We start from the raw sequence: 72,089 nt of genomic DNA, 5'->3' as shown, positions 1-72,089 counted from the left end.
TGACAGCATGCAAAAGTGTTGGGTCCAGATGCACACACAAGTATACATGGTCGACAAGTAATAAAGTGATGAGAAAATATCGTCCCATGAGGATTTATGATTAACTATTGTCCAATCCAAACTATTTATTAATTTATTATTCAAGTGGTAGTGAAGAAGATGATAGTAATTTTTACAAGTAAAAATTATTACAAAATTACTAAACAAGCATACAATTCAAAGGTGCAAGGCAAACAAGCAGGCACTTAGAAAGAATTCAATGAAATGGGAATATTATGGGATTATGGGACTAATATCTCTCCTATTGCATTCTTTCAAATTATTTAATCATTTAATTTATCTAATTAGATGATTAACAATGTTTATTATGCTTGCGAAGTTCTTTTGATGCTTCGCTCGCCTATTCAAGCAAATCTAATAGTATACGTCTATAGAATTAGAATTAACAATAATTCATGTATGTTTCCTGCGAAAATAACCAAGTAAGGCAACTAGAATATGTCTATCCTAATCGCGAATCAATTCTCCATTGCCGGATTCAAGAACTTACTCTACTCAATCTTATATGCAACTTATAGTTTCCACTTTTGAGCTCAATTATAAATTCATAGATAGTATTCTATTGTTAGCTATGCAATAGAATAATTAAGTTCAAGAATGAATAAATAAATTAATATGATAATTCAAGCAAAACAATAAACTATCAAACTACAATAGTCAATAACAATCCATAACCCCAGAATAATGAGGTTCTTAGCCACTCATATTCATGACAATAATGACAATATTATTTTTAAACATAAGAGCTATGAATACTAGATGAAGGATGGAAGAATCGATGAATTCGTGTGTTTTTATACCTTTGCCACCTTCAAAATTAACCAACCCCTCACCAATCACGTTTAGGGATATTTATAGGCTAGGGTCGGAGTCCCCAGTTCCAAGTCCAAGTGAAAAACGTATAATGCACGGATTGGGAAAGGACCAGGCTTCAGAGCGCACGAGACCTGGCTTGTAGCACGCACTTTGGCTCGCCAGGCATGCTCTGTTGCGTGGTGGACCTCGCTTGGAGCCAGGAATCGCCTGGCCTGGTGCCTGGTCCTGGGCCTTGTCCGATGTTTGCCTTTTCGTGCTCATTTTGTGTATCTTTGACATCCTTGTGTGCAACCTTTATGCGTATTCATCCTTCAACGATCCTACATATAAAACGATATAATTAAGCTCAAATGTCGCACAATTAATCATTAAAACACTAAAATGTAGGGTAATAAATAATCTAAAAATATACATTTAAAGCCAGACATCACTACCTCACACTTAAATGTTGCTCGTCCTCGAGTCAACCAACAATTTATACTATTATTGGGCACTTTACATTTACACAATTGAAGCACGCTACACCGATGACAGAGATTGATAGCAATAATTAAGCTAGAGCATAGTTAATTATTGAAAGGTTCAAAAGTCGAATCCGAATCTAGGGGGTTGAAATAGACAAGATTTAACTCAGTTCCAAAAAAATAGAATTCGATATTCTCTCATTTCTTTGTCTTTTCTTTCATATTCAATTTCTTCATTCCGAATTTCTCCATTCCTCCCTATATGCCTTTCTAGAACTCGTCTAAGTAATGTGCATAGTATAAAGTTCATGATGTAGAACTCATTTGGTTCATCCTATTGGTGTGACCCATCCGAAATAAGTATCTTCTAAATAAATGTGAGATGCTTCCAATTTCCAAAATACATCCTAATTGTGTCGAACTTTCCATTTTTGGAATCATTAAGGAATCTCCATGAATAGGATCAAACCTTATTCCATGGTAATTACATGAGGTTCCTCTTTAAGAAAGTCCCCAAGAGGGCTTAGTTGATCTATGATTTATGTGTCATCTTCCGTTTCCTCGCATACACTTCCCTTTACTTATGCCATTCTTCAAAAGAAATATTCACAACAAAGACAACATGCTCATAACAATCCTAGCCTAAAAAACCGACTCAATATCACAGTGCACTCATGGCTTGAACACTTAACATCATAGAGAAATCTAATAACGTCACCTATTTCTCGCAAAATCATGTGCCCTCACAACAAAAACAAAAGAGTAATTTGAATCCACACATTCGAAAAAATGCTCCAATATATTTCAAGGACTCTCGCAAAGAAGTCACATGCATATAGCTGGTACCATAGGCTTGCCCTTATTGTAAGTCTCTACTAATGTAGGCACGCTCTATCTAAAATCAATTAGGACTTTTTTATGGTTGAAATATGGGTTAAGGGACGGGTAGGATATATCTTAAGAATAGTTGTTCACCCTCCAAAGAATTTTAACACATCACATAATAAACTTTAAGAGCAAATTCTTCAATCCAGTTCAATTTCACAAACAAGATCACACCCCAATAATATTCCCTCTTTCTTTAAGCACTCTCTTAGTTTACACTCCACTAGCAAGAACATAACATCAATTTATCATCTATATTTTTCCTTTTTTTTTCTCTCCATTTTTTATACTATTATTTTTTTCTCTTTATTTTGCAATTTTCGCTAGTGGTGTATTATTTTACAAAATAAGTGCTCCTTTACTTCTTTCATTGGTTTCACTCGAAACCACCCAAATTCTCTCCTTACTTATTTTAGCGCTCACTTCATAATTAAAGTACCTTAAGAGGTAAAAGTATCAAAATAACATCAATTAAGAATAAAAAAGGGTATATGCTTGTATTGTGCGTGCCAAATAAAAGTATATATGCTCAAAAGGGTTAATTAGGGATAGATTTTATTTGTGATAAGCATTTAAGCTCAAAAAGATCAAAGAAAGCCTAAAATTATTTTTCAAACCGAGCATTACCTAAAATTTCGCTTCCACTCACACGTCGGACAAGTTCTAGACTCAAATGCAATGACATGGACGGCACAAAAAGCTCACTTAACACATGGAACATGACTCACTAAGGAAGGTCTTACTCCGACTCTCAAACAATGCAAGTATTCACAAAGCCACGAGATATTAAGTATTAATAAATAGTCAATTAAATGAGACATAGGCATCACAAGACATGCTATCCAAATAATCAAGGCATCATATGCAATTTTAATGCATGGAAAGATGTTACACATGTCCAAGCCCGAATATGCTAATATCAAACAAGTCAAGGGCGCCTAGGAATCTCATCTTCGTTCCTCTATGTATTTCCTAAATTCTAATCTTCTATAAGAATAAAAATCTACACCCTTTTGAAGCTACATCCCATGGAAAAGAACCGAGGCACAAAGAAAAATCACTGGGGATTATTACTACCTAAAAAAATTAAAAGACATGTTTTTGTGATTTTCTATTTTTTACATTTTTTTGTGTTATTAGTTAGACTTTAATCCCTCAAGAAAACGTTCTAGGACATCCATCGTCCGGAAAAGTCCAAATATTTCTAATTTGTTTTTCTTTTTTTTCCTTTCTGTTGTTCAATATCAAACTAAACCGCTACTAAATTAATCAAATAAAAAAAACTATCAAATTTTCCTATAGTAATATATATATATATATATATATATATATATATATATATATATATAAACAAGAAGCTAATAACTACTAAACTAAAATACAAAAATTAAGAAGCTAACAATTAATCTACTATATTTACAAACCCCAGAGAATCCCCCACCCCACACTTAAATTATGCAGTATCTTCAATGCATATAAAAGCAATGAAAATCAAGTAAGGTGGTAAGAAAACCTCCTGGTCACTCCTCATCATCATCCTCATCCTAGAAGGACCTATCAGCAGTTGTCCAAACCTCATCATCATCTCCTGGCCCAGCATCCTCCTGAGCTTCCTCCTCAGACTGCTCTGTCTCTGCCTCCGAACACATTCAGGCGTGTTGACATCTTCATCCTCAAGTAATCTCTGACCCTCACCAAGACCAACAAGATACCGGGCATGAGCATTGAGCGAAAAGTGCTCATGTAAGTTAGCCCTATCCTCCGGAGTAGCCGGCCTCCCTATAATCTGTAGCTGCAAGTCTAGCATCCCATATAAATGTTCCATGAAGCTATCATAACGAACATTGTGCTCGGCACCAGTAAGAACAGACATATCTTTCTCTTCCTTAGCCCGAATGTTGGTGATGTCAGTCCCTCGAAGGGGTGCTAGAATAACTATATCAAAATCTGTCCTCCTCTACCTCCTCCTTTCTCAGATACTATGTCAACATGTTGCCAAAGAACAACCAATTTGTTCTCTTGCTCTTCCGCACCTGAGCCATCTGGTAGCATATAAAATGGCCCACATTCACCTTTTGACCGATTATTAGGAGTAAAGCAAGCACGTGCTCTCATGCCAGATCATAGTATCATGATTGCAAGTTAGCAACTGAGTATTGATCAACTTCAACAAAACTTGAGCTTCCAACTTCATCTTCTTCTTTAGAAATTTTCTATCGTGGTGAGTCTTTTTGTCACGGACACAGGCAGCCACAGAATTGACACCACATAAAGTGTGTCTAAGCTCTTTATATATGTTGGGCGGACAATGAAGTTACCCAGGGGCTCATGTGGAACATCCTGAGCCCCCAAGTAGTTGCATAGAGCAGATGCAGAAAAATCAATAAATCTTCCTCAAATGGGCACATACTGCTATGTATCATCCGCATCATATCCGGCATAGAACTCGTGAACAAGGTTCACATTGATATCCCCAACATTCTCGAATACATAACTCAACCCAAGCTCATAAATAGACTTCCATATTGCCGGATACTTATATCGTAAAAGGAGCTCATCAATAGCCAAATCTAGGTGCATATTCTTAGGTCAACAAATCTTGTACCATGCCTTAGTGGATGGGGGTATACTATTAATCCCATATTCACATTGTCCTTGAGGCCTGGGGCTTGAGGATACCATGGCTGCAACTGCACGTAATCCCTTAGCATGACTAAATGTGGCCTCTCCCCTTTCCATTTTTTTGGTGGCGATGCAGAGGATTTCTTGCCTATAGTGGGGGAAGTAGCTTTGCCCCTTTCCTTTGTCTGTTGGTGGTTCATATGGTTTTGGACGTACCATTTTTGTACCTGTACAAGTGTATGTTAGTCAACTTTTGTAGGCATTGAATCAATTTGAACATGTATGACCCCACACACAAAAGATTAGCACATTATTGTCAAGTAAGTTGAGGCAACTCATACTTTACCTCTTGAAATTAAGCAAGAATTATAGCTACAAGACAACTAGTTCATGCGTGAGAACAATGTAAGAGCCATACTTGATCCATTTAACCCGGCTCCAGTGATCCACCCCATACTAAAATTTTATGCTCGGGATGCTTACAACCTACTAATGTATCAATCCCGGAGACTCGGGCTCCAATTGGGACTACACATGCCTTCGAGGCATTTTATTGAACGCATGATATGTACTAGTTTGGGTGAAGCTTTTGTGTGGGTGAGGGATTGCCTCAACCTCCCAAATCAGCTTGGGATTCGAGTGTAAACACTCGTTTGAGAACCAAGAATATCCATCCTATGGGGTTCATGGGGTTTGGGCAAGCATGCATAATTTAACATTCAAGCTATTCTTAAAGTTTGCAAGTTGCAATTTTTTACCTCACTCAATCCCAAAATAGAAGAAAGATAGGGAAAGATTCATACCTTAGATGTTTGAGAGGGCAGAGTGATCTTCAATTAATGATGATTTTGAGAGAATAAATGTGTGAGAGGGGAGTTGGGGAAGTTGGGCGAGTGGAAGGGAGAGGAGAATGAGAGGCAGTGCGGTTGAAGTGTGTGTGGGTTTGGTCTTTAGCTTTTTTATGTGTGTGTTTTAAGAGCTTGTGAGGTTCTAATAATAAAAAGAACCGAAATCTTACCTGGCCTTGTGAGCTGGGATGTGAGGCTCATCTCGCGTTAGGTCTTGGGATGCGAAGCTTAGGCGCGCTAGAGACTGGCGGGGCGAGGTACCACTTCCTTGGGGTTACCATGTCTAGACCTTGGAGTCTATTTTATATATACTAGTTTGATGGGTAGGTCGAGGCCCTGTCATGACCATACTACAATTCAACTATCTCTAAAGGCTTGTAGACGAGTCCTGTATGTTTTGAATATCAATATTGTGCCCTTGCCAGCCCTGTGTACATGTTAGTTTGGTATTGCTGTTTGTAAACATTCATGGTGGCCTCGTCGTCCTTGATTTGTAAGGTAGGCCTCATCAGCCTAAGTTGACGGTTACCCATCCAGAGTTCACAGTTATAAAATGCTAAGCTCGGGCAAAATATGGCACCAGGTGCAGGTCATGCCTCCCCAAGTTTGGGGCGTGACACGTTTAGTACAAGATTGATTCATTATGGCCTAGTGTTCCTGTTAAACTAGTATTATAAAGAGAAGTATACATGGCCTAACTCCTTACTTGTGTTGTTTGTGTGAAATCCTCTTTTTTTGCACTTTGTTGAATCTTTATTTGTCATAATACACTATCATAAGCACTTCTATCACTAGGGATGTATGTCCAGTCGATCCTAGTTCTTTAATTTGTCAAGCATATGGTCTTAGTGAGTCCTTCCTTCGAGATCGGTTGAGTATCACACTCAATAGGGCTTCTTTCCACTGTTGTTGGGTTATGGTTTCAACTTATAGGCCCCGACCATTTCTTGGGAAGTTCTAAAGGCCCAAATAAACTTGTGTTCATCCTATATTTAGTTTCCTGTCACCGAGCCTATGGTCAGTGTATTTCTGTCTTTTTCTTATTGGGCTAATAATTATTTTATTGGCTTGTAATAACTTGTAAATACGAAATGGGGGAGATTAGTTGAAATGGGCCTGGGATTATATAGTTCATGCATGCTTGGATAGATAACATGCATGTAGGTTCCAATATCCTTGCTTGCTACTTGTCGTAACTACTAGCTACCATGCATCCAGGGTTATTATCTCTTGTCTGCTTCACTTAGAAATCATGAGCCTAGGACTTTAACTAATGTGAACTGGACATTGCCTGCATAATTTGCCTAATATATTAATAATTCAATAACGTCATTTAGCCAGCATGCCTATAGGATCTATTACGTGCAAATTTTCTTACCTATCTTCAACACTGCCTAGATATCATGTTCTTAAGTTCTCATGCTTAGAAATCATGCCTATAGGATCTATTATAAGCTAATTTACTTGATTGTTGTGCCACTGACCTTAGAGATCATGTTTTTAGGGTCTTACACTTAGAAATTATGCCTATAGGATTACAAGTAATGACTTATGCTACCTGGTCACCACATAACTTAAAATAATCTAAGACTTAAGTCACATAGAGATCCTGCCTAAAAGATTTTATAATGAAGTTTGCTATGATATCCACGTATAAATCATGTCTACAGGCTTAGCATTTAAATGGTTCATACCCTTTCACTATCATAACTGGCCGCTTACAATTTTCACTAGGAAATCTTCTTTTAGGTCCAAATCAAATAATTCAACTATACATGTAATTTATAAATTGTCTGGCATACCCTCATGACTTGAAATCATGCTCATAGGACAATTTATGGAACCAATATTTGATTCTACTGCATCTTTAAAACCAGCAATAGTTTGGCACCTATATGAGTCTATCTGTGGAGGTAAATGTGATACTCTTTTATGCTAATTGTGATTCTTTGAAGTCCTATTTGTTTATATTATTTGGCCCCTAGCTTTTAATTTGAGAAACCCTAGGATAAGTCCAGAACCACCTCTATAGCTATCCAGTACCTTCTTGTTAATAGGCGTGGGAGGGGTAGGCACATATAGGATACAATTTAGAATTTAATCAGTGCGCTTTAGGTAAAAAAAACTTATGGATAGTAATCGAGTAGCAAGAGATGATAGTGTAACGACCCGGCCGGTTGTTTTGAGAGTATTATCCCTGATCCCCTGTTTATTGCTCCCTCTATCTCATTTTATGGTTACTTGACTTACCGGGGTGCTTGATGCCGGGTTCAGAAGAGTTTTTGAGTGTAAATGGGACACATAGTCCCTAAATTAGAAGTTTAAGTCGTAGCAGTCAACTGTAGTTTGATTTGTGTGAAGACAACTCCGGAATGGAGTTTCGATGGTCCCAATAGCTCCGTAGGTGATTTTGGTCTTAGGAGTATGTCTGGATGTTGATTTGGAGGTTCGTAGATCATTTCAGAATTACTTGACGGAAGTTGGAAAGTTGGATGATTTTTGGAAGGTTTGACCGGGAGTGGACTTTTTGATATCGGGGTTGGATTCCGATTCCGAAAGTTGGAGTAGGTCTATAATGTTAATTATGACTTGTGCGCAAAATTTAAGGTCAATCAGACTTGATTTGATAGGTTTCGGCATCAGATGTAGAAGTTAGAAGTTCTAAAGTTCATTAGGCTTGAATCGATGCGAAATTCGTGTTTTTAGCGTTGTTTCATGTGATTTGAAGGCTCGACTAAGTTTGTATGATGTTCTTGGACTTTTTGGTATATTTGGCCAGGGTCCCGGCGGCCCCGGGTATGATTCGGATTGAATCCAGAACAAATTTTGGACTTGTGAAAATGTTGAAGCTCCCAGTTCCATGTGTGGCATTGCATGTGCGAGCAATGGAGCACAGAAGCGGAAATGGGAAGTCCAGGGAGGACTCGCAGGTGTGGAACAGTTTTCGGAGAAGCGGCTTCGCTTCTGCGGTAGAGAGATGCATAGGAGCGACTGGGTTACAGGTGCGGCACATTTTACCGCAGGCACACACGCGCAGGTGCGGCCCTATGCTCACAGAAGTGGACCCAGGGGACTTAAGTGAAGTTCGCACCTGCGAGGGAAATTCTGCATGTGCGGAGCCGCAGATGCAGTGGTGGGTTCGCAGATGCGAAATCGCTTGGCAGAAAAGGCCTTAGTTCGAGGGTTTGATTTTATTATCCATTTTTGGACCTAGAGAACTCGGATTAAGGCGAATGTTTGAGGGATTTTCAGAGAAAATAGTTGGGTATGGATTCTTGACTCATTTTTGATTAATTCCCACGAATCTATTGTTGTTTTCATTATTTAATTAGTGTATTTAGTTGGAAATTTGGAGAAAATTTGGGAAAACTTTTTAAGCTAAAATTAGGGGATTTGAAAGGCGATATGAGGTTGGATTTGAGTAATTCTTGTATGGTTGGACTCGATATCGAATGGGTGTTCCGTTTTTGTAATTTCGGACGGGTTCCGAGACATGGGTCCGGGAGAACTTTTTTGGAATGATTTTTCAATTCTTTGCTAAAGTCGTAATTTCATTATATAAATTAGTTTGCTATAGTTATATTTATAGTATGAAATTGTTTTTGGTAGATTCAAGCTGATCAGAGTTGGAAAATCGAGGGAAAGGCCTTCTTATGGATTGAATGAGCGAGGTTTGAGGTAAGTGACTCGTCTAACCTTGTGTGGGGAAAATCCCCCTTAGGATTTGGTATTGTTGTGATAATTTGTTATATGTGAGGGCCGTATACGCGAGGTGACGAGTGCGTAAATGGGCTAAATATTGAAATTCCGGTTTTATTTAAGTAGTTTCCATTCTATGCCTTAACTGAGCTACTTTAGCATGTACAGTCATCATGTTTAGCCTAATTTCACCTGCTTACTTGTCTTATCTCTTATGTGCAACTTGTATTATACGTTTAGTTGAATTATCTGCTTTCTTGATTCCATGTTCCTTATTTAACCGTGGGATTCTTTACTTGAAATTGCTATTCTTGAAATATCATTATTTCAGTTGTTATGTTTAGTTTTCGTGATTATTGTTGAGATGATTATTTGGTTATTGCACGAGGTTTCTTCCATGCGGTTGTTATTGTTTGCATGAGGTTTCTGCCGTACCGTTGTGATTATTGATACGCATGTGGTGGTATAAGGTCTGGTGTTGAAACGCATGAGGTGCGATAACGTGGGCTTGATACGCGTGGCTAGTAGGGAAACTACTAGAAGTCATGTAGTGTGATAAGGTTGGCTAAAACGCGGGATGCTATTTCGGGAAAATAATTTTTAAAATAAAATATAAAGGCTCTCGCGGTGATATAAGGAATGATTGTCATATATTTACTTTTAGGACTACGAGGCGGTACCTCTGGAGTGCCCCTGCTGATTTCCTCTATTTGTTGTATTGTTGTCGTTGTTGTTGTTCCTTAACTTATAAGATTTGTTTTCCTTTCATGTTGTTATTGTCTTCCTTTGTTTCCGTGTTTTTTTTACTTTCCGTAAATTCTCTTGTTTCACTTCTCCGTCATTTCATTATATTATTATATCTTCTGCCTTGTTTCTTATTATTTCAAGTAGGGCCTGCCCTGAACTCGTCACTACTCTACCGAGGTTAGACGTGGCACTTACTGGGTACCGTTGTGGTGTACTCATGCTACGCTTCTGCACATCGTTTTGTGTAGATCCAGGTACTGCCTATCAGACTAGGTACCAGTGAGCTAGACCATACGTGGAGACTTCAAGATATATCTGCCAGCGTCCGCAGACCTCGGAGTCCCCCTCTGTCTTTATTATGTTGTTTCCTTATCCTCATTAGACTATGATGTATAGGGATATTTAATAATTCTCTTTAGAGATTGTGACTTATATCTATCAGGTTTTGGGAGTTGATCATATTTGAGTTGCAGTTTTATTTATTACGGTTGTTGACGTTTTGAGTTTTAGCTTAATATTTCAGATATTCTACATTCTTGTTAGGCTTACCTAGTCTTAGAGACTAGGTGCCGTCATGACATCCTACGGAAGGAAATTGGAGTCGTGACAGATTGTCTGTGCTAGCTGGATAATATGAGCAACCATTGCACCTAAGGTTGCGATGTATTATTTATGTTCCACGGGGTGATCTCTTAGGCTTATAAATTTAGGACCCCCCCCCCCCCTTTGTGTTTAAGTTATTCATGCATATTTTATCATAACACTTAGGATTTGAAAAGTAGCTCTAAGATTGGAATATTTTTGTAATTAAAAGGCTTTGTAAAGTGATATTATTTAACAAAATTCCAGCTTTGTGTTATCTTTGTGATGTTTCTTCGAATGCCCTTAATCTAGTTGATTATTAGTAATCAATTTGTATCTTGTTATGTTGCTTCACTTAGAATAATTGGTAACCTATTTAACTGCTCACCCGCTTCACCTGATAATCAATTTGTATGTTCACTTAGGATAATTTAGTTAACAACTTAATATTCCCACATAGCTTAAAATTCGATCGGGAACCATAGTTGTGGACCTTCCTTTTTAGGTAACTTGAGCCATTACCCGATCTATGGCAATATTGACTGGTTAAAACAAAGTTATCCACAAATAGGTTCCCTAATACACCTTAAAAATCGTTAGTGGCAACTCTTCTCTTTTAATGCCCATTTAAAAGAGTTGTCACATGTCGAAACTCGCTTTCGTGAGAAATTGTGGCGCGAAAATAGGGATATTTAGTATTTACTTGGTTTAGGGATATTTTTTTATTGACTTGGTTGTGGGAACTCAGCCCATTTCTATTCCACCATACTCTATGGCTCCAATTGTGTTGAAGGAATTGAAGGAGCAGTTGCTTAATTTGCTTGATAAGGGGTTAATTAGACTGAGTGTTTCCCCTTGGGGTGCGCTGGTGTTGTTTGTGAAGAAGAAGGATAGTTCTATGAGCATGTACATTGATTATCGAGAGTTGAACAAGGTTAGAATTAAGAACAAGTATCCATTTCCTCGTGTTAATGATTTGTTTGACTAGCTTCAGGGTGCTAAGGTGTTCTCCAATATTGATTTGAGATCTGGCTATCATCATGTGAAGATTAGGGCTTCAAATATCCCTAAGACAACTTTTAGGACTCGTTATGGTCATTATGTGTTCTTGGTGATGTTATTTCGTTTGACTAATGCTCTAGTGGCTTTCATGGATTTGATGAGCCGAGTGTTCAATCCTTTTCTAGATTCATTCATGATTATATTCATTGATGCCATTCTAGTTTACTCTCATAGTAAAGAGAAGCATGAGATCTGGTTGGACTCAATTGCATTCCTAGGTCATGTTGTGTCTAGTGATGGTATCATGGTTGATCCTAAAAAGATTGAGGCGGTTCGGAATTGGCCTAGACCTACTTCAGCTATAGAGATTCGAAGTTTCTTGGGTTTGGCAGGATGCTAACATCACTTTGTTGAGAAATTCTCCTCTATTGCAACTATAGTAACTAAGTTGACTCAGAAAGGTGCTCCTTTTAGATGGTCTGATGGGTGTGAGGAGAGCTATCTGATGCTCAAGGTTAATTTGACTACAACTCCAGTGTTGGCTGATAAGTTGGTATTTTACCAACTTATCTCCTCTTGATACTTAGTCTTTTGTATGATTTAGTTGAGAAACTAAGTCATTTTTTGAGGTTTATTGGCATATTTAAGGTATTAGCTGATTTAGAAAAGATACAAAAGAAAACAAGTCAAAATTTGTTAAAATGAGAAAAATAGACTACTGCCAGTCAATGCTCTTCGCTATCAAGAAGAGTCATGCGCGATCGCGGATGTCCAGGAAAATATCCATCGCGAACGTGGAAGAAATGATGTGAACCTGAAGAAGGAATAGCTAGTTAGCGACTGGTCAAGTACTCTACGCGATCGCAAGGTGGAGTGATGCGATCGTGGTCCACCGGGAAGAAGTCCATCACTAACGCATTTGACTTTAAGTGAACGCGATGAAGAAAGATTTCCAGCGGCTAGTCAACTGTTCTATGTAAATGCGAGGTTCGGTTTGCAATCGCGGTGCTTTATAACATTATTCTTCGCGAATGCTGGTTTGTTTGCGGGAACGCGATTCACATAACTAGGCAATGTCTCCATGCCATAGACCTGGCGAGAGATATACCTGAGTGTGAGAAGTCCCTGCTCAAGTGGTACAATGGCAGTACAAGTCTCTATGGCAGCTACAGAAGAATTGAGCATCTCAATAATGGTGTCAGGAAACTGACCAAATAAGGGAGATGCTACATCAATCTTTCTTTTCTTCTATGCATTCTTACCTCCTTTTCTCAACAATGGATGAATGAGCTTCTCTAGGTTCTTTTCCTACTCTGTAGGCCTCTTCTCCACCCCCACCTCATAGCATAAATGAGGGATCAAGGATGAGAAGAATAAACTCTTAGTCCTCTCTGCAACAACCTCTGCTATCTAATCAATAATAATCTGTCCCATATTCACTGGTGTGCCCTTCATCATAATGCAAATCACCCTTGCCTTCTCAAGTGTAATCTCTGTCTCATTACGTGAAGGCATGACTCGAGCACGGATAATGGAGAGCCAAGTCTTGGCCTCGGCAGTTAACTCAGAATACTTGATACTTGAGTGATTTCTTATCTAATTCGGCATATTTCTGCGTGCAAATGGTCAACAAACCATTATGTGCCCAAGTCTTTAGCTCTATCCATGTACACCTAGTTGTCAGCATTGGAAAGATTGTATTATGTATTTTCTGTTCTGGATCAAAGCGGACTTGCTTTCCCCTGAGAGTAACAACCAAATCATTCTTGAAGTCAGTCTCCAAAGAATTTGCATAGAATTCCCTTTTCACTTCATGAGTGGCATTTCTTGGTTCTTTAACAAAGCGAATCTAATCTACTCGATACCAAGATTTCATAGAACTCATGCCATCGACCTTCAAGGTCGGCCAAAAGAATGCCCTTTTCCTTGATCATACTTTTACATACCTGTTTATCATAGCAGTGGGAACATCTTAGTGATGAGAATATGTCCCGATCAAAGTACTCCTCTTGGGCACTTGTTCGGCATATTCTTGAATATTTTCATTTGATGCCGAAGCCATTTTCAAGCTCAAAGTGCCTACAAAAGGATTAAACATCTTAAACACATGTATGGACACTTAAGGTATTGCATTAAGAGGTATATAGGCCAAAGAAATTGATCAAAACCATTAGGATCAGAAGTTTCACAGTTACTATTTTGCTGCCTGGGGCACTATTGAATCACAATCGCAAAAATGGCCACCCAATCGCGAAGAGCATTTTGGTTTTCAACAGATTTAAAGTTACACGATTATAGAAAGTAATCCACGATCGCAATGGGTAATATTTAAGCGCAGCGAAATTAGACTAACGCGATCGCGGAATTGGGTATCGCGATCGTGAAGGTCTTCTTCCTCGCCCAGTAACTATTCTTTCAGGCACTTCAACAAACACATGATAGGAATTGGATTTTTATTATAATTTCACAGAATTAAAGCTTAGATGTAGCCCCAAAATTTTCAAGAGTTAACGCTCAATCACTCACCCAACCTAACCCAACAAGAAAACATGTAAAGCACATAAGATTTTCACTTTAAAAATTTAACTCAAGCCCTAAAACCTTGAAAACATGGCTTCCCTTCAACTATTTCACAACAATAATTGGAAAAAGTGAGAGTTAAGGGAGAAAGCCACATACCTTGAGGATGACAAATGAATAATGCAACAAAAATTAAGCAAGAGGAGGATTGGAGATGATTTCCATGGGTTAGGGGAGTAGGGAGTGCCACTACTGTGTTTTGGGAAGAAGTGGGCTTCTTTTTGATTTCTAGTGTTTTTAATCATTGGACACTTACCTGAGGACCGTGATCGCGTTCATATCACTGTGTTCCTAAAGAATGGAAACTTCTCACAGCTTCGTGACCGCGGTTGCTTCTATGCGATCGCGCAGAGGTAGGAAATACTTTATTCTACGGGAACGCTGAACTTTTTATGCGATCGCAAAGTTTTGCAGTTTTGTGCAGCTACTAGTTTTTTGGCTTCCCGGGCAATCGACCTGCTCAAATCAACTCCAAAAATAATTATACTAAGCTATTCTAAAAACAAAAATTTTAAAAACAACTTAAAATTTTTGAAAACGATGGGTTGCCTCCCACCAACCGCTCTATTTAAAGATTTGCCACGACGAGAGTCATCTTTACAACATTTCTCTCTACTTGGAGGATATGAATTGGGCACTTAACATGGAACCAAGCTCGTGACCACGAGCGGGTGGGGGTGGTAAGTAGATGATCAAGTCAAACATCGATTTCCTTGTTTTGAATTTCTTGGCTCTCTTTTTAGGAATGTCATTTTGCGTTCTTGAATTTTCAAAGCGCAAGATGTATGGCTCTTGTATTTCTTATTTGCACTCCTATATGGATTTATATGGCTCAATTCCCATATCACCATACAAGTATAAAGTTGAAAAGTGCTTGGAATGAGTTAACAACCTCCCAACTTGCAAATTTTTCTGGATTTTGACATCCTCTTTCCCCCGTTGGTATTTTACCAACTTATCTCTTCTTGATACTTAAGTTTTTGTATGATTTTGGTGTGAAACTAAGGCATTTGTTGAGGTTTATTGGCATATTTCAGGTATTAGGTAATTTAGAGAAGATACGGAAGAAAACAAGTCAAAATGTGTTAAAATGAGAAAAATGGACTGCTGCCACTCAATGCTCTTCGCGATCGTGAAGAGTCTCATGGATCGCAGAAGTCCAGGAAAATATCCATCGCGAACATAGAGGAAATGATGCGAACACGGAGAAGGAATATCTATCAGCGACTGATCAAGTATTCTATGCGATCGTGAGGTGGAGTGATGCGATCGCGGTTCATCGGGAAAAAGTCCATCGCCAATGCGTTTGACTTCAAGCGAACACGATAAAGAAAGTTGGTCAGCGGCTGGTCAAGTGTTCTATGTGAACGCGAGGTTCGGTTTGCAATCGCGATGTTTTGCAACATTATTCTTCGCGATCGCAGGCTTGGTTTTGTGAACGCGATTCGCATAACTGGGAAAAAATCTTGGCAGTTTTGGCATTTCATGTTTTTGTCTCCCAAACGATTTAATACACGACCTAGCTTATTGGAAACTTATCTTTGGCTAATTTTGGGTCTTTTTGACTAAAGAAGACAAGCTTTGAAGCTAGGGTTCTTGCACATACATTTGGGACTTGAAGATTTGAAGACTTTGGTTGAGAATTTCTTACACATTTTTACTCATTTCTCAATTTTCCTACTTTGTATTGAATATTTAAGTGTGGTGTATTTAGTTCATTACTTGAATTTTGTTTGTGGTAATATTCATGATTAAAGTTTTGATTAAATATCTTGTTGGCTTATGTATTGAATTGTTTCTTTAATTATTCTTGTTCTTTATTGTTTCCAAAGGGATTAGCTAACCCTTGAACTCTCCCATTAACTTCGAGTTAATCTTGGAAAAGGTAATTTCGGGTTGAGAAAGATTACTTAACAAGCACTTGAGGCGTTAACCTTTATTTTAGTGATCCTACCTAGGGAGAGTATTGAACTACTTGTAGCCATAATCGGGGGTACTTAATCTCTTAATTATTTTAGGGATAATTTAATTAGGAAGTCTTATTAGTATTAGGAAGTAGCTAATAAAAAATTTATATCCGAGACTAATTAACATAAACTTGCTCATATTTGTAAAATCGTGAAATACATTGGATTGTAACTTGAGTGTAATTTTTCTTATATCCATTGATCATTTTACTTGATTTTTAGGTTAGTTTATATTTTAGCAATTAGTTATAATATTTTCTCAAAACCCTTTATTAGTGTTTGGCTTAGCATAATAAGTGATAATTCTCTTACACGCCTAATCGCCTATATATTGTTCTCTGTGGGATCCGACCCCAACTCATTATTGTGTATATTATATTGCATACGACCGTGTCCATTTAATTTTTTGTGTGTAGATTTGTACGTCATCATTGGAGTTACCCACATGTTCGAGGAGTTATACCATGTATTTTGATGCTTCATGCATTAGGCTTGGTGCAGTTTTGATATATGATGGTAGGGTGATTGCATATGCGTCTCGTCAGTTGAAGACCCTTGAGAAGAACTATCATGTTCAGGGTCTGGAGTTTCCAACTATTGTGAACGCGCCCAAGATTTGGAGGCACTATTTATATGGCGTGTCATGTGAGGTCTACACTGGTCATCACAGACTCCAACACTTGTCTAAGCAAAAAGATTTATATTTGAAGCAGCGGAGGTGGTTGGAGTTGTTGAAAAACTATGTTATCACTATCCTGTATTATCAGGGGAAGGAAAATGTGGTAGCTGATACCTTGAGTAGAAAGGCGGAGAGTATGGGTAGTTTGGCATTTATTCCAACTAAGAAGAGGCCATTGGCTATGGATGTTCAGGTTTTGGCTAACAATTTTGTGAAATTGGATATTTCTAAGCCTAGTAGAGTTTTTTCTTGTGTTGTGGGGCAGTCATCCTTATAGGAGTGCATCAAGGCTCATCAATTTGATGATCCACATTTGTTGGTGTTTAAGGGTATGGTGCAGTGAGGTTGTACGAAGAAGGTTGTGATTCGAGATGATGGTGTTATGCAGCTTCAAGGTCGGATTTGTGAACCAAATATTGATGGTTTGAGGGGGTTGATTCTCCAAGAGGATCATAGTTTGTGGAGAATGAAAAAGGACATTTGGGCATGCTTCACGATGTTTGAATTACCAGCTGGTGAAGTATGAACACCAGAAACCGGGTGGTTTGATTCAGAGGTTGGTTATACCGGAGTGGAAGTGGGAGCACATTACCATGGACTTTTTGGTCGCACTATGTCACGACCCGGAATTTCCACCATCGGGATAGTGATGGCGCCTGACATTTCACTTTCTAGGCAAGCCAATATTAGAGAATCATTAAACCAATCCTTATTCCATTCAGTAATTAATGACAAATTTAGCTAAGATGAAATATAGTGAGTGCGGAATAACATCAAGATTGTATTAACTACTACTACCCGGATCTGGAGTCACAATTCACGAGAATTCTAGAATTTACTACAAATAATAGTCTAAGAGAAATATAACTATTTGAATGAAAGAAACAGTAAAACAGAAAAGATAGACGGGGAGTTCAAGGTCTGTGAACGCCGACAGATCTACCTTGAGTCTCCGGATAGCGGGTCCAACAGCTAAAATCTCGATCAACCCGATCCGGTACCAAAATCTACACAGAAAGTGCAGAGTGTAGTATCAGTACAACCGACCCCATGTACTAGTAAGTGTCGACCCTAACCTCGACGAAGTAGTGACGAGGATAAGACAAGACACCCATAAATCAACATGTACAATTTAACAGTGTATATACAAATAATAGCAATGAAAGCTAGACAGGTAATATCGGGAGGGGGAAACATGCTGAGGGAAAATACGAGATAAAGAACTACAACAGAATGATAATTGGAACGGTCAATATACTATGGATCAACAGGAATAGTGAATACAGTAAAGAAAAAATGCACGGCATCACCCTTCGTGCTTTTACTCTCAGCCTCACCATAAAATCAATAGAAATGGCACGGCATCACCCATAAAATCAATCTCAACTTTGAAATAAATACTCAACTATCACTAGAAGATCCATAAACATGATAAGAACGATCAATTTAACAACACTAGTCTAAACACGTAGCAATTAGGCATAGGAAAGAGACAATATGAGAAAAATGGGAGAAAATAGGGGAAAAACAGGTACATTGGCGGCGCATAAGTACTCGTCACCTCACATATACGCCGCTCACATGAATTTCACATAGCAAATAATCTGAGGTTCCTAACTCCCTCAAGTCAGGGTTAACAACGACACTTACCTCGCTCCAAAGGCCACTCAACACTCAATCAAATTTTTTCCTTTTGAATCCACCTCCAAACCACTCGTATCTATTCAAAAATGACTCAATAATATCAAATATTTCTAAAGGAATTAATTACATTGCATAAATTTAAATTTTCCAAACTTTCCTCCAAAAAGTCAAAAATCGACCCCGGGCCCGCTTGGTCAAAACTCGAGATTCGGACCAAAATCCATTTACCCATTCACCCCCGAGCCTGGACATATAATTAGTTTTGGAATCCGACCTCAATTTGAGGTCTAAATCCCCAAATTTCTGAAATCTCTAGTTTCTACCCAAAACCCCTAATTCTACCATGAAAACTCTAGATTTATTGTTGATAATTCATGAAATGTAATGGTTAATTGAAAAAAAAATGGTTTAGAATCACTTACCAACACTTTGGGGAAGAAATTATCTCTTAAAAATAACCTCTAGCCCGATTGGTTTTTGAAAGAAATGAATTTATGGCTTAAGTCTCGTTTTGATTCTGTTTTAAGTGATGTGCGACAGTGTTCGTCGCGTTCGCGAGGACACTGTCACGTTCGTGAAGAGTATAGGTTGCCAAGGCTTCACGTTCGCGATACCTAGCTCGCATTCGCGATGGTTACTCCCTACTGGCCTTCACGTTCGTGAGAAATTGCTCGCGTTCGCGATGAAGGAAAGACCAACCCTCCCCCAAGTCCCAAATACTTCAAGTTTGTGATGAGCCGCTCGCGTTCGCGAAGGGTAAATCCCCCATCACTTCGCGTTCGTGACCAGGCCTTCGCGTTCGAGAAGAGTAAAAATCAGCCATTCCAGTTTCTACTTCGCATTCGCGAGAGTGCCTTCGTGAATGCGAAGAAGGAAACCGGAAGGCATCAAAATCTGCAGAAAACCAGATTTTCCAAAGTCCAAACATCTCGTAGTGTATCCGAAACTCACCCGATCCCTCGGGGCTCCAAACCAAACATGCACATAAGTCTAAAAACATCATACGAACTTGCTCGCTTGATCAAATCGCCAAAATAACACCTAGAACTATGAATTTAGCACCAAATCGAATGAAATTTTCAAGCAAGCTTTAAAATTCCTATTTCCACAACCGGACGTCCGAATCACATATTGGACCTATACCGGGCTCCGGAACCAAAACACGGACCCGGTATCAACAAGGCCAAACATCAACCAATTCTTAAAACAACTAAATTTTCACACTTTTAATTTTCATCAAAAATGCATAACTCGAGCTAGGGACCTCCGAATCCAATTCTGGTCATACGCCCAGGTCCCATAATTCGATACGGACCCACCAGGACCGTCAAAATATAGATCCGGGCCCGTTTACCAAAAATGTTGACCGAAGTCAACTCAACTGAAGTTTTAAGGCAAAAATTCTTATGTTTATCAGTTTTTAACATATCAACCTTTCGAGCCAATACCCAGATTGTGCACGCAAATCGAGGAGGGTAAAAATGAGATTTTTAAAGCTTAAGAGCATAGTATCGAGTTCAAAAATATAAGATGACCTTTTGGGTCATCACATTCTCCACCTCTAAATCAACCGTTTGTCCTTGAACTGACATAGAAAAGTACCTGAGCTGGTGAAAAGGTGGGGATATCTAATTCGCATATCGGAATCGGACTCCCAAGTAGCTACCTCAACAGGATGACCTCTCCACTGCACTCGAACTAAAGGGTAACTCTTTGATCTCAACTGACAAACTTGTCGGGCTAGAATAGCCACCGGCTCCTCCTCGTAAGTCAAATCCTTGTCCAACTGAACAGAGCTGAAATCTAACACATGGGACGGATCGCCGTGATACTTTCGAAGCATGGACACATGGAACACCGGATGAACTGTTGATAACCCCGGTGGTAATGCAAGCCTGTAAGCCATCTCTCCTACCCTCTCTAGAATCTCGAAAGGTCCGATATACCTAGGGCTCAACTTGCCCTTCTTTCCTAAACTCATTACACCCTTCATGGGTGACACCCGAAGCAACACTCTCTCTCTGACCATGAATACAACATCACAAACTCTACAGTCGGCATAACTCTTCTGCTTGGACTGAGCTGTGCAAAGTCGATCCTGAATAATCTTGACCTTATCCAAGGCATCCTGTACTAAGTCTGTGCCCAACAACCGAGTCTCTCCTGGCTCGAACCACCCAACTGGCGGTCGGCACCACATACCATATAATGCCTCATAGGGAGACATCTGAATGCTCAACTGGTAGCTGTTGTTGTAGGCGAACTCTACAAGGGGCAAGAACTGATCCCACGATCCTCCAAAGTCTATAACACATACGCAGAGCATATCCTCCAAGATATGAATAGTGCGCTCGGATTGCCCGTCCGTCTGAGGATGAAATATTATGCTCAACTCAACCCGCATACCAAACTCACGTTGTACTGCCCTCCAGAAGTGTGAGGTGAACTACGTACCTCGATCAGAAATGATAGACATGGGCACACCGTGAAGACGGACGATCTCACGAATGTAAATCTCTGCCAACTGCTCTGAAGAATAGGTAGCTGCCACAGGAATGAAGTGCGCTGACTTGGTCAGCCTATCCACAATGACCCAAACTGCATCGAACTTTCTCTGAGTCCATGGGAGTCCAACAACAAAATCCATAGTGATACGCTCCCACTTCCACTCAGGAATCTCGATCTTCTGAAGCAAACCACCAGGTCTCTGATGCTCACACTTTACCTGCTGGCAATTTAGACACCGAGCTACATATGCAATTATGTCTTTCTTCATTCGCCTCCACCAGTAATGCTGCCGCAAGTCCTGATACATCTTGGCGATGCCCGGATGAATAGAGTATCGGGAACTGTGGGCCTCCTCAAGAATCATCTCACGAAGTCCATCCATATTAGGCACACAAATACGACCCCGCATCCTCAAAACTCCATCATCTCCAATAGTAACCTGCTTGGCACCATCGCGTCATACTGTATCTCTAAGGGCAAGCAAATGAGGATCGCCATACTGCCGATCTATGATACGCTCAAACAAAGAAGACCAAATAACTGTATAAGCTAGAACACGACTGGGCTCAGAAACATCCAACCTCACGAACTGATTGGCCAAGGCCTGAACATCCAATGCAAGCGGTCTCGCACAAACTGGAATATATGCAAGGCTACCCATACTAGCCGACTTTCTACTCAAAGCATAGGCCACCACATTGGCCTTCCCGAGATGGTACAATATGGTGATATCATAGACTTTCAATAGCTCCAACCACCTCCTCTGCCTCAATTTGAGCTCTTTCTGCTTGAACAAATACTACAAGCTCTGATGATCTATGAATACCTCACATCGCACATTGTAAAGGTAGTGCCTCCAAATCTTCAGCGCGTGAACAATAGCTGCTAGCTCTAGATCATAAATAGGGTAATTCTTCTCATGAACCTTCAGCTGCCGCGAAGCATATGCAATAACCTTTCCACCCTGCATCAATATCGCACCCAAACCAATACGAGATGCATCGCAATATACTATATAAGATCCTGAACCTGTGGGTAACACCAATACCGGTGTCGTAGTCAAAGCTGTCTTGAGCTTCTAGAAGCTCGCCTCACACTCATCTGACCACTTGAATGGGGCACTTTTCTGGATCAACCTGGTCAACGGGGCTGCTATGGATAAAAACCCCTCCACAACCCGATGGTAATAACCTGCCAATCCTATGAAACTACGGATCTCTATAGATGATGTGGGTCTAGGCCAGTTCTGAACTGCCTCAACCTTCTTAGGATCCACCTGAATACCCTCTACTGATACAACGTGACCCAAGAAAGCAACTGAACTCAACAAAAACTCTCATTTTGAGAACTTAGCATATAACTAGCTGTCTCTCAGAGTCTGAAGAACGATCTGAAGGTGTTGCTCATGCTCTTCTCGGCTGTGGGAGTAGATCAAGATATCATCAATAAACACAATCATAAAGTAATCCAAGTAGGGCCTGAACACCCGGTTCATCAAGTCCATGAATGTTGCTGGGGAATTTGTCAGCCCAAATGACATCACTAGAAACTCATAATGCCCATACCGAGTACGAAAAGCTGTCTTAGGGACATCGAATGCCCTAATCCTCAACTGATGGTCGCCAGATCTCAAATCAATCTTCGAAAACACCTGGGCACCCTAAAGCTGATCAAATAAATCATCAATCTTCAGCAATGGATACTTGTTCTTGATAGTCACTTTGTTTAATTGCCGATAATCTATACACATCCTCATCGATCCATCTTTCTTCTTCACAAACAACACAGGTGCACCCCAGGGCGAGACACTAGGTCTAATGAAGCCCTTATCAAGCAAATCTTGTAATTGTTCCTTCAATTCTATCAACTCTAGCTGGGCCATGCGGTATGACGGAATGGAAAAAGGCTGAGTGCCCGGAGCCAAATCAATGCAGAAGTCAATATCCCTATCAGGTGGCATCCCCGGCAGGTCTACAGGAAACACCTCTGGAAACTCACAAACAACTGGCACTGAATCCATGGAAGGAACCTCCGTACTAGAATCGCGAACGTAAGCCAAATAAGCTAGACACCCCTTCTCGACCATATGCCGAGCTTTCACATAAGAGATAACCATGCTGGTAGAATGGCCAAGAGTCCCTCTCTACTCTAATTGAGGCAACCCCTGCAATGCTAAGGTCACCGTCTTGGCGTGACAATCTAATATAGCATGATAAGGTGACAGCCAATCCATACCCAGTATGATATCAAAATCAACCATATCGAGAAGTAGAAGATCTACACGAGTCTCAAGACTCCCAATGGTAACCACACATGAACGATAAACACGATCTACAACAATAGCATCCCCCACTAGCATGGACACATACGTAGGAGCACTCAAAGAATCACGGGGCACAACCAAATATGAAGCAAAATATGATGACACATAGGAGTAAGTAGACCCCAGATCAAATAGAACTAAAGCATCTCTACTGCAAACTGAAATAGTACCTGTGATAACAGCGTCAGATGACTCAGCCTCAGGCCTGGCTGGGAAAGCATAACATTGGGGCTGGGCCCCACCACTCTGAACTACGTCCCTAGGACGACCTCTAACTGGCTGGTCTCCTCCTTAAACGGCCTGACCTCCACCTCTAACAGTTTGGCCTCTACCTCTGGCTGTCTGACCCCTGCCTCTGGCTGGCTGAGCAGGTGGTGCAGCAACTGATGCCGGAACCATGGCACGAGAACTCTAATGTTGTGAGCTACCCGTTGCCCGAGGGCAAACTATAGCAATGTGCCTCGGATCACCACAAGTATAACATAACCTCAGCTGCTGTGACTGCTGACCCTGAAACTGACCTTGTCGACCTAAGTAACCACCCTGATAACTCTGGAGTGGAGGTGCACTAATAGGAGCTGGTGGTGCACTGTAGGCTAGCTGGTCGGAATAAGGCATCTGGGGGCCACGACCACCTAAGGCACCGTGGGATGCCTGGAGTGCTGAATGAAATGTCCTGGGAGGATGGCCTTTGCCATAAGTACCCCGACCTCTAGATGATGCTCCACTAAATCCACCGGAGTGACGAGGCCTCTTGTCAGACCCCTGACCACTCCATTGAGCAAGAAACATCTCGACTCGTCTGGCAACATTGGCAGCCGCCTGAAAAGAAATCTCACTCCCAGTCTCCTTAGCTATCTGCAGCCTGATAGGTTGAGCAAGTCCGTCAATAAACCTCCTCACCCTCTCTCTCTCTCGGTGGAAAGTAGAAGAATAACATGATGGGCCAAATCCACAAAACAGGTCTCATACTGAGTAATAGTAATACTACCCTGCTGGAGACACTCAAACTGACGGCGACGCTCCTCTCTTAATGTGACAGGCAGAAACTTCTCTGGGGAGAGCTGAGAGAATTGGTCCCAAGTAAGAGCAGGCGACCCAGCTGGTCTGGTCAACAAATAATCTCTCCACCATTTCATGGCAGTACCAATCATCTGGAATGCAGCAAAATCAACCCCGTTGGTCTCCACTATACCCATGTTCCGTAGAACCTCATGACAGCTGTCAAGATATTCCTGGGGATCCTCTAAAGTAGCACCACTGAAATGAACTGGGAAGATCTTGGTAAACCTGTACAATCTCCATAAAGCCTCAAAAAACATAGCTAACCCATCACCGGTCTGTGGCACAACAACCGGCTAAACTACTCCGACTGGATGAGCTTCTGGAGCCAGATACTGGGGAGCTATCTGCTCCGGAGTGGTAGTAATGGGATTCTAGGCTCCTTCTCCAGCCTGAGAGACTGCTGGTGCCATGGGAAATGCGCCAGTCTGGGCCATACTCTCCATAAGGCCCACCAAACGGACCAAAGCGTCCTGAAGTACTGGGGTGGCAATGAACCCCTCCAGAACCTGAGTTGGCCCAGCTGGAATAGTCTAGGCTGGAACCTCCTCGCCAAGCTCAATCTGAGGCTCTAATACTGGGGCTGCTGCTCGGGCTCTGGGCTGCGCACTGCCCCTACCTCGGCCTCTGGCACGGCCTCGGCCTCGACCTCTGCCCCGCGTAGGAGCTGCCACTGGAGGCTCTGGCTGCTGCTCAGGTGAGGAAGCGGTATGTGTTCTCGCCATCTGCGAGAGAATAAGAGTAGAAGAATTCAATCAGTATTGAGAAAATAAAATGGCACGACAGAGAAGAATAGAAGTGAAATTTGTTCCTAAACATCATAGACTCTGGAAGATAAGCACAGACGTCTCCGTACCGATCTCCTAGACTCTACTAAGCTTGCTCGTGAATCATGAGGCCTAGGCAACCTATTGCTCTAATACCAATTTGTCACGACCAGGAATTCCCACCGTCGGGACCGTGATGACACCTAACATTTCACTTGCTAGGCAAGCCAACGTTTAAGATTCGTTAAACCAATCCTTATTCCATTCAGTAATTAACAGCAAATTTAGCTAAGATAAAATATAGTGAGTGCGGAATAACATCAAGATTGTATTAACTACTACCACCCGGATCTGGAGTCAAAATTCACGAGCATAGTAGAATTTACTTCAAATAATAGTATGAGAGAAATACAACTATTTGAATGAAAGAAACAGTAAAACAGAAAAGATATACGGGGACTTCAAGGTCTGTGAACGCCGACAAATCTACCTTGAGTCACCGGATAGCGGGTCCAACAGCTAAAATCTCGATCAACCCGAACCGCTACCAAAATCTACACAAAAAGTGCAGCGTGCAGTATCAGTACAACCGACCCCATGTACCGGTAAGTGTCGAGCCTAACCTCGACGAAGTAGTGATGAGGCTAAGACAAGACACCCACAAATCAACCTGTACAATTTAACAGTGTATATACAAATAACAGCGATGAAAGCTACATAGGTAATATCGGGAGGGGGAAACATGCTGAAGGGAAATACGAGATAAAGAACTATAGTAGAATGATAACTGGAGTAGTCAATATACTATGGATCAACAGGAATAGTGAATACAGTAAAGGAAAAATGCACGGCATCACCCTTCGTGCATTAACAATCACAATATGGCACGGCATCACCCTTCATGCATAAACACTCACAATATGGTACGACATCACCCTTCATGCATTAACACTCACAATATGGCACGGCATCACCCTTCGTGCATTAACACTCACAATATGGCACGACATAACCCTTCGTGCATTAACACTCACAATATGGCATGGCATCACCCTTCGTGCATTAACACTTATAATATGGCACGGCATCACCCTTCATGCATTAACGCTCACATTATGGCACGGCATCACCCTTCGTGCATTAACACTCTCCCTTACCATAATGCGATGAACAATTAACAACAGGGAGATAGAATAACATGTACAAGCCTTACTTTAACATTTGGTTCCACAATATCAATCTCAACTTTGAAATAAATACTCAACTATCACCAGACGATCCATAAACATGATAAGAACGATCAATTTAACAACACTAGTCTAAATACGTAGCAATTATGCATAGGAAAGAGACAATATGAGAAAAATTGGAGAAAACAAGGAAAAACAGGAAAATTGGCGGCGCATAAGTACTCGTCACCTCACATATACATGAATTTCACATAGCAAATAATCTGAGGTTCCTAACTCCCTCATGTCAGGGTTAACCACGACACTTGCCTCGCTTCAAAGGCCACTCAACACTCAATCACAACTTTTCCTTTAGAATCCATCTCCAAGCCACTCGTATCTATTCAAAAATGACTCCATAATATCAAATATTGCTAAAGGAATTATTTACATTGCATAAATTTAAATTTCCCAAACTTTCCACCAAAAAGTCAAAAATCGACCCCGGACCCGCTTGGTCAAAACCCGAGGTTCGGACCAAAATCCATTTCTCCATTCACCCCCGAGCCTGAACATATAATTGGTTTTGGAATCCGACCTCAATTTGAGGTCTAAATCCCCAAATTTCCGAAATCCCTAGTTTCTACCCAAAACCCCTAATTCAACCATGAAAACTCTAGATTTTTGGTTGATAATTCATGAAATGTAATGGGTAATTTAAAGAAAATGGTTTAGAATCACTTACCAATACTTTGGGGAAGAAATTAATTCTTGACAATCGCCTCTAGCCCGATTGGTTTTTGAAAAAAATGAATTTATGGCTTAAGTCCCGTTTTGATTCTGTTTTAAGTGCTGGGCGGTAGTGTTCATCGCGTTCGCGAGGACACTGTCGCATTCGCAAAGAGTATAGGTTGCCAAGCCTTCATGTTCGCGAGACCTTGCTCACATTCACGATGGTTATTCCCCCTTGGCCTTCGCATTCGCGAGACATTGCTCGTGTTCGCGATGAAGGAAAGACTAACCCTCCCCCAGGTCCCAAATGTTTCGCGTTCGCGATGAGCCGGTCGCGTTCGCGAAGGGCAAACCCCTCATCACTTTGCGTTCGCGACCAGGCCTTTGCATTCGCGAAGAGTAAAAATCAGCCATTCCAGTTTCTACTTCGCGTTTGCGAGAGTGCCTTCACGAACGCGAAGAAGAAAACCATAAGGCATCAGAATATGCAGAAAACCAGATTTTCCAAAGTCCAAACATCCCGTAGCCTATCCGAAACTCACCCGAGCCCTCGGGGCTCCAAACCAAACATGCACACAAGTCTAAAATCATCATACGAACTTTCTCGCACGATCAAAGCGCCAAAATAACACCTAGAACTACGAATTTAGCACCAAATCGAATGAAATTTTCAAGAAAGCTTTAAAATTCCTATTTCCACAACCGGACGTCCAAATCACATCAAATCAACTCCGTTTCTCACCGAATTTCACATATAAGTCATAAACATTATATTGGACCTATACCGAGCTCCGGAACCAAAATACGGACCCGGTATCAACAAGGCCAAACATCAACCAATTCTTAAAACAACTAAATTTTCAGACTTCTAATTTTTATCAAAAATTCATAACTCGAGCTAGGGACCTCTGAATTCGATTCCGAGCATACACCCAAGTTCCATAATTCGATACAGATCCACCGAGACCATCAAAATACGGATCTGGGCCTGTTTACCAATAATGTTGACCGAAGTCAACTCAACTGAAGTTTTAAGGCAAAAATTCTTATTTTTATTAGTTTTTAACATATAAACCTTCCAGGCCAATACCCGGACTGCTCACGCAAATCGAGGAGGATAAAAATGAGATTTTTAAGGCTTAAGAGTGTAGTATCGAATTCAAAAATATAAGATGACCTTTTGGGTCATCACAGACTACCACGAGCTTTGAAAACGTTGGATGCTATTTGGGTAGTAGTAGACAAACTGACCAAATCTGCACATTTCTTTCTAGTGATGACTTCTTACACTTCAAAGAGGTTGGGTCAAAATTACATCAGAGAGATTGTCATTTGCAAGTTATGCCCATTTCTATCATTTTAGGCCGTAGAACTCAGTTCACATCAAGATTTTGGAGAGTTGTTCAGAAAGAGTAGGGCATGCAGGTGGAGTTGAGCACTTCATTTCATCCGTAGAAGGATGGCTAGTCCCAGCGGACTATCCATATCCTTGAGGATATATTGAGGGCCTGTGTTATTGATTTTGGAAGCCTCTGGACTAGTTTCTACCATTGGCGAAGTTTGCCTACAACAAGCTATCAATCCATCATTCAGATGGTATTGTATGAGGCTTTATATGATAAGTGGTGTCATTCTCCAATTGGTTGGTTTGAGCCTAATGGGGCTAGGATGTTGGGCACGAATTTGGTTCGTGATGCCTTAGATAAGGTGAAGTTGATTCAGCATCATCTTCAGACAGCGCAGAGTAGGCATAAGAGTTATGCAGACAAGAAAGTCACCCGAGGTTTATTAGCCTATTGAGGTGTAAAGGGAGTTAGGAATGTTGCTTATAGGCTTGCATTGCCTCCCAGCCTAGTGTGGGTACATCAGGTATTTCATGTTTCTATGCTTCGAAAGTATCATAAAGATAAGTTGCATGTTTTGGACTTTGGCATAATGCAGCTTGATGAAAATTTGACTGACGAAGAACAGTCGGCAGCTATTGTAGATCGGCAGGTTCAAAAGTTGAGATCGAAAGATATTTCTTCTGCAAAAGTGCTTTGGAAAGGTAAGTCGACTGAGGAGGGATATTAGGAGTCAAATTCTGATATGAGGAGTAGATATCCGCATCTTTTTGCCAGTTTAGATCATTTTTATGTCCATTCGAGGATGAAAGTTTCTTTTTAAGGTAGAGAATGTAATGACCCGATCGGTCATTTTGAGTTCTAGCCATCTGTTTCGTGGTTTGAGATGTTGAATAGTTTTATTTGATGATTTATGACTTGTGTGCATGATTCATTTTGATTTTCGAAAGCTTAGATGTGTTTTGATAAAATAAATATAGATTTTAGAGCTTTAATGTTGTCAGAATTTAGCTCGGTCAATATTCTTAGTAAACAACCTCGGATCGGTATTTTGACGATTCCGGTAGGTTCATATGATGATTTTAGACTTATTTTTTAGTTTGAGTCTCGGGTGATCTGAGGATGTTTCGGTGCTTATAGTTGAAAATTAGAAAATCGAGTTGATGAACATTTGAATCTTCGAGTTCCGATGCTTGATTCTTGATTTTTGATATTATTTTGAAGTTTTGAGCTTATGAGCGAGTTCGTGTAAGGCTTATATATTGGTTTGAATGTTTGGATGGGTTCTCGAGGGACTCAGATGAGTTTCGGATTGGTTTCAAAAGTTTTGGGATGAGTTTGTCTTTGATAGTGCTGCAGTCATCGCATTTGCAATGACCAGCTCGCAAATGTGAAGTTCGCATGTGCGAATGATAACTCGCATTTGCAAGGTCTGGGAAAGGAAGGTCAGCTTTGTAATTGAAAAGTTTAGATCTCATTTGCGATGCTCACAATTGCAAAGTCCCTATCACAATTGCAAACTCCCTGTCGTAGTTGCGACTTTAGTGGTTAGGTGACTTCTTCGCATTTGTGACTACTGGCTCGTATTTGTGAGCAGCTCAATTGTCAATAATAGTTCGCAATGCGATATACGCAACTGGGTAAAAAGGGAATGGTTTCTAGATTGGCTCATTTTATTCCATTTTTTAGACCTAGACTTTGTTAGGATACAATTTATTTGACAGGATTTTCTTCCTAACTTCAAAGTTTAGTAACCTTAACTAGTTTTTTACTAATTTCGATTATTCATATAGATTTTCATCCCTAAATCTGTGATTTCATAGAGTAGAGATAGGGTTTTCTGGTTAGTAACTTATGATATGAATTTTGGAGATTTAGACCTTGATTGGAGGTCGGATCTCGAAAAAAACTACATATTTGGACTCGAGGATGAATAGGTAATCGGGATTTGGTCTTGATTTTGGATTTCGACCAAGTAGTCTCGGGTTGACTGGTTGTTGACATTTCCTAATATATTAAAGATAGAACCCTTTTAGTATTAGGAGGGTTTCTAAGGATTGTTTTGACATATTTGAGTATTATGACTAGATTGAAGTTGTTTGGATGTTTGTTCTAAAGGGAAAACGGTATTGGAGAGTTGATTTGTTCTGAAAAGAGGTAAGTGTCTTGGTTAACCTTAATTTTAGTGAATTAAATTGTAATTGAGTCTATTTTTTATGTGCTATATGTGTTGGGGGTGGCGTATATATAAGGTGACAAGTGTATACGTGTTTGCCATGGGTTAAACATGCGGGTTGAATAGCCTTATTCATAACTTGTTGCTTCATCTATTATTTCTTCTATGCTCTAAGTAGTTCATAAAACTTCTCGGTTATTCTTACTCATGCTAATAGATATGTTTTGGTTTTGTTGATACATTTGGAAATTATGGTTCTTGAAATGTTGGCTCGACTATTGGTGCGAAAGTGATGGTCATCTCTCATGTGGTGTATTATACTTAATTACTCTTCCCGATGTTGTTTGTTCTTTCTACCTTGCTTAATATTGTTATATATATATATATATATATATATATATATATATATATATATATATATATATACCTTTTTTTTTGGTGAGGAAGATTGAATTGCACGAAAGGTGTTTTCGTGCTTGTGAGGAAGAGTGATTATGCACAAATGGTATTTTTATGCTTCTTGATATTATTACTATTGCACGAAGGACGTTTTCATGCTTGTGTGGAAGAATGATTATGCATTAAAGGTGTTTTCGTGCTTGTGAGGATGAGAGGAAAATGCACGAAGGTTATTGTCGTGCTAATTTATGTTGTACTTTTTAGTCCATGCTTTTATTATGCGGAGAACTTGGCTATGTTGTTTCATAGTTGTCATTTCATTCTCTCGAGTATGTGTGGTTGTGAAAGGATTGGTTATGTATTTGAGAAAATATGGTTGTTATTTCCCTTAGTTGATTCTTTCACTATTCCTCGTACTTCTTCTTGCTATTACTCTTGTGTATCTCACTTGTTATCTTACTTGTTACTTCTCTTACTATCTTACTTGTTATTTCTCTTGTTATTTTGCTTTTGATATCTCTTGTTATTTCTCTTGTTATTTAACTACACAGTTTTATATAGCAGGTATCTTGTCTTAGCCTCATCACTACCTCGTCGGGGTTAGGCTCGATAGTTACTGAGTATATTGGGTCGGTTGCACTCATACTACACTTCTCCACTTCTTGTGCATATTCTGGCATTGCTCCTAGCGGTGTTCAAAGAGATGACTAGCTTAGACTTCTGAGGAGACTCGAGGTAGTGTTGCACTGCCGTTCGCTGACTCTGAAGTCACGTTTCTTATCCTTGTTACCATCATTTGTATCAGAACGTGTTGCCTTTCATTTCATACTATGTATTTAGTACTCCTAGAAGTTGATGTACTCGGTGACACCAGTCTTGGGAGATCATTAGATGTTGTATTGGTTTAGACTCGTTATGTATTGCGGAGATTTTATTCTCATTTATGATATTATGTTGTTATATGTTAGTTTTGTATCTCTTGTTAAGGTTAAGTATTGTCTTTCCTAGCAAGCAATTTTAGGCCATCACGACCCCTTGGTTGAAATTTTGAGTCGTGACATAAAGCTTTATTATTTGGGATTGATTTATATGACTTTATTTGACCTAATTGGGTATTATTGCTCTAGATTTGAGCCGGTTGGAGGATATTTCTAAAGAAAAAATAGTTGTAGAAGGTTGAAGCGGTCCCCAAAAGAGTTAAGTCTCTTGGCTGGGTTAAGAGCGAATTCACCTAAAATGGACTTGATTGCTAGTGTTACTTGAGTTAGGGGGGGGGATGTATATGGGTGATGAGCGTATATACACAGACCATGGTTATACTATGTTTGGGGTAGTTTAGTTTCTCTATGCCTTGTTTGATTATGTATTCTTCTTATATATATACTTTATTTTATTTTATGACTACAATGGGTTTCTTCTTCATGCTAAAGATTATTTTAGGTCTATGATACCTTATTTGAACATGATGATTCATTCTTGATATTTTGAGCTATGTGATTTAGCTGTAGTTATATCTTACTCTCATGAGCATATACTTTTGTATATTTATTTCTTATACCCTTTGTGCACTATACCAATATTATCTCAAATGCATAAGCATATAAATTTACTTATATAGTGAATTCATGGCACGATGGTATATTTCGTATAGGTTAACATGATTATGGTACTGTGAGATGCTTTGCCATTGAGATATATGAGCAGATTGATAATACTGATTACTAAGCTATTATGATATCGACACTTGGATATGCGATCTCCCCGAAGTCAGGTGGTTTCCCATGTTTCTTTTGGCTCTGTGAAACTCAGACGTGTGAGTTGCGTTTGTGAGGGGCATTTATGCCAAGCACTCGTACAATGCTGAGTGTGTGTGATTTGGTATTGATTTTGTGAAAACCTTGAGTTTTGAGCATGCACATACATCATGCACTCATATACAAACATTCCTTTACGTGATATTTCATGTATATCATTTATCTTATGTGGACTCGGTGTATGAATTATGATTCGTTCATTATTTCGGAGAAGCATGCTTATCATATTCTTTAGTTGTAATTCATATTACTGATACTCACTGTTGTTGAACTGTTCCTTTTTTTTATTTACACTTATTGATGATTCTAACTATGGAAGTAAGTATCTTGTTGTCTAAAGCCTCGTCACTACTTCTTCGAGGTTAGACTTGATACTTATTGAGTTGTCATGACCCAAAATCCACTTTAAGGATCGTGATGGAACCTAGTCTCTAAGACTAAGTAAGCCTAATACATGATGAGATTAACAGAATAAAATAACTTAACTATTAATTAAAACTGATAAATGATATAACATAGTCAAAAAATGATCAACAGTCAAACATCCCAAAATCGATAGTACGGAATCATAAGCTCTAATGAGAATGCACTAGAAATCTAGAAATACAATACTATTTTGGAATACAAATAACACTATTAAGGAAATACAATAAAAGGTGACTCCGAGGCCTGCGTGCAGAACAACAGGTATACCTTGAAGTCTCCATAGCAACTCAGAATCAGCTTACTAACGACCACCATGCTCTGAGGTACCTGGATCTGTACAAAAATGTATAGAAGCGTAGTATAATACACTACAATTGGTAGCCAGTAAGTATCAAGACTAACCTCGATAGAGTACTGACGAGGTTCAAGTCGAGGCACTCACTAGACAAATAACATGTGCAACGGAAAACATAACTAAATAAGCAGTAACAGAGAATAGGCATGTGCTAACACAACAAATTAACCAAAACATATAAAATACAAGTGTCGCGCCTCGACCTCGAGGAGCGCGACCGGCGCTCAACCGAGATAACCCGGTCAAGCAAGCCTACTAGATGCTTTCTACTCGAACTTACCCGTGAATAAAGTGAAGACATATTTCATTAATTAGACCATGATAAGATCATGTGAGCAATACCAATTCATTACCATTAGTTACATCATTTATAAGTCTCCAAAATATTACATTATACATTCATAGTTTAGAAGTGGAACATGTGATACAAATACAACATTCTAGTTTAACTTTCCAAACACCAATATACAACCCACATTATGTCTATGGAGCCTCTAATAGATACAAAAAAGTAATGTGATAGTTTCGGCAACAAGGCTATGGCTATACCTCTAAACGCTATACATAGAAGACAAGAGATACAAGACCCCGAGAAGAAGTCGGGCTCACCAAGTCAGCTGAGGAGAGGGTGTACTGCTATCGATGATCAACGCCGCCTGCTGTGGAACCACATGCATCAATTAAAGATATAGCGCCCCTGGAAAAAGGGACGTTAGTTCATATGGAATAGTACGAGTATGTAAGACTAAACACCCTCTCAATAGAACGAGTAACAATACAATGAGAAACAATTATAAGATCAAAATAAAAGCCTCAAATAATACCAACTCATCAAGTTAGGAGGTAAATAAGTTTTCAAGTAGCCCTCAATGTATTAGGTTAGGAATTATTTAGTACCAATATACCACCGTGACTTTAGTACGGAATTCGATCATGGACCGATCGGCTAGGCCGTCTCATCCAAAGAAATCCAATCACAATCAGTGTTTTAAAAGGCATGGGCGTAAGGCGGGGCGCTTTACATATGCCTTAGCGGGGCGTAAGCCCCGAGGCGCGGGGCATAAGCCCCATAGGTATTTAATTTTTAATATTTTATAAAATAATATAATGACAGTTAATATTTATAAACAGGTAAAATTGCATAAAAATTGAAGAAAACTATATATATATGTGTGCTCCATCCCCACAAAAAACTAATCAAAACAATCTATTATACGTTACTTACAAGCACAAGTAATTTGAGTCTAAAAGAATAAAGTTTTCTATATGAAAGAACAAAAAGGATGATTAACCTGCAATTTGAACTTTGAATTTGCTGCTATGAAGAAAAATGTAGTTCTCTTTGTATTTGTAAAAAAAATTAAATATTCGTTGCTTTTGGGAGATATTAGCAGACTAGCGGACAAGATAAAAAATTGGAAAAACCATGAATTAGGGCTTAAATCAATAAAAAAGGTCTTTACTTTTAAATTTAATACTTTTGAGTTCCTTTTTAAACCTTTTGAGTAATTACCAAACTGACTTTTGAGAATTTGGGTATTATATGAAGGACTAATTCAACAAATTTTGTTTTAATTTGAAAAAGTCTCTCGGGCTTACTCCTTACTAAAATAACGCGCCCCGAACGACTGGGTGTACGCCCTAAACGCCCGGGCATATGCCCCGAATGCCTGGGCGTACGCCCCGAACGCCCAGGCGTATGCCCCAAATTGCGGGGCGTACGCCTCTTGAGACTTTCGCCCCACACCATCGCCCCGGGGCGTTTTTGGTACGCCAACGCCTTTTAAAACAGAGATCACAATCACAATCACCACCATGTGCGCGGCATGGCGTCCGATCTCAACCCGATAGGATAGGCCGTCTCACCGCAATGTCATGTGGATTGACATCACCCTTCGCTAGCAATCATATCATCCCAATTAAGGGGAATAATCTCAACTCGTCAATCTCGTCCTATTTAAGGGGAATGTTCACAACACATCAGTTCGGGGATTTACCCCTCAATCACTCCTACACCAGCACGTGTAGTTTTGGGGTTAGGTTATTTCAACCTACCCTTCCTCGGTGACTAGCGATACTCCAAAAATAATTATTATAAAAAGGATTTTCATCTCAATTCATAACCTTTTACACATCTTTTCATTTCATTGGCACTGGTGGCAACAAATGTAATATCATTCATGGAACATCGACCATATATCATATTTCGTGCTCGCCCCTTTCACTTTCAAACATCATCATGGGTTATCAACAACAAGGCATCTCTAGTCATGACTTTTAGTACACATATGAGCAAATAAGAGTCTTAGGCATATTGAGTTTTCTTCCACAATTTGGCATAATAACTTGCAATTGAAACATGATTAAATTCATAATATTTTGATACACAACCCATACTTTGAACACATTCCCAAAGGATAACATAATATGATAAGAGCATTCGGAACACATTTTGAACATATATCTTTCGACACAAAATTTATTTGTAATAGTTAAATTTATAGTGAATAACTCGGAACATGAATAATAAGAACTTGGCCCATCATACTTGAGACTTATGAGAACATCATAGGATTCAATTTTAAGAGAGAAGTTTAGCCAACATACCTCGCTTTGAGCTTTTCTTAAATTACTACAACATTCTAGAAATCCTAGCAACTTTAATCTATTTAGAAACATAAGAAAATCGCGATCCCAGGGAGTTCATCAGAAAATACCTCCGAAAATTCATTCACAACGGGCACGGACTCAAGTGTAGGTGTTGCAGCATCGGTGTCAGTAACCCATACCAAATGGTAAATACACCCCTTGTTGATCATCTTCATGGCCTTATGATAGGAAATAAACCTACCCTTCGGCACCACATCATCCCCCTTTCATTCAATAACTTGCTCACTTGGAAATTCAAACCTAACGGTTCTGGTTCGGCAATCAAGCTTGGCAAAACACGAATAAAGCCAGCCCATCCCCATTATTATATCAAAATCAGCCATTCCCAAATTCAATGAGATCGGCCATCGTGTCCCGACCACGTACTGTGACAACACAATCCCTATAAACTCGCGCGGCCACAATAGACTCACCAACCAGAGTAGATACCGAAAATAGCTTATGAAGATGTTCCGGTTCTATCCAAAATTCTATAGCAACAGAAGGAGTGACATAGGACAAAGTGGAACCAGGATCAATAAGAGCATATACATCATGAGATTGTACAGTCAATATACTTGTGACAACATCTGGAGAAGCCTCCAAACTCTGGCAACCCCTCATAGAATATAAACGACTGGATCCTCTCGAACTCTTTGCACCACCCCTAGTTGCACCATGCCATGCAGGTGCTGGAGTGCCTCGAGCTAGAGGAGGTGTTGCGGATTTAGTAGCTGCAGAACTGGCTGGCTGTGTTTTACCCCTGCCCACACTCTGGGGGGATGAATGGCAATCCCTCTAAATATGACCCCTCATACCTCTCCCATAGCATATCGGTAGGTCCATGTAACAGACCTCTAAGGGGGTCTTCCCACACTTAGGGCATGAAGGCCTCCGCTATTGCTAGAATTTCCTACCAGGATGACCCTGCTAGTAGGATCCCTGTTGCCCTGACCAGGCCTAAAACGGCTCCACTACTGCTGACTGGGCCCTGATGGCTGTGCACTGACTGAAGACTGAGAGAAAGACTGTGATGGCCCTGATGATCCTCCCCTAAATTCTGACTTACCACCACCACCACCAAAAGAACCACCAAAGTTGGCCGTGGACCGAGTCCTAGTACTACACTCTTGCTCCATTCTATTCTTCAATTTGTGAGTCTCTATGGCTTGAGAAAATGCCACCATCTTCGCATAGTTAATATCAAAATTCAAGGTAGTTCTAGCAGCCTCATTAATACCCAAGGGGCTAAGTCCCTGCACAAACCGGCGCACTCTAGCCTCCATAGTGGGCAACATATAAATAGCATACTTGGATAGGTGCGCGAATATCATATGGTACTCCCACACACTTAGGCCACCTTGCCTCAGGCTCTCAAACTCGGTGGCACGGGCAAACTTAGTCTCAGCAGGCAAGAAATGGTCAATGAAGGCATCGGCAAACTCACTCCACCTCGCCGGAGGACTCCCCTCCTCACAGGACTCCTCCCACAATTCAAACCAATAATATGCCACCTCTTTCAGGCAGTAGGAAGCCAACTCCACTACTTCCGTCTCAGTAGCACGCATCACTCGAAGAGTCTTGTGCATCTCATCAGTGAATTCGTGGGGGTCCTCCTCGGGGTTAGTACCCATGAACACTGGAGGATCTAACTGAAGAAACCTGTTCATCCTAGAACTAGCAGAATCCCCTGGCTGGCTGGAAGAAACAGGTGAAATATTCGATCTCTTGGCCTGGGAAGCCACTATCTGAGCCAACATCTGTATGGCTCCCCTAAGGTTCCCCTCAGAAAAACTGGCACCGGGAGCTGGGGCTGGAGGTGGAACTTGAACATCAGTGGGAGGAATCATTGCACCCTCAGTAGGTGTAGGAATTGGTACAGTATGAGCAGGAGTAGTAGAATCAGGCAGTATAGTAGTTGGGGGAATATCCTCACCCCTCGAGTGCTCACGAGCATCATCAAGTATAGAATCAACTGCCACTCCTAGGGTAGCATTGGCTCCTTGGGCAGTTCTTCCCTTCTTCCTAGGCACCATGTACTGAAAATTAGAGCAATACACGAGTTAAATGAGGAACAGTCTTACGATCAGCTCTATCGCACGACCTTGAACATCAAAGAAGGGTGTTATTCCTAAATTCCCAAGTAGCCTCCTAATTATAGATGTAGTCAACAACATATCGATAAGAAGGACTCTACTAGACATGGCTCTAAGACATCCTAGGACACTTTAAAACCTTAGGCTTTGATACCAAGTTCGTCACGCGCCGACCTCAGGGAGCGCGACCGGCACTCAACCGAGATAACCCGGTCAAGCAAGCCTACTAGATTCTTTCTACCCGAACATGCCCATGAATAAAGTGAAGACATATTTCATTAATTAGACCATGGGAAGATCATGTGAGTAACACCAATTCATTACCATTAGTTACATCATTTATAAGTCTCCAAAATATTACATTACACATTCATAGTTTAGAAGTGGAACAAGTGATACAAATACAACATTCTAATTTGACTTTCCCAACACCAATATACAACCCACACTATGTCTACGGAGCCTCTAATAGATACAAAAAAGTAATATAATAGTGTCGGAAATAAGGCTCCGGTTATACCTTGGGTTTCGTTAAGCCCAAGGTCCATTTATCATGATATCAGAGCCAGGCCCATCCCAATGATTGTTACCAATGTTGGGCCCCCATTTATGTTGTCCATGCTCCAGTTTGCAAGCCTGGGCATGAGGGGGTGTTGGGTTGTCCCACATCGGTGGGATTTGAGGTCCTTGGTCCCCTTATATAGTATTAGGCAATCCTCACCTCACAAGCTTGCATTTGGGGTTGAGTTAGGCCCCAAGGTCCATTTATCATGGTATCAGAGCTAGGCCCATTCCAATGATTGTTACTAATGTTGGGCTCCCATTTATGTTGTCCACGCTCTAGTTTACAGGCATGGGCGTAACGGGGGTGTTGAGTTGTCCCACATCAGTGGGATTTGAGGTCCTTGGTCTCCTTTTATGGTCTTGGGTAATCCTCACCTCACAAGCTAGCTTTTGGGATTGAGTTAGGCCCAAGGTCCATTTATAACACTATACATAGAGGACAAGAGATACAAGACCCCGAGAAGAAGTGGGGCTCACCAACTCAGCTAAGGAGAGGGTGTACTACTATCACTGATCAACGCCGCCTATTGTGGAACCACCTGCATCCATTAAAGATGCAGTGCCCCCAGCAAAAGGGACGTTAGTACATGTGGAATAGTACTAGTATGTAATACTAAACACCCTCTCTATAGAACGAGTAACAATACAATAAGAATAGTTATAGGATCAAATTGAAAGCCTCAAATAATACCAATGCATCAAGTTAGGAGCAAAAAAAGTTTTCAAGTAGATTTCAATGTTTCAGGTTAGGAGAGCATTAGTACCGATATAACACTGTGACTTTAGCACAGAGTCCGATTCATGCCCCGATCGGCTAGGCCATCTCATCCAAAGACATCTAATTACAACCACAATCACCACTATATGCGTGGCATGGCGTCTGATCTCGACCCGATCGGCTAGGCCGTCTCACCACAATGTCATGTGAATCGACATCACCCTTCACTAGCAATAATCTCATCTCATTAAGGGGAATAATCTCAACACATCAATCTCGTCCCATTTAAGGGAAATGTTCTCCACACATTAGTTCGGGGATTTACCCGTCAATCACTCCTACACCGGCATGTATAGTTTTGGGGTTAGGTTATTTCAACCTACTCTTCCTCGGTGACTAACGATACTCCCAAAATGTTTATTATAAAAAGGATTTAAAGCTCAATTCATAACCTTTTGCACATCTTTTCATTTCATTGGCATTAGTGGCCACAAATGTAATATCATTCTTGGCACATCGATTGTATTTCATATTTCGTGCTCACACCTTTAACTTTCAAACATCATCATGGGTTATCAACAACAAGGCATCTCTAATCACGACTTTGCGTACACATATGAGCAAATAAGAGTCTTAGGCACATTGAGTTTTCTTCCACAATTTGTCATAATAACTTTCAATTGAAACATGATTGAATACATAATATTTCGATACACAACCCATACTTTGAACACATTCCCGAAGGATAACATAATATGATAAGAGCATTCGGAAAACATTTTGAACATATATCTTTCAACACAAAATTTATTCGGAATAGTCAAATTTATAGTGAATAACTCGAAACATGAGAAATAAGAACATGGCCCATCATACTTGAGACTTATGAGAACATCGTGTGATTCAGTTTTAAGAGAGAAGTTTAGCCAACATACCTTGCTTTGAGCTTTTCTCAAATTACTACAACATTCCGGAAATCCTAGCAACTTTAATCTATTTAGAAACATAACAAAATTGAACCATAATTAGGAAGATATTCGGGGGTCCAGCTCAATTAAGCATTTCATCAAACACTAGGTGGGCATTATTATTTCAAGGTTCTCCTATGGTAGATTCCTTCATCCCACAACCCAATGTTTACCCATTTGAGCTCAACAACCTTCCCACAAACCTTATTGGTACATGCATGCATAAATAACACTTTCCGAACTCAACACTGTGGTCGCAGAGTGCACCGCAGATCAGGTTTGCAGCCCACAAAGTGGACCACGAAATTGTCCTCCAAAACTGGGCTGGCATGGTCCAGTCTGCAACAGATCTGCGATCCGCAGATCAGTTATGTGGTCGCATAATGCGCCGTAGAATCTTCCTCCAAAGTTTTCTCATGCTGGTTTTGTGATGGATGTGCGGCCCGCGAAATGGTTATGCGGCCGCATAATGGACTGCATAATGGTTTTCAAAATTGGCTCAAATTATGTTACACTCTGCGGCCGATATGCGGTCCGCATAGTGATTCTACAGCCGCATAGTGGACTGCAGCCACATTCTGCAAAATTCTTCATTCAACTCTCCGACGCACTGTACAACCCAAAAAGTATGTACCGTGGCGAGCTTGCGAGCCACAAAGAATTTCTACAATCATCAAACACATTAGCCTACCTCACCACGAAACCCCAAGTTTTAGTAAACTTTTACGGGGCCTTACAAAAAGTGAGATCAATTAAGGAGAAACAATGGCTTGTTCAGATCATCAACTCTCTCCAACACAAGAATAACAACAAGAATCACCCGAATGTTCTACATAACATACTCACAAATCACACTTATGACGCCGCGTGAGCTTCTCATTTAAAACATTTCACCTATATAGCTTCGCGCGCATAAGCCCCCTTATCTCGCCGCGTGTGCATCACAATGAAGTATTTCCCCTTACCAGCAACACACGCATAAGCTTCCTTATCTCGCCGCATGTGCATCAATATACACACTACCCTTATGTCACCGCATGCACATCTTATTCACAACACAACAATTAACTACACAACACATGCACATATGCCACCACATCGACCAAACGACAATTCCAAAGTCACCACAATACATATCCCAGGGCTCAACAACAATATGAACAAGAATTGCAATAATAACATAAGGATACGGGGAGTGAACAACAATAAGAGTGCTTCAAATAACAAACAATTCCAATTCAAGGCATATTAATAGTCTAAGGTCTAATCCGGTCAATTACCAGACATATATATACATCATTCCACATAATACAATCATGCAATTAGACCAAATCCTAAGGGAAAGTTCCTCCACATAATGTAAGGCAAGATACTTACCTCAATTAGACCTATTCAATACTCTAAAATGCTTTTCCTTTAAATTCACCTCCGCTCAGCTCAAATCTAACCAAAAATGACTTAATAATATCAAACAATGTAAGAGAAACCAATTTCTATTAATAAAGTTAATATCTTTACACAATTCCCCGAAAGTCAATAAAAGTCAGCCCCGGGCTTGCCCAGTCAAAACCCGAGTCGAAGGGTAGACCTGGACTACCCATAACCCCACGAGTCAATATATATATGTTTGGTTTTCAAATCCGAGTCCAATTCGACTCTCAAATCTCAAATTTTGATTTTTCAAAGCATAGTAAAAATCCCCAAAAATTCCTCTTTAAGTCACATGATTTAAATGTTAAAATACATAAATAGTCATATTATGTAATCAAAATTAAATTAAAATCACTTAGCCAATAGCTTTGTATGAAACTCTCCTCCTAAAATCGCCTCCCAATGACTCTAGGGCTCAAAAATGTGATAAATGAGATTAAGTCCTGAAATCCCAACCTTTTGTTCAGTTGAGGATGTCGCAAATGCAAATCGGGGTTCGCAAATGCGACCCCTCGCAATCCAACACAGAGATCGCAAAAACGGACCATGTCAACCCACAGAGATGTCGCAGTTGCGATATGGGCTTCCAATTTGTGATTGCAGTCTATTCACAAAAGCGACCATGTGGTCGCAAATGCGACTGTCCTAGCCCAGTGCTATCTTCGCAAATGCGATCTAGACATCACAATTGCGACACTTGAAAATGTGAAGTTGTCTGCAAATGCGATCTATCTTCGCAAATGCGATCTAGATCTGGACTGCCCCATTCGAAATTGCAAACTAGTGCTCGCAATTGCGACAACTGCAGCACCAGTACACCTGAAGTTATGAATCAAGTCCATACCAATCCGAAACGCATCCAAAACTCACCCGAGCCCCTGAGGCTCCACATCAAATATCCACACAAGTCTAAAACATCATACGAACTAGCTCGCATGCCCAAAACACCAAAATAACATCCGGAACCACGAATCGGACACCAAAACACATAGAATTCATAATGAAACTCAAGAATCGCTAAAATCACAACCAAGCATCTGATTCGTATCAAACCAACTCGGAATGACGCCAAACTTTGCAGACAAGCTCCAAATGGTAAAACAAACCTATTCCAAGTCCCAAAACCAAAATCTGAACCGATAACCATAAATACAAACCAGGGCAAAACGTAGGATATTTCTAAAACTTCAAATCGCCAACTTTCGGCAAAACAAGCCAAATCAACCTAGGAACCTCCGAATCAAATTTCGGGCATACGCCTAAGTCCAAAATCACCGTATGAAGTTTTTGGATCCATCAAAATACCTTTCCGGGGTTGTTTTTACAAAAATCAAACATTGGTCAACATTTCCAACTTAAGCTTCCAAAGTAAGAACCAATTATTCCAAATCAATCTGAAACCTCCCCGAAACAAAAGCAACAATCCCAGCTAGTTATAACACCAGAAATACATATACGAAAAACATCAAAAGGGGAAACGGGGCTCAAATACATAAAACAACCAGTCGAGTCATCAGAGTTTCCCCCTTTTAAACATATTTTCGTCTTCGAACGAGTACAGAGACATACCTGATGTGCCAGAAAGATGAGGATAACGGCTCCGCATTTCATGCTCAATCTCTCAAGTCGCCTCCTCGGCTGGTTGACCTCTCCACTGAACCTTCATTGATGCAATGTTCTTCGACATCAACTTCCGGACCTGCCTGTCCAAAATAGCCACCAATTCCTCAACATAGGTCAAGTCTTTGTCCAATTGCACCGGGATGAAATCTAGCACATAAGATGGACCACCATAGTACTTCCTGAACATGGAAACATGAAACACCGGGTGAACTCCCGTTAAGCTAGGTGGCAATGCAAGTCTGTAGGCCACCTCACCCACTCTCTCAAGAACGTCAAAAGGGCTAATATACTGAGGGCTCAACTTTCCCTTCTTTCCAAACCTCATCACACCCTTCATGGGCAAAACTCTGAGCAAAACCTTCTCACCCACCATATATGAAACATCACGATCTCTCCTATCAGCATAACTCTTCTGCCTGGACTGACCTGTACGAAGCCGATCCTGAATCAACTTCACCTTCTCCAAGGCATCTCGAACCAAATCAGTGCCCAACAACCTAGCCTCCGTAGGATCAAACCAACCAACTGGAGAACAACATCGCCTCCCATATAAGGCCTCATATGGAGCCATCTAGATGCTTGATTAATAGTTGTGTTGTAGGCAAACTCTGCTAGCGGTGAAAATTGATCCCATGACCCTTCGAAATCAATAACACTGGCACATAACATGTCCTCCAAGATCTGGATAGTGCATCCGGACTGCCCATCCATCTATGGATAAAATACCGTACTCAGCTCCATCCGTGTGCCCAAGTCAAGCTGCACGACTCTCCAAAAATGTAATGTGAACTGTATGCCTCGGTCCGAGATAATAGACACCATTACACCATGAAGTCGAACAATCTCACGAAGATAAATCTGAGCTAGCTGCTCTAAAGAGTAGGTAGTCATGACTGGAATGAAGTGTGTAGACTTGGTCAATCTGTCCACAATGACCCACACTGCATCAAATTTCCTCAAGGTCCGCAGAAGTCTAACTACGAAATCTATAGTGACATGCTCCAACTTCCACTCTAGAATATCAAGCCTCTAAAGCAAACCACTTGGTCTCTTAAGCTCATACTTCACCTGCTGACAGTTCAAACACCGAGCCACTTACTCCACAATGTCTTGCTTCATTATTCTCCCCCAGTGGTACTGTCTCAAATCATGGTACATCTTTACGACACTGGGATGAATGGAATACCATGAACTATGCGCCTTCTCAAGAATCAGCTCCCTTTACCCATCCACATTGGGCACACAAATCCAGTCCTGAAGTCTCAACACCCCATCATCACCAATAGTCACATCCTTGGCATCACCATACTGCACCGTGTCCTTAAGGACAAGCAAGTGGGGATCATCATACTGGCGCACCTTGATACGCTCAAACAATAAAGACCGTGAAACCACGCAAGCAAGAACTAGGCTAGGCTCCGAAACATCCAACCTCACAAACCTGTTGGCCAATGCCTGAACATCCAAAGCTAATGGTCTATCCGAAACTAGAATAAAATCAAGACTCCACATGCTCTCAGCCTTCCTACTCAAAGCATCGCCCACCATATTGGCCTTCCCGGGATGATAAAGAATGATGATATCATAGTCCTTTAGTATCTCTAACGACATTCGTTGCCTCAAGTTCAGATTGTTTTGCTTGAATAAGTATTGTAGACTCATGTGATTCGTGAATACCTCACAAGACATGTCATAGAGATAGTACCTCCAAATCTTGAGCGCGTGAACAATGGCTACCAACTCTAAATCGTGCACTAGGTAGTTCTTCTCATGGGGCTTCAACTGACGCAAAGCATAAGTAATTACTCTACCCTCCTGCATCAATACATACCTAATGATGATCTGTGGAGAAACACAATAGACTGTATAAGAACCCGATGTTAAAAGCAAAATTAATACTGGAGTTGTAGTCAAGGCAGTCTTGAGCTTCTAAAAGCTCTCCTCACACTCGTCAGACCTATAGTCAAAGGAGCTGCGATGGATAAAAATCCATCCACGAAATAATGAGAATACCCAGCCAAGCCTAGAAAAATGTGAATTTTAATAGCGGTAGACGGTCTGGGCCAACTTTGAACTGCCTCGATCTTCTTCAAATCTACCTTAATCCCCTAATCAAGCCAAAATTCGCACTTGGAGAATTTAGCATATAGTTTCTTCTCCCTCAATGTCTGGGGCACGATCTTCAAGTGTTGCTCATGATCCTCTCGGTTGTGAGAATACACTAATATATCATCAATGAATATAATGATAAAGGAATCAAGAAATGGCTAGAACATGATGTTCATCAAGTGCATAAAGGCTTCTAGGGCATTAGTCCACCCGAAAGACATCACAAAAAACTCGTAGTGGACGTACCGGGTCCTGAAGTCCATCTTTAAAATATCTGAAGCCCGGATCTTCAACTGATGGCACCTCGATCTCAAGTAAATCTTCGAGAATACCTTAGCATCCTGAAGTTGATCAAACAAATCATCAATACGCGATAGTGGGTACCTGTTCTTGCCTGTACCCTTATTCAACTACCTCTAGTCAATGAACATCCTCATAGAGCCGTCTTTCTTCTTCACAAATAGAACTGGAGCACCCTAAGGCGAGACACCTAGTCTGACGAAACATTTATCAAGCAACTCTTGAAGCTATTACTTTAATTCCTTCAACTCCACTGGTGCCATGTGATATGGTGGGATAGATGTGGGTTGAGTGCTCGGCGCCAAGTCAATACCAAAATCGATATCCCTATCGGGTGGCATGTCTTGTAGGTCTACTGGGAACACATCTAGAAACTCTCTCACTATCTTAACTGACTCTACTATAGGAGTATCAGCACTGACATTCCTCACAAAGGATAAATATGCCATGCACCCCTTGTCAACCATCTGTTGTGCCTTCAGAAAGAACACATCTCTACTAAGAACATGACCCAATGTACCTCTCCACTGCAACCTCGACAACCCCGGCATAGCCAATGCCACGGTCTTAGTGTGACAATCAAGAATAGCATGATATGGTGACAACCAATCCATGCCTAAAATCACATTAAAGTCCACCTTATTGAGTAACAGAAAGCCAACCCTAGTCTCATAACCCCCGATAATGACCAAACACGAACGATAAAGACGGTCTACCACAATAGAATCCCCATTAGGTGTAGACACATAAATAGGGGTACTGAAAGTATCACGAGATATATCCAAATATAAAGCAAAATAAGATGACAGCATCAGATGCAACACCCTCAGTCCTACCAGGGAAAGCATAACAATGGGCCTAGCCTCCCCCACTAGGACGTCCTCTTCCGGCCTGCCCTCCACCCTTAGCGGGTTGTGCAGATGGAGTAGCAACTGGAGAAGCAACCACAGCCTGAGTACCCAGTGGAGATCCACCCCTCCTAAGTCTGGGATAATTCCTCACCATGTGCCTGACATCACCATACTCAAATCAACCTCTCTGCAGGAATAGTTGTTCATATTGAGTCTAACTCGGATGGCTAGAACAACCACTATAGGCACCTTGTGCAAGAGGTGCATTGGAAGATGACTGTCTAAAATGAGTACTTTGGGTTCCCTGAATAGTTGGAGCACTGCGAGTAACATAAAGTGCAGACTGAACTGGTCAACTGATATAACATCGATCATGATGAGCTTAAACTGTAGAGCGGGAACCACTAAACCTCCAAAATCTTGATGCCTCTTGGCCTCTCTATCTCCTCTCTCTTGTTCTCGAATACGCTCCAACCTCCTAGTGATCTCCATAAATTGCTGGAACGGAGTGTCAGTCTCCAACTCCGGTGCTATCCTAAATCTAAGACCATAACCGAGTCCCTCAACAAATCTACGAACTCTCTATCTAAAAGTAGAAACCAAATCAAGTGCATGACAAGAGAAGTCACTGAACCTCATACCATACTATAACACAATCATAGTTTCCTAGCGCAATTGCTCAAACTCTGTGCGTAACACATCCCCGAGGGTCTGTGGAATGAACAACCTAAGAAATAGATCAATGAACTGAGCCCAAGTAAGTGGTGCTGCGCCAGCTAGCCTACTCTCCTCATATGCCTTCCACTATCTGTATGTCGGCCCCGTCAGCTGGAAAGTAGTAAGGTCAACCCTACTCACCTCCTCTATGCCCATAGTGCATAGAATACAATGACACTGGTCTAGAAAACTATGTTCATCCACAGAAGCCGTGCCACTGAAAGTAGAAGAAAAATACTTCTTGAACCTCCCTAACCTCTTCTTCTCCTCTGACACCACTGGCCTGACCTCAGGCTGAACCGCAATCACGAGCTGCACTGGCATTACACCCATATCATGCCCCAAACCTAGGGAGGCAAGACTGGCACCCAGTTCCTCACTTGACCAAGCGTACAAACCTGAGACTGAGAGACTCTAAACATACATTGTGATACTTTGGCCAATAGGGCCACATTGCAGGACAATTTGTGAAATAAAATATAAAACTGAACATGGAGTAGCTCCAACTGAAAAATCAGTATAAAGCTGGGCCGACAAGGTCATCATAACTACTACAGTTGACAAACAAAAAAAATATACATACAAGGCCTACAAAGCCAACATTCTGCACTAACTAACAGGACATGTCTACTAGCCTCTATTGATGGATGTACTGTGGTCGGAACAGGGCCTTGACCTACCCATATAATCATTATATATGTATGCACAATATGTACTCAAAATCCTAGACTCGGTAACTCCGAATGACATGGAGCTTACCGATCAAGCTGAACTTGGACAATACCTACTGAGGAGGTCCACTCTCTTGTCTATTTGAACCTCCAGGCATTAAATGTAGCGTCCCCGGCAAAAGAGACATTAGTACGAAATAATGTACCGAGTATGTAAGGCAATAGAATAAGTGAAAGCTAAAACTGAACTGATAATATAATAATTGTAAGTAACTAGGAATCAAAGATGATCTGAAAATATGTTTACCTGCTGATACTGACTAAACTCTCTCAATATAGTAAGTAAAATAGTTGTTCGGACCTATTAGTCTTGGTACGTGTAATTGCTCAGCCATAGTAGACTCGCTCATAGGTGCTTGGCCATACTACGCTCGGTAACTGGACCATTATGGGCTCTCTCATAGGTGCTCGGCTATATTAGGCTCGATATATAACTTAACATATGATCAGAGGTTGCCCAATAAGGGCCTGCCGCTGATTATAGCTCGGTGGTGGTGAAAATACTGTAGTACTGTATATATATGAACTCTCTGCTCTCTTGACTGAAAGAAGACAATACTTAACTGAATATAAAGTCACTATAAAGGAGAATACTGTAACTTATGAGACTAGGATAATGTACATAAGTTCAGGAATACGAACTTCTCTTTATGTCTCGTTATCAAAAGCATGTAGTTACGGGATCATGCCAAAATGAAGGAAAGTTTTAGCCTTAACATACCTTATATATATCTGTCCAATAACCATATTGAAATCCACTCGTCGCACATTAATCTAAAAGAACGATAGTGACATTATTGTTAAGCTACGAAAGAAACAATTATTGTACAACAAACGACAAGCTTATTCTATATTAAATCAGGCAGCACCTACCTTGTTTTTGTTATATTCCCCCACTTTCAATATTGTAGAAACAACCCAAAAACAACCAGTAGCTATACAAAATACAACTAGCACAAACGATACGTCGAGTGGCAAGTTCGATTCATGTCTAATAAAACCATATTTTCAAACCCTTTCCCTCTTTTTTTGGAATATGTTAATAGTAACAACAATAATATACTCAGATTATTCCCCCTATTTTCCAGCCATAAAATGCTGAAAGAACACCTCTCAAACAGTCCAACAACCAACAACAACATAACTACGATTTATGCCCATTACTTTGCGGATTTCTAATCGAATAAGCTAGCCACAAATTATACAAGTTTAAATACATTGAAAAGAGAGGATTCCTTACCTTAGAATAGCATACAACTCAAATCCGAGATTACTTCACCTTGAAGAAACCCTCAAATCAACTACAACAAGAGAACTCAAGTTCTACAAACACCACAGGATTTCCGACGCAAGGTGTATGTTGTTTTCCTTTGTATAAACTCTAGGATCATGGGTTAACTATTGGAGAGCATCTAGGAGTGTTTTGGAACTGTTTTGGCCGAGAAAAATGATTTAAAACAAGTTAGAACTGACTTAAATACGAATATCTCTCTGTTGCGACATTGTATGGATGAACGGTTTAATGCATTGAAAACTAGACTCTTAGACCTTCAATTTCATGGACGGATCACCTTGTAGTTCTTATTATATTGAGAGAAAAACTTTTCTTCATTTGACCCAATTTCAAGCTTATTTATGAATGTAACTTCTAATGACCTTTGCCAACTTTAGTTTTACAACTTGCCTGACTTCAAGGCTTATCATACAACTATTATATAATTAAATTCCTTAAAAAATGACCTCCTTTGGATAATGAGTGCTCCTAGTTTTACCCCAAAAGTATGGGTTATAACATCTTTGATTCATTTAGCCTTCTCCTCACGATACTTCCTTAATACTTGTTTTAGCCCATCATTATCTTCACAAAGGTTCTTAAACTCTCCGGCTCATAATGATTTACTGGAGAATTATTCTAACATTAAAGTACGGGGTGTAACAACCCGGAACCTGATCAACATGAGCCCGCTGCTCTGGAGTGCAGACGGCGGTAGTCTGAGCTCCTCCCCCAGCCTAAGAGGTAGCTAGTGCAACTGGGATCAACCCCGCCTGATCCAGGGTACCAAACATGCTCAGGAAGTGCATTAAAATTTTCGGAAGTGCAGGGGTAGTAACATGTACCTCAGGTGTCAGCTCCCCAACCGGAGCTGCTGGTGGCTTCTTAGTTGCGGCCCTAGCATAGACCCTCACTGCAGCACATGCTCCGCCTTTGTCTCGACCCCTACCTCGACCTTTAGAAATATTGGCATCAGGGGCAGCATCATCAGTAACCGAAGCTCATGCCCTCACCATCTGTGTAACGATCCGACCAGTCATTTTGATAATTAATATTTCGTTTGATGGCATAAGCTCTCGAGTAGCTTTGTATTGTGTATTATGACTTGCGTGTGCGGTCGAATTCAATTTTCGGATGATTCAGGGTTGATTTGGAAGAATGATTATTGTTTTAGAAACTTAAGGGGTAAGAGTTGATCGAAGTTTGACTTTTGTGTTTACGACTCCGAAATGGTGTTTTGATGGTTCGAATAGCTTCGAATGGTTGATTTGATGTATTTTGGCGAACGTTGGAAAGTTGAAGGTTTGGAAGGTTGAGAGGTTTCACCGAGAGTTGACTTTCTTGATATCGGGTCTGGATTGCGATTCTTAGAATTGGTATAGCTCCATGTGTCACTTGGAAATTGCATGCAAAATTTGACATCATTACGGGTTGATTTGGTTTGATTCGGCACGAGTTGTAGAAGATGAAAGTTCATTAGTTCATTAGGATTGAATTGAGGTGTGATTCATAGTTTTGATATTGTTTGACATGATTTGGGGCCTCGAGTAGGTCCGCGTTATGTTATGAAACTTGTTGGTATGCTAGGATAGGGTCCGGGGGACCTCGAGTGTGTTTCGGACGAGTTTCGAGTCATTTCCATGTGTTAAGGAAGTTTAGTTCTGGTGTTTTGCACATGCTCATATTGGAGTACATATGCGGATTCGCTTCTGCGTGCATGGTGTCGCTTGTGTGGTGTTAAGGCCTGGGCAGGAGATTCGCTTATATAGGTAAAGGATCGCAGGTGCATAGTAGCATCTACGGGTTATTGATCGCAGATGTGATAAAGCCAGCTTCTGCGTTTGTGCGGGTGCTTCTGCGTCGTCGTAGGGGCGACCGCTTGTGCGCATGTGCGGTCGTTGGTCTGGTAAGTGAAAACCGCAGATGCAGAATTTGGATCGCAAAAGCAAGAGCACAGATGCGTTGTTTTGCCTGCAGATGCGGAAATCGATGGGCAGCTTCATATGTATCGAGGATTTGGTTATTTTTATCATATTTTGAGTTGTATAGCTCAGAGTTAGGCGATTTTGGAGGAGATTTTAATGATTTGGATTGGGGTAAGTATTCTTGACCTGGATTTGGTTATATTTTATGATTACATCTTTGTTTTTATCATTTAATTAGTGATTTGAATTGGAGGAATTGGGATTTTTTGTAAAAACTTCTAAAATGTAAAATGATGATTTGAAGGCCAATTTGATATCGGAATTGGATAATTTTAGTATGGTTGGACTCGTATCGGAATGGGTGTTCGGATTTTGTTAGATTTGTCAGGTTCTGAGGTGCGGGCCCGGGGTTGACTTTTTGGGTTGATTTTAGTTTTCATTAAAGATCAAAACTTTATTATCCGGAATAGTTTCCTATGGCTTTTATTTATGGTATTAAGTTAGTTTTGCTAGATTCTAGCCGCCTGAAAGTTGTTTCACATGAGAAGGTCATTTTAGAGTTTTAATTTAGCTTCTCTGAGGTAAGTGTCTTGCCTAACCTTGTGTGGGAGAACTACTCCTAGGATTTGGGATTTATTGTGTTAATTGAATTATGTGAAAGACGTGTATGCGAGGTGACGAGTGCGTACTCAGACTTATATGGGTAAATTGACAAGTTTAGACTCTTAGGCTTCTTTCATGTATTTATTTGAAATTGTTAGCACATGTTATATATTTTATTTGTCATGTTTACTCTCACATGCTTTATTTGAAATTGCTGTTACATGTCATATCCTTTACTTATCAAGTTTACTCTTATATGCTTTAATTGAAGTCGTTACCTCTTTTATTGTAATGTGACCTCCTTTATTATTGAGTTACTCTTAATTGAAATTGTTGTTACACGATACCCTTTCATTGTCGGCTTATTCTCATGCACTTAGACGTAGGTGCTAGCTCATGCCATCTCTTTCATTGTTATCTTACTCCACACACTAAAATTTGGAAGTTTGCCATTTCATGGAAATACCTTTATTATTAAGTTTCTTATTAAGCAATTAATTGAAGTTGAAGTTATTGAAAGTTATTAATATATTTTAATTGAAGTTGTGTTTAAAGAGGGTGTTTTTCATTATTGAGTTACTTTCCCATTCATTTTGTTGCTATTGAGATTCTATACACATTGTGTTTGAGCCGTGGGCTATGTGATATGGTGATATTTGTATCGTTGTTTTAGAAAGGTTGTGGCCTATGGGCACTTGTGGTACGAGTTGACATGGCGTGTTGTTGCAAAGTTAGCACATGTAAATTGTTATGTGGATTGGTTATTGTTATGTGGAGCATAAGGGCGGCATCTCACTTTTGTTGTAATGCAGAGCATAAAGGTGGCATATCACTGTTGTTGATTGTGCGGAGTGATATGGGTGGCTATTGTGTTATTTTTCGGGTGGAGTGATAAGGGCTTATATTATATGGAGTGATACAGGTGGCTAATGATATTGTCAGGGCGGAGTGAAACGGGTGGCTATCGGAGAGATAAGGGTGGGAATGTCAGGGATGATAGGTGATGGCATGGGGGCATTATGTTGACGTTATTCGTGTAATGGTGTGATTTTCCTTATGTATGTCATACACCTTACACGACTTGTTGTGTTGCTTCAATGAGCTTGTAACGACCCGACCGGTCGTTTTGATCTCTAGCGCATCGTCTGGCAGTTCGAGTCCTTGAGTAGCTTCACTTCATATTTTATGACTTGTGCGTGTGGTCGGAATTAAATCTCGGGAAGTTCGGAATTTATTTGGATAGAAATTCTAGATTCAAAAGCTTTAAGTTGGAAAAATTGACTAAGGTCTGACTTTTGAGTAAACAACCTCAAAATCGGAAATTGAAGGTTCTAATAGGTTCGCATGATGATTTCGGACTTGGGTATATGTTCGGGTTGAGTATCGGGTGGTCCGGGAGCATTTTCGGCGCTTATTATGGAAAGTTAACATTTTGAAACTTTGAGAATTTCTTAAGTTTGATTTGAAGTCGACTTTAATGTTATCGATGTCCGTTTGAGGTTCTGAGCCTTGGAATAGGTTCGTATCATGATTTCTGACTTGCACGCAAAGTTTGTCGTCTTTTTGGAATGTTTAATTGTAATTCGGACGCGTTCGGCGAAGTTTGAAAATTGGAAAGTTGAAAGAAAGGTTTTGGCCGTCGATTTGTAATTTTGATGTTGTTTTACGTGATTTGAGGCTTGGACTAAGTCCATATCGTGTTTTGGGATGTGTCGGTATGTTTGGACGGGGGTCCCGGATCGAGTTTGGACTTGGGAGAGGTGCTGAGGCAGCTGGGATCTAGTGCAATCGCACCTGCGTGGAAAGGGCCGCAGGTGCGAGCCCGCAGGTGCGGCGTTATGGCCGCAGAAGCGACTTTTGGACTAAGCTGGGATGGCCGCAGATGCGAGGATATTTCCACATCTGCGAGCCCGCAGATGCGAAGGGTCTCCGCAGAAGCAGAAAACGAGATGGGCAGCTTGGGTCGCAGAAGCGAAAGGTCTCCGCACGTGCGGGAGCGTAGAAGCATGGGGTGGACCGCAGAAGCGGTCACGCAGGAGCGGAAACTAGTACGGAGAAGCGGATTTTCTTGGCTTGGAGGGAACCGCACCTGCGATGGATTTTTCCGCAGGTGCGAGGATCGCTAGGCAGAGGACTTGGTTTTATACGGGATTTGTCCCATTTCCTTTCATTTTACTTGGTTGGGGCGATTTTTGGAGAGCTTCAAGGGGAGATTTTTATCATCTATTGCAAGGTAAGTAATTCCCGCATATTGTATGTTAATTACACGGATTCTATAAGGATTTAACATGGAAATTTTGGGATTTTTGGTAGAAAACCTAGAATTTTGTATTCTTGGATTTTGACCATGAAATTGGACGTGGAACTTGGAATAAATTATACATTTGAGTTCGCGGTGTTATGGGTAAAGTTTATCTTAAACAAATTTCGGGATCCGGGCACGTGGGCCTGAGGGTTAGCTACACATGAGGTGATGAGAGTCCGTACGTAGCTAAAGCATATTTATGTCTGGGTAGACTTAGGACTTTATCATGTAATATTTGAATTGTTTGGACTCATTTTCTAGCTTAATTAATTGAAATTTTAACTGAAATTGATTTAGAAACATATAAATATATTAGGCCGAGTTATATCACCTTGAGTTGTTGCCAAGATATTTGATAAATTTAAAGGGGTATATTTATTATTGTGCCCATGCACTGTGTTGTAAGCACGTGTCTCGTAATCCGATAACTTCCTTCCTTTCTTGTGGAGCGGGACGAACACCTCCGCAGTATAATAGATGCATCTATGGTTTGTGCCGCTCGACCCTCGGCAGTGTACACATTATTCTGGATCGGGCCGAATGACCTCGGCATAATCGTGTGTTATATCGCTGGTAGTCCGAACATTCACGAGATTATCTTTCCACTGATGCTCGGCATTTTATATGGTATTCCTTATTCATTTGATATTGGCACTTGACATTTTCTGAGCCGTTAAGGTAGAATACAAGATTGAGAAATTTATACTTTAAAAGAAGTATTTGGAAGATTATGTAACTTATAGATTCACCCCATTATTGTTGTGTGCTTCATGTCTGCTTATGAATTATTATATTGCTTTATTGGACCTCCAGTAAGTGTCGATGTCGACCCCTCGTCACTATTTCTCCGGGCTTAGGCTAGATACTTACTGGGTACGCGTTGATTTACGTACTCATGCTGTACTTCTGCACTAAATGTGCATGATTTGACAAGTTCATTTGGTGATCATCTTGGCGCATAGGCGCACCTATTGAGGAAACTTTATGTGAGCTGCATTCCAGGCTATGCAGCGCAGTCCGCCGAGTCTCCATCGTACTATGTATTTTATCTTGTCTATTTACATTCTGGACAAATGTTATATTATTATTGTACTCCTTAGAAAATGCTCATGCACTTGTGACACCGGGTTTTGGGGTTATACTAGTTGATGTTTACGGTTTTGTATATTATTATCCCCTTTCGTTTCTTTTATAAACTACAAATATTGTACGTTCCCATAGATTTACAAGTGTACCTTATTAAAATCTATGTTTTTGAAAGTAATAAAATGAGTAATTAAATTGATAAATCATCGTTGGCTTGCCTGACGATGGCGTTGGGCGCCATCACGACCTATAGTGGATTTTGGGTCATGACAGAGCTACTCGATGTACTTGATATTATTTGTTGACTTGGGCTGTAATAGTAGACACGCACAAGTTTACACTGTAGGATGCCACTTATACTAGTTCGAGAGTATGAAATTTGACATTTATTGATCATGCCCATGTATTCTTTTATTATCTACTTCCACTGTGATTGTGAGCTTGTGATCATGTCGGGCAGATTGTGATAGTGAGCATGTGACCACGCCGAGTGAATTGTGATTGTGAGTTTGTGATCATACCGGGCTGATTGAGATATTGGCACGTGAGTTGGTCATGCGATTGTGATTAGAAATGTGGGCACAAGGTGCCGTGAGCATATAATTTGTGGTTGAGACTCGTGACTTGTGATTGTGAGATGAGGTATCTCTAAGTAATTCATTGTGAGTATTGTATTAGAACGACTTGATTAGTTGGTTGTCATGTGTTTCCCTTATATGTTCTCACTGGTACTTTAACGGTGTTCTTATTACTTTACTGTTTATATCATATGTTGATTCTTGTTTCCATTTATTGATTCCTGCTTTCATTATTAGCTTTATACTTTTATGCTGCGCAGGTTATGTTGACTAGTAGGTATCTTGACTTACCTCGTTACTACTCCACCGAGGTTAGTCTTGATACTTACTGGGTATCAATCGTGGTGTACCCATACTACACTTCTGCACATTTTTGTGCAGATCCATGTTTTGGAGATATCAGACTCATGCAGAGTTAGCTTATTGATTGCGAGGATTCAAGGTAAGCTACTTGGTCGTCGCAGTCCCTGGAGTCCTTTCCTTTTATTGTACTGTCAGCTTGTTATCCGAACAGTATTGTATTTCGATTTTTGAGATCTTTCTATGTATTCAGCTAGAGTTCGTGACTCTGTATTATCTAGTCTTGGGATGTTGTAGTGATTATTGCCGCATATGCTTATTTCACATGTATTTTGGTATTTATATAAATCTCTGATTTAAAATATCATCGTTAAATTGGCTTAATTATTGTAAGTAATCGGCTTACCTAGTCTTCGGTATACGCTCTTGGGATAGTTTTATAATAGGACCCCTGAAAAGTTTAAAACATTTGATACTTATGATGAAGAACTACTAGACACAGATTGCGTTAGAAAACAGCTTGGCAAGCTCCTTTTAGAAAGAGCTTATTGGTGAAGAATTCTGATAATTATGTAAAAGAAATACTTGTGGAAATTGTAGATGCATGGTTGTAACTCTAAGTGGGAGATTTTTGGAGTATGTACTATTGACTATGCGTTTAGATATAGTATATTCTAATAATTATCATGGTTAAAAGTCTATGTCAGAGATTATTGTGATGTATACTATTAACCATGTGTTTGGGTATATTTATTATGAAATATTATTTATTCACTTTTAAATAGATCATCTATTTGTCTGTGTCCTTTACTTATATAGTAGATGATTTAGTATATAGGGTTTAGCTTATAAACGGAAGATTAAATTACGAGTTCTTATAAGTTTACAAATTATGTTCACAATCTAAGATGAAATTGGATAAACCATCGGAATATTTGTAGCACAAAAATAAATATATGAAAATGGTACAATTTCAACTTCTTATGCTAGTAAATTTTGTATGTATTGAACGAACCAAGTAACGACAAGTATTTTATACTGACTTGATAAAATAAATCTTTAGGCCATTAAATGTACTTATATTCTTAATTTTGATATAATTATTATTAGTTTTTCATATTGATTATCATTTTATTTATTAAAAGGCAAAAATCTTTTATGGATCTATATGCCTAGTAAATTGGACAATGATGTGTGACGACCCGATAGGTCGTTTTGAGTACTAGCCTTAATTTTTGTATTCCGAGACCTCTCTTAACTTCATTTGATGTTTATTGATTTGTGTGCATGGTCCGTGTCATTTTTCGGAAAGTTTTTATGTAATATTTTGATGAAAATGTGATTTTTTTGCCTAAAATGAGACTTGAGTTGACCACGACCAACATTTTTGGTAAATGACCTAGGATCGGTATTTTGACTATTCCGGTAGGTTTGTACGATAATTTTGGACTTGTACGCACGTTTGGTTGGGGTTCGGGAGTGACCCGAGCGCATTTCGGTACGTTATGTGATAAATTATGAAAAATAGTTTTAATGTTGAAGTTCTTGAGTTTTGATAATCAATTCGTGTTATTTGATGTTATTTTGACGATTTGAGGTAGCAAGCAAATTTGTAGGATGGTATTACACTTGTTTCCATGTTCGGTTTGGAGCCCGAGGGGCTCGGGTGAGTTTCGGATGAGTTTAGAACAGCTGATGCATAGTTGTGGCTGGTGTCAACTTGTAGATCTCGCAAATGCAAGCCTCACTTTTGCAACTGACTGCTTGCATCTACGAAGGGAGCTGGGAAATGGGCACTTCGCAAATACGAAGTTTTGATCGCAAATGCGGACTGTGGGAGCTCCGCAAATGCGAAATACCTGTCACATTTGCGACACTTGGGAAAGCTGGCCAGCTTCGCAAATGCGAAGCTTTGATCTCAAATGCGCACGTGGTTGGAGCCTGTTGCACTGGTCTCTTTTGCGATTAGAGTTTCGCAAATGCGGGCTTCGCAATTGCGAACAAGAATACGCAATTGCAATACCTGCAACTGGGTAAAAGAGGAAAAATGGGGACTTAGCTCATTTTACACCATTTCTCAACCCCAAACACTCTAGATGCGATTTTTTAAGAACGTTTTCTTCCCAAATTCATTGGTAAGAAACTCTAATTCTTTTTCTATCAATTCCCCATTACTTTTTATGAGTTTTTTAACATCAAATCTATGAATTTTATGGTAAAAATTAGGGGTTTTGGGTAGAATTTAGGGATTTTGAAAAATTGAGATTTAGACCTTAAATTGAGGTCGGATTTCGAAATAAATCACATAATCGGGCTCGGGGGTGAATGGGTAATCGGGTTTTAGTCCAAATCTCGAATTTCGACCAAGCAATCTCGGGGTTGACTTTTATTGACTTTTTAAAAAATGATCAAAATTTAACATTTTTCATTTGTGGGTATTTCCTAAAGCTTATTTTGAATTGTTTGAACAATATTTGGATAGATTCAGTTAGTTTGGAGGCTTGTCCGAAAGGAAAAGTCGTGCTTGATTGTTGATTTGGTTGCGAAAAGAGGTAAGTGTCGTGTTTCTTTGACTTGAGGGAATTAGGACTTGTTGATCTATCTGTTACGTGAATTATGTGTGGGGGACAGCTTATATGCGAGGTGACGAGTGTATATGCATTGCCATGGGTTAAAGTAGGATAGTTGGGCTATTTATCTTTGCATCATCATTTATTCCATGTTATATTTCGTTACATGTTTTGATTGCTACATGTCCTTACTTATTATCCATTCCTTATTGTTATCTGTTATTTAGTTGTTACTTGTTTCAGTTTATTAATTCCTCACTCAATACCTGCTTACCTTCTATATGTTCCTACCTGTATTATTTGTATATCTTCATTGTCTCATGTTTTTACTTGTTTTTATTGTCCTTATATTACTTGTTGCTCTTCATTATATTATTTCGAATTTTGTGAGTCCTCTAGCTACTCTTGTATTGATGATTTGTCGAGGTTTATGAATGCGAGGTATTGGTTATTCTCCGTTGTACCGGTAGTTCCTTGTTGCTCTATACGTTATATTTTCTATTTGTGCTGAGATTACGGAATTGGGTTGTGTTAAGTTGTTCATGTTAATGATTTGATATTGGGAACGGATTGCGCACTGTAACTGTATTGAAATGAATTAATAATGAGAACGGGTTATATGTTGCAACAGATATTGATGTGATATTGGGATAGGGTGGAATGCCGCAACAGATATTGTAATAAATGTTGGGATCGGGTTGCGTGCCGCAACAAAGAATGATGTATTGTAGCTGTCAGTAGTTGTTGTATTTTATCTTGGTAGTGAAATGAGGTTACGAGATGATGTTATTCCGGGGCCATCTGTTAATTGACCTTTGAGTCTGTTTTTATGAGTTTATTTGCTTTTCTTTATATTTTTGTTGTCTTTTATTATTATCCGTATATGTTTATAGTGAGTGTCTTGTCATAGCCTTATTTCTACTTCGTCGAGGTTAGGCTCGACACTTACAGAGTATGTGGGGTCGGTTGTACTCATACTACACTTCTGCACTTCTTGTGCAGATCCTGATGTTAGTCCCGGAGGTGCATAGAGGAGTTCGATCGGATCCGACTTGTCTAGGAGACTTACGGTAGATATGCGCGGTGTTTGCAGTCCCTGAAGTCCCCTTCTATCTTGTTTTACTGTTGTTCTAAATCAGACAGTAGTACTTCATTTCTGACCATGTTTGTAGTATTCTAGACGCTGCTTATGTATTTGTGACTCCTTCTGGGAATAGTATAGAAATGCGTTACTTATGTCTTTATCACATGTATTTCAGATTATTTCAGTTTTGAATTATCAAGGTTCAACTTTTAAATTGTTAAAATTGGTTAATTCTATGGTTGATGTCCGCTGGTCTAGCAAGTGGGTATTATGCACCATCACGGCCTCATAGTTGGGGTTCCGGGTCATGACATGATGATATATATTGGAGACGTAATAGTTAGTTGATGGAATTCATATCTCGGTCTTGAGATTAATGATACGCCTTTATGAGAACTTTTAATTTTTTATGTGTAAACCATGCAGGTGAATTTTATACTCGTCACAAGAAATAAGTTAAGCAAACGTCTAAAGGAAATAATCATGTGTTAAATTGTTAGTAATTTAATTTATTTGATTACTATCCTAATCTTAATATGAGGAGTTAAATAAGGTTTAATGGAATAATTTTGATATTGAACCTCTCATACATGGTCTTGCGACTTTGTGGAGACCTGTGTTTTTGGTACTGCGACCCCTTTCAAAGGAGGCACCTTCTCCCAACCTTGAGGAATGCAATTATGAATTTTAATGAAATAATTCATAATTTATTATGTTAGTATTAATTCAGATATTTTGAATTAAGTCCATAATAGGAAATCTTGCTAATTAAATTATGTGGTCCCTATTGTGCCTGAATAATTAGGAATTAGATGGGATCCTATTTCTTGGTGAAAAATTAAGACCCAACAGGCTTAGGAAAGGGTTTTAAACTTAAAACTTGTGGTTATTTAAAGGGTTTATTTCCATCAAGGAGGCTACACGTTTTCGATATACATTTTTCCATGGAGAAAATTTGACCACACGAATCTTGCAAATTTCTAGTACTATTTGGGTAACATAGTAAAAGATCGTGGAACTAGAGTATGATCTCGTTAACAGGTTTTGCTTATGCTTGGAGGCTCTTTTCGCGATCGCGATCACACTTCAAGAAATAAGTATCGATTTTATGTTTGATTAATATATTATTATGTGTTGTTTATATTATATGCAAATGACCCTGCTATTTGTTTTCGCAGTATATACATGTATTCCATCAATTAGCATGTAAACGATGCGTTTAGCGGTTGATGACCATTTAATGTACCTTAAAAACATTATAAAAATAAATCAAGGTGCTATATAGGGGGTGAGGGAGGGGTGGGGTAGGTGGCTAAGAGGCAACTAGAGTGGAATGACACTATGAAATTTGTTTTCCTACTTTTACTAGGAAAATCATTTTTCTTATTTTTAAGTAACTTATTTTCCTAGAGAAATAATTTTCAAAATATTTCAACCATCCAAACAATACCAAACTCACTTCAATGTCTGAATTTATAACGAAGATTAATTAGTTTGACTATCGTATTCCAAATTATATAAGATAAAGTGAAATTGAGTGAATAGTAAATTAGCACATCTAGTTGAAGAAACTTTTTTGTCCTAATAAGGTAAAAAAATAAATCATGTAGTATTGGACTAAGGTTGATCTGAATAAGATGGAGGGGATTAAAAGATTTATAAATCAAACCTAACTAATTCGAGACTGACTGATTAATCGATACAACCATGACCATAAATAAAGAAAGAGAGGCAGTACTACGTGCGATAATAATGCACACCACATGATGTATGCCTCAAGGTACGGTTTGATAGTTACGCTAAAACCGGTCTTGATCCCTTATACTATATTGAATGCTACCGTGTATCACATGATATTATTTTATAATTTGGCACAAGGCTACAACTATTTAATACTGATATTGTTTTTTAATTTGGCACAAGGCTACAGCAATTTAATACTGCTATAACCAATCAAAATTGAGACAAAAAAACGCAAATCATGCCGAAGAAAATGTCAACATCGTTTGGTGCATTCTTGAGTTCTGTTACAATGTTATTGTACCTTTTCAGTTCACAAAAAGTTACTACTTACTATTTAGACAATATCCCTATTACCTACTTCCTTATTGGATCTTGGAATATGAGATAATATTCAGCTTTGAAACTGTAATGGGAAAATTCTGAAAAGATAAAAGTAGTGCCTTTGTCTAGTTATTGCAAGTTTCAAGATTCTTGAATTTGTCAGAAATGATTGAAGTGATAGTGTAGTTTACCAAATCTTATAGCAGAAATTCCATAGTCAAAGAAGAAAGCATTATTATTCCAAAAATGGGGAAAGGAGAGATAGAAGAGAGCAGCAGTACAGTGGGATTATTGAAGAGATGCACAACTGGAGGAAGTGGGGGGTCGACAAGATGGGTGGATGGTAGTGAAGTGGACTCAGAATCACCACCTTGGTTACTCTTTGGTGATGAGGAAATTAGTAGAGAAGGTTATGGATCTGTAAGGAGAAGGCTAGTCAAGAAGCCCAAAAGAGTTGATTCTTTTGATGTTGAAGCTATGGAGATTTCTGTTGCTCATGCCAGTCACCATAAAAAGGTAAAAATGCTATTGTGTATTCATCTTCCTTTTCAATTGTTTATGGGTCATTATGAAGTATGAACAAATTAACCCTCTTTCTTAGAGCACTTGGGGGGGGGGGGGGGGGGAATATAATCTGAGATTGGATAAGATTATACGATTTCTGCGCATTAGTTAAAATGAAACTAATCAAAAGCTTGGCATAAGAGGGAGAGCATTGAGAACGTAAAAGTTTTTGTAACAACTTTTAGAGGCTGGCCAAGAAAACTTTATTGTTTCATCTTCTCCTCCTCCTTTTTGCCCAAGGCAATTCGTTATTTGACTTAATTATAGTTTCCGGCAGTTTGTTGAAGTAGTTTTGGAGTTTTTGGTCCCTATATATGGCAAGAATGTAGTAGAGCTAAGGTCGAACTTTGAGAAAAGCTTATATCCTGTTCTCTTTTCCTTTTGCGTAATGACTAGCAAGGCAACTTCCATTTTCTAGATTGTATTGGCTAACAATGTGTCATGAAAAAGTTCTTAAGATAAGAATATTAACCATAGGGATATAATTATATAAATGCTTGCTCTTCTTTCAGTTTGTACTTGTGATTATCTTTTGGAGAAGAGTTTCTACAATGGCCTACCTTCATGTCTTCCTTTACTAATTTATGTCTCTTCAAAAATCAGGAGGCTTCTCTTTTGAGTACACTTGCTCTGGCATTTCAAACGCTTGGTGTAGTATATGGTGACTTGGGGACAAGCCCTTTATATGTTTTCTCAGATGTTTTCAGCAAGGTGCCCATCACATCTGAAGTTGATGTCTTGGGGGCATTGTCCATCGTGTTATACACAATTGCTCTCCTTCCACTAATGAAATATGTATTTATAGTGCTCAAGGCCAATGATAATGGGGAAGGTATGGATAGTTCATAAAACTGCCTTTTATATATTTGACTTATCATGTGCCTGTCTTCTGGGGAAAGATGGTTTCCTTAACAACTCAATGATTTTAATGGCAGGAGGAACATTTGCACTGTATTCATTGATCTGCAGGTATGCAAATGTTAACCTTCTTCCCAATCGACAGCCAGCTGATGAACGCATCTCAAGTTTTAAGCTCAAGTTGCCCACTCCAGAGTTGGAAAGGGCTTTAAATATAAAGGAGATTTTGGAACGCAAATCTTCTCTGAAAACCCTTCTCTTGCTGTTGGTTCTGATGGGAACATCAATGATAATAGGTGATGGTATCCTGACCCCAGCAATGTCAGGTATTCTATTTATTATTTATTTTCAATTTTGTTGTCCTTGAAAGGTGTAGAAGCGTTTTTTCTAAGATCCCCCCATAAGTGGCCAACAACCAACATTGAGTGAACTTTCTAGCATCCAGTTTTGATCTTCTACGTTCGTCATAAATGCTATTCACTATCTTTGTTGAAGAAGACTAGAAGAATGGGAAAGTAGAAATGAAGTGTTTTAGAGGATGGAACAATTTTGATGTCTGTTTAAGAAATATAACACAGCAGTTGTAAAATTCAGGGGTAAGTTGTATGTCTTATTTGGTGTTATCGTGCCTATCGGAATGAAGTTACCATAGTAACTCCCTCATCAACTTAATTTGGAGAATGGTTTTCATTTAGCTCAAAAGAAAAAGGAGAATATCTTCTGCTACCATTGCTACTATTATTGATTTAAAACATATCTACAAAAAGCTGATTTTTCACTATACTTTGTGTTCCGTTCAATCACTGGCATAAGATGAACGCCTTTGTTCGGATTCTCTAAACTACCTTGTACATACTGTAGTGGTAGTGGGTGATGTGAAAGCTTCAGGTCCTCAATAAAAAAGGGTCAAATAGAAAGGAACAACCCAGGGCTAGCTAATATGATAGAAGCATCAACATCCAATTTACATTGTGCAGAACTCGTCTACAACATTGCCATTTGTTATTTCTATTTCTTCACAGGCTTGTAGCCTTAGTGTGTGAACCGGGTTCCTTGAGGTACAATTATGACTATGCTTTTAAGTTGTCTGGCACCTAGATTAGTTTCTCTAATTAGTTTCTGATTTGTTGCAGTTATGTCTGCTGTAAGTGGGCTGCAGGGTAAGATCCCCGGATTTGGCACAAGTGAGTTTCCTTGTTTTCTTTGTAATTGCTGCTACTAGCTACTTCTGAGAAGTGAACTGCAAAATTTGTGCTCTACTGGAAATGCTAAATTGGTTTCAGATAGCATGCCTCTTCTAGCTTTTACTTGTACTGTGGCAAAACTATAAATATAAATCTGACAAACCAGTGATTAAAGTTCTATTACATTGAACAAAAGGGCCTTATCAAAAACAAACAAAAAAAAAAAACATTGCAGAAAAGGGACAATATACAGGACGGGTAGAAAGAGTTGTGCTACTTGGCTTATTCAGGAAAACTACAGGATGGGAAAGAATATGTTAATCCTAAGGATCCGTAGGATTAATTATGGGTCCAAGACAACAACAAAAAGATTTGAGTCGTTTCAAATTGCATGCCTCTTCTAGCTATAAGTTTTACTGTGGGAAACTAAGGTTCCCTTACGATATGGAAAACCACCACTTTACATCTTAGTGGAATGGCAAAATTTTGGCTGTTCAGCATATGTTTAGTATCGCAGGCCTTTGATTTAAATATTCTCTAATGAAATATTTTGAAGTTCTCTCTGCACATTCATATCATGGACATTGTTATGTCCAACCATCACGAAGAGATGTGGCAAACTTGGTAGGTGACTTTGCATAAAACACCTTATTAAATTTGTTTGCAGATGCTCTTGTTATCACCTCAATTATCATCCTTGGCGCGTTATTCAGTATACAGAAATATGGGTCAAGCAAAGTGGGTTTCACATTTGCTCCTGCCCTTGCTTTGTGGTTCTTCAGTCTGGGGTCTATAGGAATTTATAACCTGCTGAAGCATGATGTAACTGTCTTAAGGGCTTTAAATCCAGCTTATATCTATCTGTTCTTCAAGAAGAACTCAACCAATGGATGGTCAGCTCTTGGTGGCTGTGTTTTATGCATCACAGGTACGTGGAGTTCCTTTCTCCGTTGGTTTGGTCTAGAGTTCTTAAAATATTTTGGTGCATGCAGAGGTCTGAGTTTTCAATTTATGTGTGCATATGTGGGGCTGCCTTCTTTACTTCTCTCACTGTGTGCGTAATGGGGAGTATGATAATTGAGACATTTGCAAAGTTTTAATTGATGGCCTAATGGCTTCTTGTCTTCTAACGAGCGCAAGCATGCATTGTTTGATTCATAAGAAACAAGGATTCAAGCTATTCTCAAAGGCAATGAATGTTCCTTTTTCCTGACTGCTCTAGCAAATGCTTCTATTGAGTTGAAATTTGATTTGCAATGTGTTATTTCATTTATGATGCATGTATCTAGGCATCCATCTGGAAAACCAGAGAAATTATTTAGAATATTAATGATATAAATGCTGTTTGAGCTTACCATGGTCTAGGGGTTCAGACATATAGCTTGAGTTCAAATCTCGATAGAACCTACTTCTTTTTCCAGGAGTCTTTTTAGTTTGTTCAGATATATATATGTTAGTGTAGGACTAAGTGTTAGATCAAGAAAAAGCTTAGTCTTAGAGAACTCATAATTTTCCTTTAAAGACGAATTATTAGATATATAGAGGATTCTACTGCCGACTCCAACTAGTTTGTAATTAAGGCATGATAATAGTAGTTGTTGATGAGTTGATAAGCTATTTGATGAATTATTGCAGGAGCGGAAGCAATGTTTGCTGATTTAGGTCATTTCTCTGTGAAGTCTATACAGGTTCCTTTTTTTATTTTGCCTTGTCTTAAAGTGTCCTCTACCTTCCCATAAATATGATTTCTGCAGCATTTGTTTCCATTCTGATGTAAGTTCACTGCTGCAGATTGCCTTCACAAGCGTGGTGTTCCCCTGCCTTTTCTTGGCCTACTTTGGCCAAGCTGCTTATCTTATGAAACACCCAAATTCATATGGCAGAGTATTTTATGATTCTGTCCCAGGTATTATTGCCAAGAGGAAGCTTGTAAACATATTTTTGCCTCTTCCTTTTTCTAGAGATTCAAATGTTGAACGGTTTTGATTATTAAGCACTTCTTTGACGCTAGTAGTTTTTGTCAACAACAGATGGTTTTTTCTGGCCAGTTTTTGGGATAGCAACTGTAGCAGCCATAATTGCTAGTCAGGCCATGATATCTGCTTCATTTTCATGTGTTAAGCAAGCTATGGCTCTTGGATGCTTCCCAAGGTTGAAGATTATTCACACCTCAAAGAAGCACATGGGTCAAATTTACATTCCTGTCATTAATTGGTTTTTGATGATAATGTGCATGCTTGTTGTTGCTGCCTTCAGGAGCACGACAGACATAGCCAATGCATATGGTTGGTCCCTAACTTTTGCAGTTTTTTTTTTGGATTTGTTAAAACAGACAAAAGATTTTTTGATCTATTCCATTCCATATGGCACTCTTTCTTTTTGGTCCACTCCAGAAAGATTGTCAAGTGTCTTTCTTGAATTGTGTGTCTAGTTCAAACACTGCTATATAAATTGATATGGACGGGAGTACTTGCTTGAAACTCTGCTGTTTGTTCTCCCTCTCAATTGCATTTGTTCTTCAACATTCACTTCTTCAAGAAGCTCCAGCTATACAAATATATCATTAGGAGCGTATTTCGGAATTAAAGCCGCAGAAGAAAAGAGAGATGGAAGAAAGAAAAGAAGAAAAAATGGCTCTGGGGCTGCTTGCCCCTCAATATTATACTCCCTTCTTTTTCTATCAAGTTATAACTTCAAGCTACTTATAGAACTAAAATGAGTTTCAGCCGTTAGTAGATCTCCTTACTTGAGCATATTTCACATGAAGCTCTTCCTTTTCTATTGCAGGCATAGCTGAAGTTGGTGTCATGATGGTTAGCACCACTTTGGTTACAGTGGTAATGCTTCTGATATGGCAAACAAATTTGTTTCTGGCTTTCTTGTTTCCACTTATATTTGGAACAATGGAGCTCATTTATATGTCTGCTGTTCTATCCAAGATCTTGGAGGGTGGTTGGCTTCCACTTGTTTTTGCGTCTTTCTTCCTCTGTGTGATGTATCTTTGGAACTATGGGAGTGTCTTGAAGTACCAGAGTGAGGTTAAGCAGAAGATTTCAATGGATTTCATGCATGAGCTTGGCTCTTCTCTTGGGACTGTAAGAGTACCAGGGATAGGTTTACTATACAATGAGCTGGTTCAAGGCATTCCCTCTATTTTTGGACAGTTCCTATTGGACCTCCCAGCTATTCACTCTGTGATAGTCTTTGTATGCATCAAGTATGTACCAGTACCTATTGTCCCTCAGGATGAAAGGTTCTTGTTTCGAAGGGTTGGTCCGAAGGACTATCATATGTTCCGTTGTGTAGCTAGATATGGCTATAAGGATGTCAGAAAAGAAGATCATCATGCGTTTGAGCAACTTTTGGTGGATAGCCTTGAGAAGTTTCTAAGAAAGGAGGCCCTGGATCTTGCTTTGGAAAGCAACCTGATTCAACAGGATCTTGATAGCATTTCCGTGAAGTCCAGGGATGAATCTGAAATACAGGATGGTGATGGAATGGACGAGCTTAAGATTCCATTAATGAGTGATCAAAGATTAGACGCAGGGGCATCAACATCAGAAGCATCTATGGCATTGCCAGCTAGTGTTATGTCAGTGGATGAAGATCCTAGTTTGGAATATGAGCTCTCTGCTCTTCGAGAAGCCACAGAATCTGGATTTACATATTTGCTTGGGCATGGGGACGTGAGGGCGAAGAAAAACTCTTGGTTCATCAAGAAACTGTCAATAAATTACTTCTATGCATTCATGAGGAAGAACTGTAGAGGAGGCGCTGCAACAATGCGTGTTCCTCACATGAATATTATCCAGGTGGGAATGACATACATGGTTTGATCTTGGTACCATTTAGCTTCTTGCTGGCCTTGTAAGTGCTGCATTAAAATTTCTTGATGCCAAATTTTTCGAGGCATACGTATTCATGTAAGAAGCATGCATTTTCAAGAACAGAACAAACTATTACACGTTCAAGTAATATTCTTATCATTATTTGCCTTCCATGGATATTCTGCTATCTTCCTAAATTATTGTTTTTTTTTTTGGTTGGTAACTAACAATTTTAGTAATTACCAGAGGAATATTTACAGAGAATAGCTAAGCTCACACAGCTTGCTAGAGTCTTGAACCATACAACAGCACAAACTCAAGCCTAAACATACGCTTGGTCTTAGAACTTTAGGCTACGGATAAGAGATCTAATTCTACATGAAGCTCGGGCATTACGTATGTAGGCTATCTCCTTAGCTACAAGTTGCACACTTTTGCTCTTCCTCTCAAACACTCGTTGATTTCTTTCGATCCAATAACTTTCACATCTTAATAAACAAGTTTTACAATTAATTTAATAATTTAGTCTCAGGATTATAATTACATTATCTTTATTATCTTAATTAGCCAAAAATCGATTTTAACAATTCAATAAATGAAGTATTATAATTATTTTTTAGTAACTAATTAATTAAAGCAATTATTAATATATTCGATGATTATATTTTATTGCGTTTAATTAGGATTAATTAAGTCTAAGTAATTTAATTTTTAAAGGGGGTTAAAAACTCAAAAGGCTACAATTGCAATTGTCTAATTAAATGTAATATGGCCAAATTTTAAACCATATACCAGCTGATTTAGCCCAAATCATACCCGGTCCAAACCCACCCATCCATCTGATTTGACGATCCGTATCACTCCGTCTAAACCAATGGCATCTGCCACATCACCGCTCTTCTACACTCACAAAAGAAACACAATATATCTGGACCGTTGATTCAAATCATCAACGGTCCATAATTAATCTCAATTTCTCTTTTATTTTTGGAATTCTGAGCGTCCTATCTTAACCGTTAGATCAAAGTAATCCAACGGTTCCCATTTTTTCAACTTTAATTATTTTTCCTTTCCTTTATTGCCAAAATATTAGAGTCGTTGATCACAATGATCTAACGGTTTCATTCGTTCACATTAAACTAACGGGCCCCTCTAACCCTAAATCATTCCAACACCACCCCGCCTCCTCCTTTTCTTCTTTCTCTCCCTATTCTCTCAATATTGTAACTCCATCAGTTCAAAAAACCTTGCACAAATTAGTGCAAGGTCACCTTAATCGAACCTAATCATCTCCTTTGTCCCTGCTAGCCGTGAGTCGCGCTTGAATCTTTCTCCTTTTGTCGTTACAATTCAAAACCCTAGACCTAAAAGAGTGACATGGGATTTCATCTGTCTTGGCTCCATTCTTTCAAATAGGATCATGCATGGATATTATATCTGGTTTCATCATTGTTATTCGATGTCTAGAGGTCAAACGCAGTGACCTCTGGACATTAGGGCTTTGACCGATGGTTCTTCACTCTTCAACGGTCGACTCCGCAACTCCTCGTGTCCAAGCAAATCCCCCGTTGCTTTTCCCCTTTGTAGTTCTCTGATTTCACCTCTATTACTACCATCATCCGTCTATCGTCACTTTCTACTATTTGTTTGAACCGATCGAAACCCTAAGTGGCTTGAACGCCACTATAAATAGGGCATTCAATGCCTTCACCTAACAAACATCAATATACATCAATACACCTAATACTACTACTAAAAGAATTAAAGTTCAAGTCTTTTCCATCAAAATTTGAGTTCCAGTATTTCCTTTCTAACTTCTCTTTCTTCTTTTCATTCTTCGTTCGAGTTCAATCTACTATGAGTTGATCGTAGAAAGTTTGAACATCCTAGACGGCTGTTAGCATCTACTTGGTTTGCTGCTCCGCAAAAGGTCAATATATGCTGACCTTTTCTCTTTAGTTTTTTCCCAAATTAGTTATGTGACTCTATGTTTATGTCGTTTATATTGAAAATTATCTGCTAAGCAATTTAGTGTGGGGTTTTACTAAGTATTGACCTTCCGGTTATTCTGTTTACTCTAAGGTTGATCATGCTCCCAGATAGTTATGTTACTTTGTGTTGTTGTTAACCTGTAATGATCATTTGAATCTTAACTCTCATAGCTTAGCTAGTCAAAATGATTCTGCATGTTCTTCCCATTAACAGATCCCGCTAAGTCTTTGCATTTAGTCAAAATTGAAACCTTATGCTGATTTTATATGTGATTTACCCTTGTTAGTTGAGAAATAGTTATACGAACACTATCATCTCAGATAGCCAATCGATTTATGTCTCTAAATCCTCTCTAATGTCTTGTTATCTCCAGTAGCAAGATAATCATGTCCACAAAATTATATTGTTGTGTCTAGTTCAATGGGTGAATCTTTTTACAACTTTATATTTGATTTGTTGGCTCTGTTGAATCTAGTTGATAGTCTTGTTCTGTGTTCTTAGTGACTCCTATAAGTTTACCATTGTGTCTTGAGATCATGTGATAAATTTGAACCTGCTCACTTGCTGTATTTTGATTTGCCATGTCCCTCTGCTATCTCATGATTCTGAACTCTGTAGGAGTGGCCATTCAGAATCCTTACTGTTATTAAGGTTAATTGACTCTTGTTGACTGTTGTGCTCATGATCACATTCATCATGCTACTTCTGCTAGTCCAATGGTGTTTGTGAACCTTTTTTATGATCTTAGCTTGAGAAAATTGTATGCCTAACTTACTATGTTGCCTGCCTAGACCTATACTTGTAGTGTAATCCTGACCCACGTACACTATCATATTGTATTCAAATGAATGACCCTCATCAAGGGACTTTCTTCTGTTTCTCATGTTAAGACTTGATCATGTTGTCATGCATCTTAGTAGAATAAGATTAATAACTGCATGTGAAGGTCATGAGTCAGACTTTGTTGGTATAACTTGTCACTGAACCCAATTACCTATTTAAATATATTGATTACAACCTGCTTATCCTGCTTAATGAACTAAGGATAAACCTCTCTACTTGTTATTTCATGTCTATTTGATATCACCATAGAGGGGCCTGATCATGAAATAGAGTGTTAATTGGCTCTAGCAGCCTGAAAACCTGTTCAACATTGTTACCACTAGATATCATGTCATTAGGAAAAACTGACCCTTCAGGGTATATTAGTGTCTTTGTATCTACCATCACCTCTAAGAAGTTTGAACAAGTCAAGAAAGGTTACAGCCATGTGTATGTTAGTCCTAGACCAATCTGAAGTGTCTATTGGTTTGCGCTAAGTGTTATGGACTTGTTAAGAGGTCCTGAAATGATAAATCTTCGGTAAATCTAAAGAAACTAGTGCAAATGTTTTTCTATGTCATTTATCACTGCTTGGACCACTTGCTAAATCTCTCTGAAACCTGAACTG

General features: G+C 39.6%; 2 protein-coding genes across 3 annotated transcripts; one reads left to right on the top strand and one right to left on the bottom strand.

The window, feature by feature from the left end:
• Positions 1 to 43,716: 43,716 nt before the first annotated feature.
• LOC138909632 (uncharacterized) lies at positions 43,717 to 44,429 on the bottom strand. Its single transcript, XM_070200840.1, has 2 exons — positions 44,237 to 44,429; positions 43,717 to 44,144 (listed from the first exon to the last, which is right to left on the bottom strand). Exons 1-2 carry the CDS (start codon positions 44,427 to 44,429, stop codon positions 43,717 to 43,719), a joined length of 621 nt encoding a protein of 206 aa, XP_070056941.1.
• A 17,721-nt stretch (positions 44,430 to 62,150) lies between these two features.
• On the top strand, positions 62,151 to 68,824 carry LOC104118956 (putative potassium transporter 12). Of its 2 annotated transcripts, XM_009630344.4 has the most exons (9): positions 62,151 to 62,730; positions 63,382 to 63,610; positions 63,714 to 63,962; positions 64,770 to 64,820; positions 65,488 to 65,748; positions 66,456 to 66,508; positions 66,612 to 66,726; positions 66,851 to 67,105; positions 67,608 to 68,824. In XM_009630344.4, exons 1-9 carry the CDS (start codon positions 62,461 to 62,463, stop codon positions 68,654 to 68,656), a joined length of 2,532 nt encoding a protein of 843 aa, XP_009628639.1. In that variant the 5' UTR covers positions 62,151 to 62,460; the 3' UTR covers positions 68,657 to 68,824. The 2 variants fall into 2 exon arrangements, with proteins under 2 accessions (XP_009628639.1, XP_018634054.1); XM_018778538.3 differs by lacking the exon at positions 66,851 to 67,105.
• Positions 68,825 to 72,089: the final 3,265 nt, after the last annotated feature.

The sequence above is a fragment of the Nicotiana tomentosiformis genome, chromosome 4 (genome assembly GCF_000390325.3).
Source record: "Nicotiana tomentosiformis chromosome 4, ASM39032v3, whole genome shotgun sequence".
Classification (NCBI taxonomy): Eukaryota; Viridiplantae; Streptophyta; class Magnoliopsida; order Solanales; family Solanaceae; genus Nicotiana; species Nicotiana tomentosiformis.
This window is presented reverse-complemented; position numbering and strand designations above follow the sequence as displayed.

Coding starts and splice junctions, on each gene's coding strand:
- LOC138909632 (XM_070200840.1), bottom strand. CDS start 44,429: ATGGATGGGCAGTCCGGATGCACTATCCAGATCTTGGAGGACATGTTA. Junction 44,145..44,236: donor TGTTGTTCTCCAGTTGGTTG/GTTTGATCCTAC, acceptor GGCTTCGTACAG/GTCAGTCCAGGCAGAAGAGT.
- LOC104118956 (XM_009630344.4), top strand. CDS start 62,461: ATGGGGAAAGGAGAGATAGAAGAGAGCAGCAGTACAGTGGGATTATTG. Junction 63,963..64,769: donor CCTGACCCCAGCAATGTCAG/GTATTCTATTTA, acceptor GATTTGTTGCAG/TTATGTCTGCTGTAAGTGGG. Junction 65,749..66,455: donor CTGTGTTTTATGCATCACAG/GTACGTGGAGTT, acceptor GAATTATTGCAG/GAGCGGAAGCAATGTTTGCT.